The following is a 72,089-nucleotide window of genomic DNA, read 5'->3' on the forward strand; positions in this document are numbered from 1 at the left end:
TTAATCTAACAGCACAACTCATTACGTTTTATTTCTTAATTAATATGGACCAGTGATAGGACCTGCTTGCAATATTTGTCTTTTTCGTCTAAATGTCTGTTCTCATTACACACATTGCAGACTTTTCACACACTTTGCGTAATTTGCACACTCATTTGCTCACTGCTTTTTAATGTGTTTTTTTTTTTTTAGTTTATCAATATTCTTGTTATATTATCTTTTTTTTCTTCCCTCAATAAATTTTTTTTTTCCATCCAATTCTATATCCATATTTGTTTTTGTCGCATTCATTGTGGACAGCAAAGGAAGTATCTTATTGTGCAGGGGAAACATGTTCCCTTACTGTGCATATGTCAAAACAACTTGAAACGTCATTACCTGAGTATTATCTATTACAAAGTGAATTTGATTAACTTTACTCCTGTGTGCAAATATCCATAGTGTGAGTGTGTGAAAGAAGAGCAGAAATGGACCACCAGTGTGTGACAGTGGAGATGATGAATCCTGCTTAGTGCATCTGCCATCTTTCCCTGACCCTATGATGGCTGTTTGAATATGCTCGAAGACACCTGATGGAAAGGTGGGTGGATCCCACATGATCAATCCTCGTGTGTGCCAAAGCAGATGCATATATGTGTGCGTTTGTGTAGTTGTGTGTGTGTGTGTGTGTGTAAGGATGGTAATATTTACAGCCCTTGAAGTGTGTAGAGGAGGGGAAGCACGTTCCTCATCAGCTGAGCTGAATGTAATGCTCCCTGAGATGGATAGCCTTATCTTCATTCTCCACCCAAAAGGAAAGGTCACCATGGAGCAGTAAGCCTCATTTATGAGCCAATATATAAAAAGAAATTCACTGCTGACTTTACAGGCTTACTGAAAGTGGTACACAAACTAGCTTGCCATCTACATACAGCATATTGTGATTAATGAACAGACAGAATTAAGTCAAGTGTACAGTGTACAGACTCAATAGGGTCTAGGAGTAAGTATAGATCGAAACCCTGTCCACGAGTACGTCTGCTCGCAGCCTGAAGAAATATACCAAATGGAGCACTGGTTCATTCTTAGAGAAACAGCAGTTTGCTTAAGGTGTTAACAAAAGCTCTGATTGACATCGAGACAAGGTGGCCTGCGCCGTTTACCTGGTAATGGGATCTCGTGGCCCAGCAGGCCAGCTGAATAGAGTAACTCCTTGCTCATTATGTTACTGATAAACTGTGTACATGGATACGGATCATTAGTCCAGGAGGGCTGCCTTGCTTGCCGAGGCAGGGGAGAGAAACTGTCAGGATCTCCACACTGCCTCACATCAAATGCAACCATAGACAATCTTAATTGTCTCAGAGCATAGAGAAAATGTCCTGATCTGCGTGCGATTAGTGTTTTTTTTGTTTGGATCCTGTAGAGTACAGTAATGAATAATGCTAAGTAAATGTTTATCTTAAGAAAAGTTGCTTGATGTTGATGAATATAGACCCATGTTGTGCTATACATCTGTGTTAAACACTGACTCTTAATGAGAAAAATAATCCAACAGATGGCACATGCACAAGCTCAGAAGTGTGGCTTATTATTAAGAGATGTTCGGATGGTTAGCGATTCTCCAGAGACACACAAACCAAAAACTGACTGTATTTAGGGTGCAGGATAGAAATCTTTTATAGAGTCTGGTACGATGCAAGTCTGACGATCATGTTGGGCCTTGAATAGCTCTTTATGACTTCATAGACCCTGTGGCCATGCTCATATTTTACTGCAACATCATACCAACCCCTGTCAACTGTTCTTCTTTTTGCATTTCTTTGCTCCTTAAGGAGATTTTAGACCTCTGTTCAATGAGGCGATCAATAGTCTTGCTGTAACACACACAAACAAGTGGCTCCAGCTTTAACGGACTGCCGTTGGTCTTTTGAAACATGAATACGCGGCTTTATTCCCTTTACTGCAGGCAGTCCGACTGTTAAAAACTAATCCGAACTAGTCCAGACATCATGCTCCTGGCAGTAATATACAAATGTTTCACAAGACCTAAATTTCCTGGATCAGATGCGATAGATTGGGGTATGAATTTAACCCCTAGAACACTAGAACAGGGCTATTATCAAGCAGAATGCACATTCATAATAATTAGTTTTCTATTTATTATGAAACGTGCAATTCCAAGAAACAGTTATGCTGTTTTATTAGTCTATTATAATTTATGTACGGATGAACAGTTTTTAAAGTAGCCCTTCTTTAAAAATGTAAAACAATGAACAATGTTTTACTGTGACATAGACACCATGGTAGTCCAATGGTACCTGTACCCTGGTATACAGTACCTTGTGAGTTTTGACAGTATCATGGTACTTATTCGTTGAAATAGTACATGTACCACAATACATGATACATGGTTCTACTATGGTACATACTGTGGTACAACAATACATGTACTATATGTATTGGTTGCATGGTTCTCCCAGTATGGTACCAGGATTCTGTCATAAATACACTGTCAAAAACAGTAACACACAAATTTTCTGTTGGTCTTTTGCTTTGATTATGGCTGTGGCATTGTTTCGATAAGCTCATGCAATGTCACAACATTTGTTTCAGGCCAGAGTCGCATTTATTTCTCTCCAAGATCTTGTATTGATGATGGGAGAGTCGGACTGATGCCTCCACCAGCAAATCCAAAGATTTTCAATGAGGTTAAGACCAGGACTCTGGTGGTGGTCAATCCATGTGTGAAAATGATGTTTCATGCTTCCTGAACCACTCTTTGAGCCCGATGAATCCTAGCATTGTCATCTTGGAATATGCCTGTGACATCAGGCAAGAAAGATAAGTTGATGGGAAAACCTGGGAATTCAGTAGATTCAGGTCATCAACCTCATTTTTATGAGCACATAATATTGCTCAACCTAGACATGACCAATTGAAGCAACCCCAGATCATAAAACTGTCCCCACAGGCTTGTACAATAGGCACTAGGCACAATGGGTGCATCACTTCATCCAACTCTCTTCTTACTCTGATGCTCCCACCACACTGGAACAGGGTCAATCTGGACTCATCAGACCAAATTACCTTTTTCCAATGCTCCACAGTCCATTCTTTATGCTTCCTAGCAAACTGAAGCCTTTCTGAGAAGCCTTACACATAAGTGGCTTTCTTATGGCTACACAGCAGTTGAGTCTCAATCTGTTGTAATTCCCAGTAATTATCCAACGGCTCTTACCTATTTACTTAGTTAAATCCAGGTGGTGACTTTGCAGGCTGTGCAGTGTATGTTTATGTGCCGTAATGGTAATATGGTGCATTGCCATTTTACATGTTATGGTAACCTTCATAAAATTACTGCACAATACTTTAGTAAAGACCATGGTACTGATCAGCTGGCATAATCTGCACCTGTTTCTCACTGTTTCATGCAATAAATTAGATTTTGTTTTTTATTTTTTATGATTTATCAATCATTGTATTGCTTAACACACAAAAACAGTCATCTGAAACTGATCAGATGACTTGACTGTGGACAAAAAAGTCCTTAAGGAAGCCTGAAGGGGTCAGTGGTACAGTAGCTTAGTGGTTAAACCCCACAATCACTAAGTTGCCACTGTTGGGCCCTTGAGCATGGCCCTTAACCATCAACTGCTCAGATGTATAATGAGATATAATTGTAAGAATGCCTGAATGTAAATGTAAGACTATGTTAAAAATACAAGAAAGTCTGCCTTTTTGACAGCAATATATGAAGAAATAAAAGACTTTTGTATAATCCTGTACCATAATACTACCATGGTATCCACTAAAGTTCCTGAGGAACTAAAGAACCGAGATATATACTCGTATGGCATATTATGGTATGTAGTATAATTTAGCGTAGTAAATATCCCCTTTCAAATTCGTCTTGTATTTTTTTTCCCATATGCTTAAGGCTAATATCTCTTAAAGTGATTTAATGATCCAGGATGACTCAAGCTGAAATTATAAATGTTATAGGAAACAATAACATAAACCTAAAATAAAAAACCTTTCATAATCCAAAAAAAAAAAAAAAAAAAAAAGGCCTTCATGCTGAGCTACAGGAATGGTATGCTGTTACATAACTACAATAAAGCCAGGTTTGTTTTGTTTTGTTTAGTTTTTTCTTTTAGAGCAAAGGTAAGAAAAGTTGTGGAGAATGAATTTTCCTCTGGTTCTCCAAGCAACAAATAACATTGCAAGTATGAAAGGAATAAGCAACAGCATCGAACACCGGAGCAGTGACTCAATAATTTTATTCCTGTAAAGAACAAACATAAAGTGAAAAATGAATCATTTTCAATCCCTGCACTTGAGGATTTCCTATAAGAGGTTTGTAGAATCTGAAATACACTGAGTGAATTATAGTTGTCATCTGTTGGGTGTGATATTGCACTTTCAGCAGCTGAAGCTGAACTGAGAACATCTGCTTGACAGGTCACATGTCAGCAATGACTAAGCGTTTGACAAAATAATCAGATACAAATGACTCTGTTTGGCTTCACTACCTAGGCTGAAGATGTTTTTTTATTTCTTTCTCAATACATTTCCAGGGGGAGTACAGAGGCATCTGTGATCAGGGCCAAACAAAGAAGAACACAGCAGTACAGATTATTATGTGAATTTTAATGATTTCATATAATAATAATAATAAGAAGAAGAAGAAGAAGAACTATGATCATGATCATGCACAAGGAGCCTACGGTTGTGATCATGCATAAGGTGTACATTCTAAAGGAAATGTATAAGAACTAAAAGAACTATAAGAACTGAAACCGAGTACTCACTGTTTCTTTGAATAAATCTAAATACTATCAGTTATAAAGCTGTTGTGTGTCTTGTTCCTGAGCATCATAAAATAAAGAAGAACAATTGTCTTTAATCAGATTAAAGTTTATTACAGCAACCAAATGTTCCTGCTATAATTAAAAGTTTGACTAAAGAAGAAAAAGAAGAAGAAAGAGAAGAACGCTTGTATTGTTGTCAGGTAATCCTTACAGTACGGTGATATTTTTTTTTTTGCTTTTCATAACACAGGTTGTTTTTTTTAAAGCTGGGGTCAGTGCACAGGGTTACAGAGGAAAGAGACTTCCCCACGCGGGGTCTTCAACCTCCGATCTTGTGAAGCTCATGACAGATGTTTAAGGTGGGAGCTCAGATGTGAGAATGTAAAGCTTTGTGACCTAAAACACAGCTTTTTTAGCTCAGACTTTTTTTTTTGTGGAAGTGACAGGTAGGTCTGCAGGTCTGAAGCTCTGAGCTGAAGTTTCCCCTTCTGCTAAAGAGATGAACCTAAATGCCCTCCCAGCACACAAACACACCTCTCTACAGAGAACTTCTGCTTTTCAGCCTGTCTTTTCATAAGCTCGTGCCAGCCATGATGAAGCGCTCCTAAAAAAGGTCTAATTGCTGCAAATTACCAATGCCACAAAGTGCTCTTCATTTAAACCTACAGCAGAGAGAGGGAAGGCCAGAGTGACTACATCAGACACACAGGCTCCAGAAGCGGCTATAAAGCTCGACGCCACTGCTAGCACAAGCAGAGAAGGGGATTAAAGCTGAACAATCGTTGCTAGTCGGCTATTTGCATACCTTCTTTTATATCTTTCTCTTTCACCCATGTTCTTTCTTTCATTTCTTCTCCAAAGACTGCACACGTTCTTGGACAACAATGTCGTTGTCTTCAGGAGCAAGAGGTAAAATTGCATTAGAAAGGAGGCTAAATGCGACGATTACCCCCATAAATAATTCACACTGGATTATCAAAATGCATTTCAATTCACCACCGACTTGGAGAATAAATAAAGGTCAGGTAATCACATATTAGAGTGCAATCGCACAGATCCAGCGTGATGTCTGGAGAGCGGCGGAGAGCAGCTGCAGGAACCCCCCCACCCCCACCCCATCTCTCTCTCTCTCTCACACACACACACACACACAAAACCCGTTCCTCACGCTCCCAGTCACTCATTATAATCCTGTCACCTCATCATCTCTCATCAGGCGCCGAACTACTGCAAACACTGTGTGTGGAAATCAGGCAGGCCACTTTATTATCTGCACAATATTAGTGCCACAGCTCATGCATGCACGCACACACACGTACATAGTGTCTATCGCACGCATGAGCATGCACACAGAAATGTCATCAATCATCTCTCCGTCACACGTCAATCATGTGAGATATTCCCTGATGTTCATTTGAATGGATTTTGAACAAATTAACTAACTAGAAAGCAGATCAGGAATCTTGATGGTATCTGAGGTGCCGAGCTTCCAAAAGCAGACGTGGTGGCGGAGGTGTGTGTGTGTGTGTGTGTGTAGTAAAGGGGGGGTGAATAACTAAATGAACAAACGTTATGCTAACAGGGAGCTGACTGCTGATCGACAAGACGTGTACTGAGTGATCAGGGCGCATGGCAGCCCGTCCCAGAGAGACAGCTGTGATTTTTTTTTTCTTTCTGGATTTTACCTCCTTATCTTCATCTCTCTCGTTCGCACTCGTTCTTTTTCCCGGGAATCTGTTTATCCAGGCATGGTGGCTTTGAACCCCTGAGTCTTTGTAGTTCTGAGGCTTGCGGTGTACGGTGGCACCTGCTAATGTCAATGCTAATGACACAAGCCCCGTTCCCCTCCCTGTTGACACACTTAAAAGAAGAACACAAAAAGCACAAGATTTTTTTATTATTATTATTATTATTATTATTATTATTATTGAGTAAGATTCCAGAATTTATTTATAACTGCATTCAGTACACCAAGAGGAAAAACAAAGAGTAAAGTAGCGGAAGAGCTGCAAAAGTCTATGGCTGGTGTGAAGAGTTATTTCTCATAACGCCACAAAATTAGCATAGGCACAGTGAGATGTTAGCACCTCAGGAGACAAACGGAAAGAGCCCATTCCTGAGCAAGGCAACAAAGAGCGACACAGCAAATTGTAGAAATAAGCCTGGATTTTGATTCTTTGATTCGGCTCAGGTGACCCGGTGCAATGCAGCCCTGCTGGGCTTGTGGCTCAGTGGCCCACGGCGATGCTAAGCACTTTTGTAGCGCAGCAAGAAATGGAGGCACATCGATGTCAAGCGAAAAAAGGCGAAGCAGGTCAGGCAATATCCCGCTGCATGAAAAAAAAAGGATCCTCCCCTGCAAATTTTCCATTTGAAGTTCTCAAGATCTTTTTTTTTTTTTTTTTTTTTGCATTAGAAAAAAGTGTGACTGAGATTTAGGTCCTTACAGGTCTTCCTGCCTCTCGATCACACCTCAGGTTCTTCTCGGAAAAAACTAAAAAACACGATACTTGACGCCTCTCCTGCCTGCCTGTTTGCTATCTGCTGCTCCGATTTAGCAGCTGACGCTAACTGGCTCTTATTTAGCAATTAGTGCCGGCTTTCACAATGAGACTAACCGCAGGTCTCTCGCCCTAAAAATATAAACACATCAAAAGCGATTCAATTAACTTGCCCACAAAACACAAATGGGAGATCATCACATTACGCAAATTAGAACGCTATGAAGGAGCATAACAACATGCTGGAACATGTTAATTAGAAACTTTCAGGCATTACAGATCTGCAGGGAGATGGGATTGACCCGAAATAAACAGTCGACGGAGCATTACACACTGTGATTAGATAGCAGCTCTTATGTGAACAGCAATAACTCCACTCTGAGATTACAACACATTTTCCCATTTATGAGTGAGAGCCAGATTATTAATGGCAGTTAGCGACGGGTAATGGCTTTTGGCTGAGATAGCTCGATTTCAAACAGGTTTGCCCAATAAAAATGAATACTCTGTAAGCATGTCAAGCACTTCTGAAAAAGTTCCATATTAATAATATAATGGAAAAAAAAGTCGAACCACTTAACCACTTGTTTGTTTTCTCACCTTTGACTTGTCTAGTGGTAATAAAATCAAATGTGCTTCTCTAAAAAAAAATCTCTCTATCAAGCAAGTAAATGAGTGCTTAGAAATATTAATTTTACATCCTCATAAATAATGCAGCAGCAGTGTTCCTGAAAGATGGCACAAATGTGTAAGTGTCGATGCAGATGAAATGAAATGGAACACTGATGAGCAAAGCCAGTGCTTTGTCTGCTTCATTTGTGCCGGTACAGATGAGTTGAACCGTGCCGAAGGGTCTCGGCTGGACGACACTGTTTATCGATGGGAACAGTGTGTGGTCGATGCTGTGAGCAGTGATCCAGCTGTGCTCGAAGTGCATCTCCACCAACTCGTATAACATGCAGATAGTAGGTGGCAGGTGGGTCAAGGAGGGGATCAAATTGGGGAACACTCTCAGAGTCTCAGAACTAGCTGCAGATGCTCATGAACTGACCTTTTCTTTATAGTGAATAAGAGCAGAAGTTAGTGCTGCTATTAGAGATAAAAGACTAATAGCAGGCGGGAAGCCATGCTACTGCCTGAGAGACAGACAGATGGATGGAAGGACGGACAGACAGACAAAGACATAGACAGATTGACAGACAAATAAATAGATGTGACTGACACACAGACCTGTGGATGGACAGATGGATGAGTGATAGATAGATAGATAGATAGATAGATAGATAGATAGATAGATAGATAGATAGATAGATAGATAGATAGATAGATAGATAGATAGATAGATAGATAGATAGAAAGAAAGAATCTGGAGAATCTCTTTAAAATTCCCCTACAGACATATTTAACTGTAATTTGTTCTCAACCTAAAGATAAAAATCGCTCCAAAATAATATCTGAAATACCACAGGTCCCTTATGAGGTTCTCATTTACTGTCTTTCTTGAAGCTTTAAAATATCTCCCAACCCCACAGTGTGTTTGTATGTAGTGTATACATATAGACAGGAAGAGGATGCCCAAATTAGACTTGACTCGACCATGAGTTGACAGCGGTTTTGTCTGTGATCAGTGAGTGAGTTCAGATGCACTAGAGAGAACTTACCTTTGGGCTGACAGGGGGATGTTATTGAGGGACTGCTCCTTTGATCCGAGCTGCTATCAAAAGCCTCTCCACCATTTCCTGGGGTCGATACCTGACAGCTCATAACACTACGTGCAGTTGCCATGGCTTCCCTGCTGACTGTCCAATGCCTGAGCTCCTGACCCCGGCCCCTTCAGAGCAGGTCCCAAAGGTGGACACTGGAGTAAAGCTGCCTGTCAAAGAAAGCCAAGTGCTTGCATACACACCACTTCGGGAACACAAAAAAAAAGAACCTGTATTATATATTCTGTGAAGGCTTTTTGCAGAACTTGTAAGGAAGTTGGTTATGAAAGTGTGTTCTGCAGGCACCGATTCTTTGAAGAACCGAACCTTTGATGTATTGCTGATGTGCTTTAATGGTTAATGGTGATTGACTGGCTTGCAAGTGGGGGTTCTTAGCAGGTACTAAAAATAATCATCACCTCAGAATATAGGACACATTAACAGTTTAACCTTTATGGCAATGGCCCAGGAGAAACGGTCAGATTCTCAACTATACAATCTTGCTTTCTCTAGTTTCCCATCTGTTTTTATTATCCCTTCTTCCCCATTCTTACTTAATTCGATTTAAATGGATACCTTCCTTGCCCCATGTGTGTGCTTCTCTTTTTTCTTTGTTGTTTATTCTTTCACTTGGCACAGAAAGCACCAGCACAGCACTAATGCTGACCCCGCTGAGAATGCACTTTCAGGCCATCTCTCTCTCTCTCTCCCTCTCTCTCCAACACAACTCCATCTATCCCAAATCCACACTGCCTTTTGCTATCTGGGCTGAGGGCTGCAGGCTGTGACCTCTTTGATCAGCCCTGGGGGAAAAAAAGAAAAAAATGCCTGGACCCCCAAATCCCTCTGGCTGAGAATCAGTCAGTGTATCTGTAATGCTCAGATGAACTCCTTCTATGTATGATTTGTGGCCCTGTTTCCATCAGTAAATATAGGCCTTATCGACCCGAGCACGAACCAAGTGCTGGGCTATTTGCTCAAAGGCCGATCGTGCCCTCGACATCCACCCACCCAACAAGTTTGTGTTTTCTGATAAAAGACAAGGGAGCTGAACATATGGCAATATGTGACCTCCCATCCTGCCATCCCAGCTTTTTTTCCACTGCCATTGGACCCTGAGAACAAAATGGACCAAAACATAGCTCTTAAACTGTGAGCAGGAATTAAAGAGCAGACTGATTAGACATGGGGTTCCTGGGTTTAAGAGCTGTAACAGGAATGATAAATAGTGTTGAAGATGAAGCTTAGCCTAGCACCATGCCCCATGTCCTGCAGTGAGGCTTAAAATGAACCCAGGATCATTCCTAAAACCTCTTAGAGGAAGCCCTAGAGAAGCTCAATACACAGCATATATGTTCCTGCTCCTACAAGCATACATCAGCACCAAGCGAAAACTCCAGCTGCTTGGCCAAACTCCATGACCCTTTCTAATGAACGATAAACCTGTCGGAGAAACCATGCCATGCCTTCCCTGAGTGGTGGAGACTACTCAATAAAAGATTGATTTTGTTTTATTATGTTTAGATAGTATTTCTTCCCTTATAATTATTAATATTATTTTTTTTATTATTATTATTACTTGTGTGTCTTGTATGACTTATATGCTTTTATATATGTTCTTGTATATATCCACTGCCAATTATTTATTCATTATATGTGTATATACATCCTATCTGTATTTAAACATATATGTAATATTTCTTCATTAACCTGAAGGTGAAGTTGCTATTATTATTATTATTTTTTATTATTTGTAAGGTCTTAAGTTATTATAATAAGTTTCAGTTATCTTTACGTTTTTTTGTTGTTTTTTTTTAGGTGAACCCTGGTCTTTTTTCTTGTTCCCACATGCATCACCCCTTTTACAATTTCCTGTCATTGAGGGAACATTTAACAAGGAATTATACACACACACACACACACACACACACACACAAGCAGCAGTGGCAAACAAGTTCTCAAAAAACTAATTTAATCATTGGCGCAAAGCTCCTTTCCCAGCGTGGGCACTGCGTCCAATTATGAATTCATTTATTTCCGATTTATTTTATGTCAAACATGCGCAGCACCTCAGAATCTAATGCTGTACATTTGTGTCAGACGGTCAGGCTCGTGCTGGGTGATTGAGCGGACGCAAGGTGTGTCAGGATAGCGCTAGTCTCTGGGTCTCTGGGCTATGATAAGAGTTTTGAGTAGCAGGGTAAACTAGCACTGTGAGCTAATCCTGGACAAATCATCAAGTAAACGGCCTAGAACTGGGAGAGAGAGAGAGAGATAGAGTAAGAAAAAAATGGCTTTGCTGCAATGTGATTTCAAGGCTGAAAATGGGGCGTATAACCAAGTCTAATAAGCGCTTGGTTAATGTTTTGTATAATCTTCCCAAATTAATATGTTAGACACAATTGCCTCGTAATTAATTCCTGTGAGTATACCCAATGAGGAGATTTATTCGGAACTGTCAATCACACCATAAAATCCATCCCACCAAAGGGATTACACACCAGACCGGCATAATTCCAATTATATGGTAATGTGGAATTACACGGTTCTATTGACCATATATACTATGTATGCATAAACAGCCATTACCTGAGCTGTAAAAGGCGCTGCTGACAAGAGCTGATCATCAAAAGGAAGGTCATTCTAATGGATGAACAGTCTGGCCATAGCCTTTCCTTTTTATGGCTTCATAAAGAATGTGTCTCAGTGGGGCTATCAGAGCTGGGTCTGTCCTTCTCTATTACATCACACTATCTCTTAGCCACCCTGCTCTTCTTTTTCAGCTATATGCCTGGTGTATGTGTGAATATATGCGTTTACATCCAAAGAGGAAGGATGGGGTTGCACGCCTGTGTCCTGGGAGTCAGGAGTCAAGGTTAGCAGAGGAGAGAGGCAGCCGGCTCAGAGGGAGTCAGCCTTTGATCACAGGGGAGATTTAAGCTGAAGTGACAGTTCAGCTTTGCTCTGGACCCGATTCAAACCAGCGTGCCACCTCCAGGATCCAATGTTGGTCGTGTGTGTGTGTGTGTGTGTGTGTGTGTGTGTGTGTGTGTGTGTGTGTGTGTGTGTGTGTAAAGTGCAAGAGAGAGCAGCTGACATAAAATATAAAATTGTAACTGTGAGTATTGTAATAGGTCAAAGAATGGAATGGAATCATAAGGGAAAGAAATGTAGAGAAACTTTATACTTGCAATATTTCATTTCTTATTTCAGTGAGTCTATACCCACAATAGTCTTATATTTGAAATCTGATGTGGTCTCCCTCTGTTGTAATACCTAAACATTTGGCATGTCATGCATTCTCAGATGCTTTACTCCTCGTTGTGATTGAAAAGCATGGCGATTTACCTTTCCATAGCATTCATGTCAACTCACACTATTCTAGACATTCTCAGCTGACCTCTTTTATCAATAAGGTGTTTTTCACCTGCGGAAGTGCCACACTCTAAGGAGAGCAGCAATTTCAGAATTACTTAAACCAATCTGTCTAGCAGCAACAACCTTGCCAAGTCCTGAGATTTATTATGTATTAATTGAAGCTTTTGACTCTTATCTATATGATTTTATACACTGCTAAATGATTGGCTAATGGGATAATCGCATAAATAAGCAGCACACCTATTAACCCTTAATTGGTAACTTTGGTGGGATTTGTATATTTTTGTATTCTTTTTGGACATTTTTATGTTTAAATAAATGTATGTACATAAAACTTAATCTATGGCTATAATAGACTAGTAGACCCTATTACTGTGCAAGGAGCCACATATGGTATCTTCACTGACCTTGAGTGACCTTTAAAGGGATATAGAGACATAGTTCTTTGCCCATCCAGGGTAATCATTTTTCCAAAATGTGTACATATAAAAAAATATATATAAACGCAGATAAATGCACAATCAAAAAATTATCCTAGACAAAAACCTGCATGTTATATAAGAGACAGCCATTTGGAAAAAAAAAAATCTAAATGAAAGCTGTTGGGTTTTGTATGCAAACAAGAAGCAGGTGCAACAGTCAAAGTCTGTGGTCCTGCAGGATGCTAAGTAAAACTTATTAGTTACTTTCTTTATAAAATTGCACAAATTGGACCTGAGACTGAAGAGTCATCAACGTGTTGTCACACCAGATACTGATTTGTTTCATTAATTAATGTTTACTGGGTTTTATATGTTTTTTGTTTGTTTGTTTGTTTGTTTGTTTGTTTGTTTTCCTAAGGCATCCTTGCTCTATGGCGGTTTTTTTTTTTTTTTTTTTTTACTTTTGCACAGTGCTGTAAATGCTTAGAACATATTGTGGACATGGATGAATGTCATGCCGGTAAAACACAAGCCCACAAGCGTGTGTGTCATCTAATGAACATCCATGTGTTTTTCAAACCAAATTGCTGAGGTTTATGATTCACACCAGCACTGAAGGAGAAACAATGCAGGATTAATTAATGACAAATTAATGCTCGCTGCTTCCTGGGCCACTAGCCATCCATTTTAATTCTATGTAAATATCAGCATTAACTGCTGTTATTATTACTCTACTGCCAAAGGGGATGTGCTTCTCGCTGTTTATATGATAGTGTTACTTCGGGCTTGTGTGCTTACCTTATATTAAAATCTGTTCGCACAATTAGTGGGAGAATATCCTTAACCTCATATACCTCCCATAGCAGGGGGATATATTGCTTCGCCTTTATTATTAATAATATCTCTGGTGGAAGGGGGCTGGGGTGTAATATCAGTGTTATGTGAGAAAGGCTGTAGGCTTTGGGGGATGTGCATTATGTTGCTCTGAAGCATGTGTATGGAAAGCGGGTATCAAGCTTCATATCTGGAAGTGCAGCGCTAACCTCATTGGTAATGCCAGCCCCCCATGAAGAGGTAGGAAAAAGAGTGTTTTGAAATCCAATGCTGTTACAACCACTTTGAAGTGCCAAATAACCCCATACACACACACACACACACACATATACACGTGCCAAAATAGGGAATTTCCCCCACATCGCCTTTGAATGGTAGGGGCACTAGTGAGACGTGGGTGGATTTGGGGGGTCTTATGAGATGTCCGCAGCCCTCTTTTTAAATATTTACTGTCCGCTCAGTCATGTGGCAATAAAATGAGGAGAGTACTGCCGAGGCAATTTCTGTCACCTACTCTGAGGTAGAAGCCCACATGTGTAGTATTCATTTTGCTGCATTTTACTGTCTTGGATAGGAAGACGATAGGAATACCAGACATCGTTGACCATGTGTGGACGTTTGGACGGTCCCCACAAGGGAAAAAAAACCTCTTAGAAGGGCTGCAGCCTTTATAACTGAAAACTAAAGGAACCAAAAGCTTTCCTTTTGGGTCCTGATGTTAAGGCTGGCGTTTTAGAGATTGGGAGCGACAGCAGCGAAAGGGAAATGTTGGAAACACTTCCAACAGCATAACTTGAAAATCCACTACAATGTGAACTAAATTCATTCAGAAGGCTTACAGAGTGGAGCAGAGTGGGGAAAAAAAGCAGCAATAATAATAAAAATGAAAGCAATACACTGGTGTGATCCCAGACTTACAGAGAAAGACAACAATATGGAAGGAAAAGAGGAAAAAGGAGTGAAAGTATGAGCGCGGGGCAGATTAAAGAGAAAAGAAAGGAGTGCAATAACGACAGAGTACATTTCGCGACGAGCTCTAGATGTGTCAAAGGGATGGATGTGATGCTGCGGCAGTGCGGCCCGTTCACCTCTCCCCCATAATGCCTTGAGCACAGAGTAAACCGAGACAGCGTTAGCGCCTGGGCTGTAGACCAGCCTCTCTGAGAATACTAATAAGATTACCGCCTTGCTGAAAAACCTATTCCATACTCCAAACAGGCTTACGCCGCTTCTCCCGCCCGCTTCCAACACGCTCACACGACTCCTAGCATGTACTGTCTGAACGAGAAATGTCTGCAACCTGGGAACAGCGGTGACATCCAGTTCATTTGTTCATAAGCCATGGGGGGAGAGAGAAGCAACAGTTCCGGAATTACTCAAAAAAAAACACTCCGCTCACACACTCTCCGACCCCGTAGATGAGATGGCAAGTGTGATAAAGAACGAAGACTGGCTGCAATAAGTCTGCAACATGCCCTGAGCAGTTCGACATCAAGCTACGGTGTGGCCTTGGCATGCCACATTTAATTGCCATCAAATTTTGTGATATGCCACACTATCTCCGTCGTAGCTGCTCTAACTCACAGACAGAGGCACAGATGAAAGAGCGCAGAGAAATGTATTCTCTTTATCATACAGAATATCAGTCCTTGTGCTAAATTAATCATTCAGGTCTTTTATGAGCTCCAGATCCAAAAAAAAAAAAAAAAACTCTTCACACAGGAGTCTTTTCACGCTTCAGTGGTGGCCAAAGAAAAAGGATGGCGATGATAAAGCTTTAAGATGCGACTGCGGGGCTTTTCTGTTTCTACTTCTCACTGGCCCACTACCCCCCCACCCACATACACAGTCATAGAGGAATAGGAAGAGGAGAAAGTTGCTCTGTGTGTCTGTGAGAGAGGCGCTCTAATTCAAGTGGACGTTTTCATCTCCATAGTGGCACCGCAGTCCAACCTAATTGGGACAATTCCCACTTGTGATATAATTTCATTCCTACCTCTGTGTGACTGCTATGATCTCATACTCCGATCCCCCTCTTCATTCTTCCTCTGAATCTTTCCCCCACCCCCTCATTCTGCCACATAGCTCAATCCAGTGCCAATGATCTCTGGACCAAAATAAAAGTCCTTAGTCCTGACACTTGTACTTAAAACATTTAATGGATGCGTTATAATGTTAACTGTACACGTACGGCACTGACAGGGCTGTATTTGTAAATCAAGGGAAACGGAACTGTTCCTCATCACCTCTAAAAATAATTTCCATTCTATCACCCTTTTTGCACTCTCTCTCAACACTCAACATATGTGTGATAGATTTGCCATGTGCGACTTCACGCTCTTCCCCTTGTGCTGTTTGAGAGCTCTTGAAATCGCATTGGATGTCCTGAGTGTGAGCTAAGGCCAGGGAAGGGAGGGCCATGAGCAGGTCATGATGCAACCCTTTGAGGAAGATGTTGAATGGATGTTCGGGAAGTGAGCCCTTTTGAGCGATTAGGGAATACAACATGGAGGAAGGTGATTGGAAGAAGCGGCCCTAGGACGCCTGGCTTTCCCCCTGTGTGTGGCAGTGGAAGGGAGAAGCTGCACAAACCGGGTGCTGTAAGAGTGTGTGTTCAGTGCGCCCCCCTCCTCCAAAAACACACACACACACACACACACACGCACACACACCATGTCCCAGCAGAGACGGGGGAGGAGACAGAGAGCTGTGTGTTTACACAAACAGATCAGTTACCATGGCTAACCATGCGCAGCCAGATTCACATGATGTCACCTGGGCCACATGAGGGGGAATAAACAATACGAGCTCATGCAGCTAATTAAACAGCACAATGCAGGCTTATCTGCCACACACCCACTGAGTTGATACTTCAGTGATGCTTCACTTCCACCCTTTGTGTGATTTCTGTTCTTCATGTTTGAACTAATCTTATTGACATGTGTCACATACTCACTGGGACAAGATATATATTTTTTTATTCCCTATAGGTGAATTCAATGCTTCCAAAGAGCCTGTGTGCATAGTTATAGTGTATAGGTGTATAAGGAAAGGATAAATCAATAAAAAGTGTATCATTGCACTTGGATTTTATGATAAAATTTAAAAAAATCCACTAAGTTTTGGCTAGATTGTCAATATTGACAGAATGCACAGATTTAAATAATTGTATTTTAAGCACTGGGGCACAGATGTGTATGCAGCTGAAGTAAGAATCTAACACCCCAAGGCATACGACAGCATGGTTGCTCTCTCTCTCTCTCTCTCTCTCTCTCTTTCTGTGTGCTATAACCACAGCCCAGTATGTGAGTTGTAGGTTCCTGCCAGGTCAGAGAGCGTACAGTGGGCACCAGCTGTTTCATACACAGGGAGATGGAGGGTTAGCAGTGTGTGAGCAACTCAAAATAAGACATAAGGGCTTCTAGAGTCCAGCTGTGACACAATTGCACCTGCCCTGCACACACTTACACACCTGCCCTCTTTTCGACCGCTCACTCACTTCCACCATGCCTCTAACACCTGACCCCCCCTCTGGGTGCATAAATCTGCCATGCTGGAAATCGCCTGCCCGTCGGCTAGAGGTGTCCATCTGCGAACAGCTCATATCTTCTAATACAGACAGAGGCTAATACATGCTATAGGAACAATACACCCCCCCCCTACTTCCCATTCCGTCCACCTCCAGCCCCCTCTCCGGCTAATTCGCACTGGCAGGAAGACCTGTAAAAATCAATAGGGAAAATGTCCTGAAACAGCCAATCTAGCAACCATCTGCCCCCGGACTCAACTGAGACAAAGACCCGTGTCCCTTGGGAAAATGCAGGGAGAGAGAGGAAGCACAACACACGTACAAACTCAATTACTCTCCACTGCTAAAACACTCTATCCTACAGCAAAGGCAGGCTGTATGTTTCCTCCAGAAGCCACTTCGTCATAATGAGAGCCTTATTAAAAGACAGTTAAGTTCACATATTGTCAAGTGTCTTTTCATGAACTCTGATTAATATATATTGCAGCCTAAACAAAAAGGTAAATGCAAACGCGGGTGATAATTTATCATTCTAAGAGCAGTGTGCAGCTTGGGTTAATACAACCACAGCAAGAACCGAGCGTAACTGAAAGCTCGAATAGTTCTGCGTATGAATCCTGTGATGTGATTTTGCTATACGTTATTGTGGATGAGCAATTAGAAAACTATAATTACAGTTATTGAATATAACATTCCCTTTGCCGATTGAAGCTGTAGGCTAATTAAAATGACTTAAGTTTAATTTTTTTTCCCTCACACATAGACAATATTAATAACTTTGCCCTATGATGTTAATTGATATTAAGCAGGAGTGTTTCGGGGTACTAAAGCACTGATCAGTGTCATCAAACACCGACTGCAGGCATGAGTCAAGACAAGGGTTTCACTCTCCACCAAAATAGAAAAAAAAAAAAGATTTTCTTGTCCCCGGGGTGGAATGATCTACCCTTGTACTTGTTTCATGTATCTTTTACATGGTAAGAATAGATTGTTCTTTTTAATTGATTTGAGGTACAAAATTAGACCTTAAGGACCACCACTGTATTTACCTTTTCTAGACTGTACCTGTAATTAACTTTACTAATTAACATTTCATATAGTAAAATATTACTCTTACCTTTCTGACATATTTACCTTCCCTTTAAAACATGCACTGGAGAATATCCCTACAGTATCTGGATTTTTAAACTTTAGAGTGGTCAGGTGTCTTAAAAAAAAAAAAAAAAGTGTGCTTGGCCGAGTGTTTCTCTGTTCATTGGAGGCGAGAAATGTGACAAACCTTACAACACTTCACTGGCTTGTACACATGTTTAACACTAAGCTCCTTACACATCTTACTTTTATAGAGACTTACAGGGTTTTGGTTTTAGTTTAGAAAGTCCATTGGCTTATATGTGCTCTTGAGTGTTAAATGTACTGTATGTGTAGTATTCAACAGATGATTAGAAAGTATGTGTAATATGCACCATGTGATAAAATGTAAAATGTAAGTATGTGTATTATGCACCATATGATTAAAAAGTTATGTGTACCTTACACAATATATATATATATATATATATATATATATATATATATATATATATATATATATATATATATATTTTTTTTTTTAAGTCTAAAACCTTGTCTTTTTTGAACGAATGTGACAGTTGTGCTGTCTAACAGCCATTTGTAAAGTTTTGGTTTAGAAAGGACATTAGGTCTATGCCTTATGCAAATAATAATAATAATAATAATAATAATACAAAAGACAAAATCTTGATTGTGTTTTTTTTTAAGGTTTATACAAAATCAATAAACTTCGGTATCGATTGTCAGCTTTACTGCGGCCTACGGGTGTCATCGGTTTTAGAAATGTCCATTACAAACCAACAACCAGATCAATGTTTTAAATCAATATGACCAATGACGTAACATGAGCTAATGATGCTGTAGAAGAATGAGACTATTAAATAAAAGGGTTGAAATAAAACAGGCTTTATGTCTGTTTCTTTATGTGCTTTTACAACCTGTAGCATATTTCTGTAGTATATGTAAGACAGTATTACACTACGCTCTCCGAAAAAGGGTACTAAACTTTACCATTCCATGACACTGGGGTAAAGTGTGATTTTTTTTTAAGTATTATTTAAAAAAACAAACTGAATAAAGTACAATTGTAAGTTATGCTTCTATTCCTTTAAAGCATCATATGATTAAGCATGCACAATATGAACAAAATGTGTGCATAGCATGCACCACATGATTAAAAAAGTATGTGTAGTATGCACCATATGATTAAAACGAATGTGCAGTATGTTTAAAAAGTATGTGTAGTAGGCAACTTATGAGTAAAACGTATGTGTAGTACGCACCATATGCTTAAAAAAATAATGTGTAGTATGCAACATATAATTAAAAAAGTATGCATGGCATGCCCCATATGATTTAAAAGAATGTGTAGTATGCACTATATAACAAAAATAATAATAATATATATATATATATATATGTGTTGTATGCACCATATGATTAAAAAAGTATGTGTTGTATGCCCCATATGATTAAGTATGTAGATTAGATTAGATAAAATTCAACTCCATTGTCATTGTGCAAAGTACATGTACAAAGCCAATGAAATGCAATTAGCATCTAACCAAAAGTGCATAAGTGGCCTTATTTACAACAAATAACAATGTAGTAAATAAGGGTATGGGTCCATATCTACCTGGGTGAGAATGACTTATGTACAGAAGGTGCAGTAGGTAATAAGGATATGTTATATATGGTAATAAACAGCATAGCTGTGCAAACATTGTGGAAAAGAACATGCTCAGCAAAATATACATATGTACATATATGAAAATGTGCATGATACAGTATGTGCACAATAAATATGGGTGAATATACAGTAATGCAATGAAAAATTATGGCAGAGTGCATGAAGTGTGCATAGTGTATGAAGCAATGCAATATAGACTGAAAGTTGCAGTGCAGTAGTGTGTTGGTTACCATTCTATGATCAGCTATTTTTTTGTCTGTTTGTGTGGGCTCTGAGGCACCTGTAGCACCTGCCTGATGGGAGAAAAGTGAATAGTCCATGATTGAGGTGAGCGGTATCTTTGATAATGCCTCTCGCCCTTTGCAGCCAGCGTTTCTTGTAAACGTCCTCCATAGTGGGTAGCTGAATACAAATGATTCTTTGGGCGGTTTTCACAACCCTCTGAAGTGCTTTACGGTCCGAAGCAGTGCAGTCGCCGTACCACACTGAGATGCAGTTTGTGAGGATGCTCTCAATGGTACAGCAGTAAATGTCTCCTGGAGCACAGGTCAGACATTGTAAATCTCCTCAGAAAATACAGGTGCTGTTCTGCTTTCCTAATCAGGAGAGAAGAGTTCAGAGAACAGGTGAGGTCCTCAGGGATGTGGACTCCAAGTATATGTGCAGTATGCACAATGTGATATAAAAAAAACTGTGTGTAGTATGCAAAATATGATAGTATGTTGAGTACTCATTATATGATTCAAAGGTTTGTGTAGTATCCACACTTTGATAAAATAAATGTATAAAACATATGATTAAAAAGTAGGTTTAGTATCCACCACATGATTAAAAAGTATATATAGTATGCACCATATGATTAGGAAAGTATGTTTAGTATGCATTATATGATTTGAATATTTGTGTAGTATACACAATGTAATAAAAAACAATGTGTAGTATGCAGCATATAATTAAAATGTATTTGTAGTATGCACCATGTGATTAAAAAGTATATGCAGCATGCACCATATGTTTAAGAAAGTTTGTTTAGTATTCATTATATAATTTGAAAGTGTGTGTATTGTGCACAGTGTGATGAAAACTTATGTGCAGTATGCAAGATATAATTAAATAGTATGTGTAGCATGCACCAGATGATTAAAAAGTATATATAGTATGCCCCATATGCTTAAGAAAATATGTTTAGTATATATTATATGATTTAAAAGTTTGTGTAGTATGCACAATGTAATAAAAAAATTTAGTATGCAACATATGATTAAAATGTATTTGTAGTATGCACCATGTGATTAAAAAGTATATGTAGTATGCACCATATGGTTAGAAAGTGTGTGTATTGTGCACAATGTGATGAAAAAGTTTGTGTAGTATGCAACATATAAATAAATAGTATGTGTAGTATGCACCAGATGATTAAAAAGTATATATAGTATGCCTCATATGCTTATGTATGTGTAGTATTCAACATATGACCAAAATGTATTTGTAGTATGCAAGAAAATATTTAGGAAAATGTGTTTAGTATGCACCAGATGATTGAAAAAGTATGTTAAGTATGCACCAGATGATTAAGAAAGTATGTTTAGTATGCACCAAGTGATAAAAGTATATGTATTGTGCGCCATATAATTAAATCCGTGTGTGCATCATATGATAAGCATAAGCATATGTGTATTATTTACTATATGATTAAAATGCATACATACTATACATACTATGATTGAACAAAAAGTGTTAAGTATGAGCCACATGATAAACTACATGTATTATGGACCATATCATAAAAAGTATGTGTAGTATGATCCATATCATAATATATATATATATGTACCATATGGCAAATATATATATATATATATATATATATATATATATATATGTGTGTGTGTGTGTGTGTTTAGTATGCAGCATATGATAAATATAGTAACTCGTGTAGTAGGGTAATGTGTGTGGTTTGGGATGCAGCCTATGCATTTTTTTAGTATTATTTCCGGTTAGGAAGTGGTCCTAAGCCTCTCTTTAAGCTGCCTTTGCAATGTTCCAGATGCTACCGCTTTTTTTTTTTTTTTTTTCAATTCTGTTGTCAAATTCGGGGGAGTGTAACAAAAATGAAAAAGGGGAATATTGCGAAGAAATGTAACATCATCCACAGTTATCAGATGTTTTCAATTACCGTATCGGAGGGAAGTAACTCTCCAGTCTCACTCTCAGCTCAGTGGCCGTTGTGTCCAAGACGAGCGCGCCGAGGCCGTTATATACCCCTCTAAAAATAGCTCACCTTTCACTGCCATGTACGGCCCGATTGACAGGCGCGTCCAACCAATCATGGTCTGGTATTCAAATCTGGTTCCGCCTGTTTGTTCGTTTAAGCGCCGCCTCTATTGGGCGCCGTCGAGATCGTCAGCCCCATTTACTTTATATGGTCACGCACGGATTTGATTGACAGCAGACGCCACGCCCCTCTCGCGAGTTGCTCGGCTTCCTAATACTCGCCAGAGACGCGGCTAAAGCCCGATCAACTTGGCTGCTGCTGCTGCTGAAGCGCGGGCGAGTCAGCGGAAAGGCTACCTGGATTGTACAGAGCACAGGCGGCGATGCGGGATTAGGTGGCCCGGGCAAGCAGCGGAGAATTCGAGAATTTTGCGGGATTGCAATTTAACTGACACGACATTTTTTTAAGAAAAAAAAAAATTTCCCCTTCTTCATACTGTTCTGCTTTGCATTATTTATCATCATCATCATCAGATCTGCGCGCTTTCCTCAGGAGCGCGCGCGCATACGCGCCGGTCACGGATCTGAAGAGTTGTTGTTGACGTTGTTGTTTTCAACTGATTTTTTTTTTTTTTTTTTTTTTTGAAAAGCGGCTGCTATTTTCGGTTATCACGGGATCAACTTGTTTTTTTGTTTTTTTTAAACATGGACGTGCTGGCGAATTACAGTATATTTCAGGAACTCCAGCTCGTCCACGACACGGGCTACTTCTCCGCGATGCCGTCGCTGGAGGAGAACTGGCAGCAGGTGAGAGAGAGCGCGCGCGTGTGCGTTACTATGGCGCCGTGGTTACGGGGCTACGTACGTCTCGAGTGCGCGAGGCTGTACACACACCGAACGGTAAATACGCTCAGCTTCTGATGGCGTACTTTTCCCGACACGTTACTCAGCACTTCAGCCCAGAGGTTGGAATAATAACACACTCGTAAGTAGGGAAGAGAGAGAAAGTGAGAGAGAGAGAAGGAGAGAGAGAGAGAGATTCTAAATGAGTAACGTGACCTGAACTCAACTCGGCTAATCAGGTGGTGGAGCGCGAGCACCACGCGCGCGGGTTTCGATGTTTCCAAAACACAGCGCGCGCCTCTCCGTCTTTGTTAATAACCACTTTTTACGCTTTTCTTAAGTAAAAAAAAAGCGTTGCTGTGTGATTTAGAGATTTGCCCTGATCGTTTGAGGAGTAACTAACAAGAGACGAGTACTTAAATAAATGAATAAATAAATAAATAATGCATGCACATCTGTCAGACTGCTGTGTTTTTCCAGCTTGGCACAAATGCATACTCAAATGCACGCCGATCAGCATGCAAAAACACCTCAGTGAATCATGCATAATGTAGAAAAGTATCCAAAGTAGAATGGTGTGTTGCGTTTTTACCGGTGAGTCACCTCCTCATCATGCACTTTCTCTCTCTCGAGTGCATATACCACAGAGCGCACATGGTGAAAGTCTTAAACCAGCCTTCTTTTTGTGGTTATGTTTTTATGTGCTGTGCGTTTTAAATACCACCCCCTGCACGTGCATCCTCATTTGAAAATGCAGGAGTGATCAGGATCCTCTCTTAAAGTCATGCTTAACCCAAGATTCATAATTTGTGATCATTCATAATCATATAATGAGGGATAGAATTCATAACCTACTGTAGCACAGTTTGCTTTAAACTTAAAATAACATCTAGGATTTCCATTTAAATCTGCATGTACAAACACACATGTACTCAGACACCAGCACCAGCGTTCCAGTAAGGGTGAACCTTTACGACAATGATTAGTACACATCCTGGTCCCCTTCATCTGTCCATCCAAGGCCTGCATCACCTCACATCTTTGATATATCAAACAATAAATGGAGTAATCAGTAACTGTGATTTCCATGTAAGTTTGTGTTATGAGGTAAATTAATGGCATATGGGGTCAAAGTTTTTTTGCCTGCTGCCTTACATTAGTTTGTACATCAGAGCATCACTGGCTTTAGTGTGTGTCATGAAAAAATAAAACATTTTAGTTTCTGGTTTAAATTAAAAAAAAAAAAAAAGCAGGTGTGATATTTTATCAGAGATATGTTTATAAATGGCCCAGTACACCTGATGATTTACACTACCCGAGTTGAGGAAAAGGAAAAGAAGAGAAACAAGACATGCAGACATGTTTACACAGCAGTCAATCATATAAAGCATAAAAAGCGTTTAATAGCCTAGTGACGTCTCCAAAGGAAACGTTCAGCTATAACCCGTCTCTCCTGACATGTTCTTTTTTGACACTCCGGGCACATGCTGTTGGGTGAACATGTGATCTGGCTTAGTAGGAAAAGGGAAGCAGTATTTTGGCAGCGGGACAATAAAGCGTCACGTAATAGTGAGATAGTGAGGGGGAAGAAAAGGCCTTGCTTGGTTGACAGGTGCGTAAAAGAGGTGGCTGAATGGCAGCACTGTAAAAACTATCTGATGCTTTTACTGGCAGTGATGGGTTGATAGTGTGGCTTCAGATCTTCGAATGAGGGAAAATGTCCTTTAGCTTAGAAAAAACTCTTGTTCCAGGGCAAGTACAGCATGAATCAGACCCTAACAGGCACGATATGGGTGAATTAAATCTCGGTTGTATGGATGCGAAAAAGGCCAGGCAGCATGAAAGGGAGGGCAAGTGGGGACGAAGCACTGAACTCCTATGATAAAGTCCTCACTGGGCCTGACGTGCATCACATCCATTCCCCTAACGGGACCGGTGGCTGCTGGCACTAACCCCCCCCTCAAACTCCTTGAACAAAGACGCCATCTTTCACTGTCAGGAGAAGACAGGAAAGCAAAAGCAAGAGGCATTGAAAGACAGAACTAAGCAGCTCGGTGTAATTACAGCATGCTGGCTTCTTCTTTTTTTGCAATGAAGGTTGGGATTATTGCAGCAGTGACCCACAACGAAGGTTAATTCAAAGAGCGGCTGTTTGCTCAACAAGGGGGCCCCTGTTGTCTCTTGCTCCCCTCCCTTAGTAGCACCACCCAGAGGGGTCCTTTGAGCTCCACACTAGAGGCAGTCGGAGCAGGTGGAGAAGTCTGGGGAATCACTCTGTGGAGGTAAACAACACCATTAGAAGCAAGCATGGCAGTCTGGCCAATTAGCAAGGATCACCTGAGAGACTGATTGTGGGTGTGTGCATGTGTGCGTGAAAAGGAGGGGGGTGTTTGTTAGTTTGTGTCCATCTGTCTCATATGAGCCAGGAAGTCAGTATTGGTTTGTCTTCTTTAGATGACCATTGCATGTTTTTCCCATTGGCTGTCTTAAAAATGGGTCAGTCTGCATTATGCTGTCTTCCATGCCTGAGAGCTGCCTCATTTTTCTCTCAACTGGTTTGTTTCGAAATTTAAAGTTTTTTTTGTTGTTGTTTTAAAGTCATAGGTCTTTCAAAAAAACATTGCAGCATGTGGGTATGCATATCTCCATAAGTCCTGTTTGTCCTGAAAAATCCCAAGCAATAAGATGGTGATAGACATGAAACCTGGTGGCTCCACTGGTTTGACCGCCTGTTCCATTAACACCTTTCATAGGTGTGCCACAAAGGGGCTTGATTTGGCTAACAGGGTTACAAAGGTTCCAGATATAAACCTTGACTAGAGGCACATTCTTAAGATTTTTTTTATTGATGCAGGAAGGAACCACATTACTGCACATTTGTTAGAACTGGAGCATCTTGTAGCAGGGTCTTGTAACCCCAAGAAACAGGCCACAGACCGCCATCACAGGGCAAACACAGCACATGCCTTCATCTAGGGAGTTCTGTCGGTCCCATAGAAGCCAAGTTTGACAAGATAATGAATCACCCTGCATGCATATTCCGCTCTGCAGTTTTTCACATTTCACAGCCCAGTAACTCTCAGAACGGCGGCAGTGGAGTGGGGGGGAGCAAGCATAAGAGCATTCGATACCATTAAAAATACATTCAAATGGAGTTTGTCTGTGCTTTTGTGTTTCTGATGCTGTCATAAACCCCTCCACTCATCCTTTTTCTACTCTAGGGATCTCCCTTTATGTTATCCCTTGTAGGCTTGTGCCCAGACAGTGGCCTGCTTTATATTCTACTGTGCATTGAGTAGGATGTCTTCGTGGTCATGTTAAGATTGATCCAGCTGGAGGTGGCACTCATATTTTTGTCTGTAACAAGACGAAAACATTTTGCATAACTTTTCATGGGTTCACCTGGTTTGTCAGAGTGTCCATTGAGGCTACAGAGAATGTCCAAGTCCAAGCTTAGCTCCTTCTGACTCCTTCTAACTCTAGGATTAAAGCCAAAAGAGCTGCATTCTAGTGAGCTAGAGCTTGTCCAATACCCCCCCCCCCCATAATACAATATTATTATAATACCCAGGTGCCAATGCGGTTTGTATTGCAATTCTTTTAGTATCACGATTGTATTCAGATTTTTTTGGATTTGTTGCGCTGCCTGCCAACGGGTAAACATTTTACCACCTCAAATGCAAACATGTTTTGCAATTATTATGAAATAATTATAATTATACGATTTAAAATATACTATATAATTTTCAGCAAGTGTGACAACAGAGAAAAGAATTGCGATACGTAACTGAATAAATCCCCCCTCCCCATCTCTAATGGTTTCCTATGACTTCTGCATGAATTTCAGTATTCTTCAAGTTTTAGACTAAGACAAGTCTACACCCTGCTCATCTATTTCTGTATTCTTGTCAGCCTTGTATTTTACGGAGCCACCACGCCATCAGACTTTAAACCAGTTTTACCAGTCGCTGCTTTGAAGTGATAACATTCTTCATGCATTGACACTCAGGCATGTGGGGAAACGTGAGACTGGGATCACGTTTCAGCTGTCAGAAAACCATTTCGCCCAGTTAGTGCAGGTAGACAGGCCTGACTGCACTCTCACATCCATTCAGCTTTGACCTCAATGCCTCAAAAACACATGGGTCATAGAATATGGGTCATGGGTCGTGGAGAGGGCAGTGATGTCTTGTCTTTTTTTTTTAATGTAAGTTATTTTAGTCATAGCCAAAAATAAAGAATGTAAAGACTCTTTTTGGTTCAGCCCTTTGGTTTGAATGGACTATCATGAATCAGCATGAGCCAGACAGTGTTGAGTCACCCACTGGGATTTAACAGTATGATGTTATAAGCTATGCCATTGTACCAAGCAATTCAAGAATTCAGCTCTCTGCCACATAGCGGTAAGAACAAAAATCAACACAGCCTGGTTGGTGCTGTGGTTCCAATGGAAATCCATGCTCTTTTTTTTTTTTCTTTGCTTCATCCCATGTGTCTGAGAACTCAGCTGCTCACTAAAGTAGAGTATACAGTGTGATTCCAGCTGAAGCAAATCTCTCTCTCTCTCTCTTTCTCTCTCTCTAAGCCAACCTGGCTCGATCAGTCCAACTCTATATACAGCTGACTGTAATTAGACTCTGGCATGAGGCAACACTCTTTCATGAACACCAGGTCTTCTTTGAAGTAGAGTAACTCCACTTGCATGCTGGTGTTGTTTTCGAACAAGCATGTTGCTTGCATACTCTACTTTTTGCACAAGCTTGCAATTTTGCGACAACATGAAAACCTGCAAAAAAAGCTTAGTAATCAACAAGCAGCACCGAAAAGCATGAACGATGTTAGATAGAATTAACCCCGAAAATCCATTTAGTCAAAGAGAAGAAGAGTAGATTGTGCTTGAGTTGTACTTGATCATAACTCCTGAAGTTTGCACTGTCGTTCAAGGAGTGTGAAATTAGCTCTACGATCTGCTTTTAAAGGGACTACGAGACCTCACCCACACACAGTGATTGAAAGCTGTTTACCAAACATCAGTTACCATGAAATTTGCCAATTATGGTATAATTTATTCTCTCTGCTAGATGTAGATCAAAGTAGGTGTCAAATTGGCAATCTGTAGGTTGTCTTGCAATGAGGATTTCTAAATGAGAAACTGAGACAGTAATTAGAATTTCTAATGTAGAATGGACAAAAACAACCATTAAGATAGGTGTGTGTGTGTGTGTGTGTGTGTGTGTGTGTGTGTCTGTGACAGAGAGAGAGAGCTGAGTTAATTTTTAAGTAAAATATATTGAATCGTGTTATGGATTCAGTCACCGTAAATATCTAATATAAATGATAATAGAGGATTCGTGAAGTTTTGTAATCTCTTAATAGCTGACAAAAGCAGTGTTCACTGGTTTGTCTGAAAGTAAAATACTTCCATATTAAGGTCATAAGTGCTACAAAAACTATGGGCTGTCTCACAAGCCAGGTTAAATCTGTCTGCAATGCAATCAGCCATAACATTAGGTCCTACTGGTGCTTCCAGAACAGCTCTGACCAGTCAAGGCATGGACTCCACAAGTTCTCTGGAGGTGTGCTGTGATATCTGGCACCTTGACGTTAGCAACAGATCCGTTAACTACTCTTAGTTGTGAGGTGAGGCCTCCATGGATCAGATTTGTTTTGGCATTAGGGAATATTTTCCTTGATGGGCTGTACAGTTCTGGTGCCTGCTGTAAGTGCTTTTCGCCGTGGACACCGGACAGCATGAGCATTCCATCTGGTCTGGAGCTACTCTGCCCCATACACAGCAAGCTGTGATGCACTGTCTGTTCTAAAACTGTTTTGTTTTTTTTTGTTTTTCACAGCCAGCATCATTTTTATTTTTTTCGTAGCATTTGTCCTACTGTAGCACCACTGTGGGAAAAGACAAAATTAGTTAGCCTTTAGTTCCCATGTGCATTAATGAGCCATGGGCACTGTCACTGGTTCACCAGTTGTCTTTCCTTGGACCACTTTTGGTAGGTACTTTAGATAAATTCCGACCTACTCATGTAGCCAGCGCATTTTGGTGCCTGTCCAAGTCATTCAGCTCCTTACACTTGCTCATTTTTCCTTCCTGTAGCACATCACCTTGAATCACCCGTGCTATGGCTGATCAGTGTATATTAACGGACCACTACTAAAGTGGTAGCGCCAAGACAAACAGCTTTGAGACAGTATGTACATTTGCTCTTGGCTGGGGTATTTGGCCTACATTTAAAGGCAAAGGTAGGCATCTTTATTTATTTGTTTGACAGCTGCGATAATCCATAGGCTCACAGGAGAAGTTAGGGGTCTTTACCTTTTACGGTTTGCTCTAGCATTTCCAGTTCCAATAGCTCTAGCTTTTAAATACGCTTTTTTTAAAGCGTAGATATCCTCCATGGAAGCAGTTTACCCGGCCGCTCGAGCCCTTGTTGTCCGAGACGCTTCTTTTTTGCTTTTCTTATGAATACAAAGACGAGGGTCCTTCAGTGAGCGCTAATGACATCTGCCTTCATCCTTCTGACTCCAACCTCCTTCTGCCATGAAGCAGTACTGACCACCTAATTATCCCCTTGCCCATCAGAGGACTGATGGATTCGGCCTTGTTGTCAAAAGATCAAGAGATTTTCAGGGTCCGCATCTGAAAAAGGAGCGTTGGTTGAGAGGTAAGGTGGGGGTGGGTGTCTACTTCTTCCACTGCTTTTCAAGTGTCTGTTAACCCACAGAGAGGAGGAGAAATGAGGGAACGAAGGCGAGAAAGGAGAAAAAGACAGAGTACGGAAGGCATCTTTATGCATGAGGCCCGGCGTCCCCTCTGCCTGATGGAGAGGCAGCTTAGCCACTCAAGTGTTTGATTAACAGCTAGTGAGGAACCAGCCATTGTTCTCTAAGTACACATAGTGTTTAAAACATTCTAAAAAACAAGCGCGCTCACTGACTGACAGTTCCACGGCCTCAGTTTAGAAGACGACAAACCGATTCCAACTTTTTCGTCGAACTCATCCAGCCTACCATGTTTAGCATAGACCGGGAGTGAGTCGGTGATGAATAATAGATAACGATATTTTTGGTATTCCTAACCAGCTATAAGTAGCACGGCAGAATGTCAAAACAGTTGAAGAAAGAGGGAGTGAAGAAAGAGAGGGAGGGGAGTCATGCGAAGAAGTGAAGGGCATCTCAGCATGGAGGAGAGAGCTTATGTTTATTCAACTGCTGCTATGCTCGGGAGGGGTAGAAGAGCCTCCCACACTCTTTTCGTTTCAGACTCCGCTCGACCTGCTGGAAATTCCCTCCTTACATCCCGCTCGTTTAAAGCCATCCTCCAGGCATGAATGTGCCGAGAGAGAGAGAGAGAGAAAGAGAGAAAGAGCTTGGGATTGCTTTCACTTTGCCCTCTTGCTCATTTTGCACAGACGCGTATGACCTGGGAATGGAGGCGTGACTTATCAACCAGGTGGAAAATCACAATAGGAAACAAAGAACTTATTTTTTAAAAGTTTTTTTCTTTTTTTTTTTCTGCGCATGAAAAAAACAGAACTCACATTTAAACAAAAGCTCCTTCTCCTTGCTAAATCAAGATATTCCTCAGAGAGAGGAGAAACACAAAACATGGTTAACTGAATGTGACCTTGAAAAGAGATGGCCTGGAGGCCCGTGTGTGTGTGTTTGTACACGCATGTGCGCAACATGGCATGGCAGCAGATGTGTTTGTTTTGGTAGCAGAGAGGTATAGCGAGAAGGCATTAGACACCACACTGACTTCACGTTCAAACACAAACACTCGGGGACAACAGGTACTTTCCATCAAGGAGAAAATTACCTACAGGGATCCATCTGTATACTAAAATAGATGCTGAAAATGAAAGAAAAACCAAGTACCGGCCACGTGAATATGAAACTTGGATGCGTGACACGGAATTTAACATGCCGAAGGGTATTAGTTGGTTCGAAACCAAGAGGAAACATTTTTGACGTGGAACGTTTAATGGTTCACAACTTGAAAGAGCTGCAGCAAGATGATTTGCTTGTCCGAGCGTGTGTGTGTGTGTGTGTGTGTGTATGTGCGCGCGCATGCTGGATATTTGCATATGTTTGGTGTCTCTGTGTCCAGTGACTACATGACCTGGCTGCCGTCCAGAGTCCCATTGTGTTGCGCCTGGCCTGCTCAATTCCACCGATTTCTCTCTCTCGCTTATTCCAAGCTGCTGCTGCTGCAGGCAAGGTTGGCATGCATTACCCCATGCAGAGCTTCCTGCCTAACTATAACATGTCTGCCCACTAAAGAGATGGAGAGAAAATAAAAAGGGCAGATGCCCCCTTGGCACCCAGTCCTGCCACTCTCTAGTGGAGCTGAGTGATGCAGGCACAATACTCTGTGCTCTCATGAGCAATAACGCTCCATAGTGATTACAAAAGCAGCGTGCCACAGAGAGATGACTTTGAGCACAGTTTCGGCACGGGACTTCCCCTTTCTGTGTACACAAAGCAGACCTGACGGCGATGCTTACATCAAATTTCACATGTGGTTTCGCTGTTCAGGTTTGAGGCTCTAAAAGAGCTATATCACTTATAATGCTGTCTAGTACTCATGAAACCAAACCTATGCAGGGGTTCTTCTGTTCTAACCCCCTAAAGCTCTGATATTTTTCCCATTACCATGGCTACAGCTCCAGGTGATGACCACACAAGGCTCTGGCCAGGTAGCACAACCCAATAAAGCCTTGGCTGTGGATTTACTGTTCTCCCTCAGACTGCCTGCATGCTGCTCTGCTGTGAGACCCACCTGTTCCCCTCTGCTGGCACGATCCAGAAGACAAACGAGGGGCTCGGTATCCTCCACCGTGACCTCACATTCAAATTAAAGAGCAGCAACATGCCAGCAGATTTGACATTAACATCCCCCAGACAGGCTATAAAAATATGCAGCGTGAAAAGAAAAGAAGGGCACTTAAGCAGAACCATAAAATTTGATGAAAAGCCTTTTCTCTCCCGTCGAACAATTCAACGTTCTTTTTGTGCCTAAAAAGATCACCAAAGATATTTAGACATTTGAAATATTTAAAAGGAGACAAATGTTTGTGTGGCGGAGCTGCGGGGCGCACGAGAAACTCCCCAACCATTTATAAATCTTCTACGATGACGGCATTGATTCTTCTAAAGACTGAAACCAGTAAGGGCTTTTTGAGTCAGGGGGGCATGCATGCTCTACTCAGCCATTAGGGCTTGTGCATGGCACAGTTAAGTGGGTCACATGCAGAGTGTTGTCGACCTTGGGAATTCGTCCTTCTTGCCGAGGCGTTCATCCCCTCTTGTTTTTCACAGCAACGCCAAGACCTATTTTTCAAGAGGGCGGGGGGCGGGGGACAAAGCACCCCATTCAAATCGTCGTTACATTTACATGCATGCCGGTTGATAGAAGCTGGTTTGGGATTCATTTGCAAGATCGTTCACGGCGCGTCAGTGAGATTCTTTTAGCACACTCTGCTTCAGTCACCTGGCTAGGAGATGTATGATAATGTTCACACCATCTGGTGGAATCGCTTTAGAAACAGGACGGAGAGGTAATTATGATCTGGAAGCTACAGCCGGCGCATTGGTGGCAGGGCATGGAGTGCAAAGTCTGTCTCCTCTAAAAGGGAGCCTGCGCCAGTGCGTAGCTATGTGGGTCGCCAGCTATTTTAATCCGCGATGTTGCCGGGAATACCTGAGGGATCGACCAGGCTCTGTCAGAATGGGGGCTGATGGGGTGTGTGTATGTGTGTGAGTGGAGAAATTGCTTGTGCAGTCGAGAAAGGATGTGTGTGTGTGTGTGTGTGTAAGTGTAAGAGAGAGACTACTGAACGTTGATGGACCAGTATCGAGCACTTTTCCGTCTGTCAGGTTCAAGTAGCAGGGATTATGTGCTTTTAGGCAAATAGTGCTTCTCTGAGCTAGCCCTATAGTATCTAACTGGCCCTGTCCCATTCCCTTACAGAAGACTGACTAACTCACTCATACACACACATATCCTATACAAATGCTCGCTCTCTCTCTCTCTCTCTCTCTGGGTTTTTACAGACAGGTCAACAACTTAATTCTTTGCAGAGAGTGCGAGTGACTCATCTTCACTTAAATTCAGTATTCAGAATGAGATCACAGAATAACTCTATTGCTAAGCGTTGCCCTGGACTTCCACAGGACTCCATCCGCACTGTAGATTCCTGTAAATAAAGACAATGATGATGATAAAGTAATCTTTCTGACTGGTTCGAGCTTTGACTATTCTTCCTAGCAACCATGCGTCATCACATGCGACCTTTGCGACCTTGTAGCAGATCGATGAAAGCGTTCTAGGAGCGAATAAAGAGTTTAATGAGGGAGTGCGGCGAACGCTCCCCTCAACCCACCCGCCGAGCAGACAGGTGTGCTGGCAGCAGGGGCACCTGCCGAACCAGCCTGCCCTGACGTGGAGCACGATGACTTCAAAAAGCTCAGCTCCCAGTCTGGTGTTATTTATACACTAAACAGGTTGGGGCACCTCGGGTAAGCACGCTGACGCCAGAGGGGCAAAAAAACCTGAGCTCCACATGGTCAGCCACAGAGACACCGCTGACTCCCCCGGCCTACCTTCACAGTTCACTCTTGGCAAAGAGCTCTCTTTTTTGTGGCTTTCATTGTAGTCAGGAATTAATGGACTGCAAAGGCATTCATCAAGTCCCAGTTAGGTTTCCTTTTTATGTCTCTGTAGCAGTTGTGTCAGATGCTGGTAATTGGGTTCAAAGTGGCATCACTGTAAAAGGCTGCGTGGGAGTGAGTCAGAAGGGGCGGGGCCCTGGCCGTCTCAGGTGACCTCACTCTCGGCCTAACTACTCTGGGGTGGGTGTGAGCCGGGAAGGATGAGGTCATTCTTTGAGTCTGGAGGAGGGATTTGTATAGGCAGCTTTGTGTACACGAGTGTGAGCGCTTGCATGAGTAATAGAAACTAAGGGGGGAATACTTCTTTTAAGATTTCTTTCTTTTTTAGTATGGTACAAGTTGGGAATTTGCTTAGAAAGCCATGCGCTTTTGTGTGTGTGTATACAGTATGTGTGGATGTAGCAGAGACAGAGAGACACAATGGGTTTATTCACACTTTTCGCAGTGTATAAAAAAGGTGGCTTCACATCTACGCATTTGTGTAATCCCTGCTTGCAGGTTGTGGTTTTATAGAGGAGATTTTGTGTGTTGTTTCATGATAGCCATTCTCCCCCACCCACCCGCACTCGCTCCGTTTCAGTGCCTACTAGCTGAGTGGCAGGCATTTTGTCTGGTGTTTAAGAGATGAGATATGAGAAGAGGAAAGGAAAGGACACTGCATCGAGATTGAGACATCACAACAAAGCTGTGGCTCTCAGTTCGGTATTGCAAGCACGTAACAGCAGTAGGATCAGATCAGAGGAGGTATTTCTAAAGCAGTTATCTCCTTTGAGATGGCCCTGATACATGTGTTTTGTTTCTTCGAATCGGTTGGAAGATGGAGTTACAGCTGCTAGTCCACGTTTACTCTCTCGTACTGGCGTCTGACATTCGATCTACCTTATGAATGCGATTTGGGGTAACATACCAGTTGAAATAGCCGTTAGAATTTAGGTTTATACCACAATTTTCAGTATTTATGATAAACAACGGCCTCGTTGCTCCTGATAATATTTCATCAAAACACCTTGATTGTTTTTTTTTTCCAACGCCTTCAATTATCTCAAAGTGCCCATGTTTACCCATTCTTTGACCTAACCACTGGGGGAAAATAAGAGCACAGGAAAGAGCAAAGGAGTTTGTTGTCCCATAAAATATGAGCTGAGCGCACTTGGTGTAATTACCATTCTGCAAGATAATTATAAAGAGGACAGAGTCAGGGATGAAAAAGTCATTTACGTGCTCCTTAGCGAGCGACGGCAATTAACTGGGTTGCTTAACCTGGTGCTGAAAAATTGGGTTGGGCCAGGATCTCGTGCAGTTATCACACAAAACAGAACCCGCCAGGCCTCTCCTATCTCTCAGAGGTGAGCTCCTAAAAAGGGGGTCCGTGCAAGTTGTTTAATTTTTTCTTTAAGCGGCTTTGCAAAATCAACATTCCTCGTTTTGTTTTGGAGCCTTTCTTGCGTGAAAAATCCCTATAGCACGAAAGCTTTTCAGCGCTGCTGCTATAAGACTTGCTGAGGCCCTGAATATGGGAACGACAAGAGGTGGGGGTGAGGTGGGGGGCTCAGATACTTGTTATCTTAACTGCCTTTGTCCATCACTTCTGGCTAATCTGGACTCATAAATTGGATTGGTTATAGTCATCTACGCCCTTCTTCAAACCCTTCTCTCATCTTAAAGGTCCCATATTTTATTCTTGTTTTAAAAAAGTGTCAGAGCTCCCTAAAATTTGTGTGTGTGCGTGTGGTAATGCTCCAGAAGAAATACCCTTTAGATGATTCACATTGTTAACTGTTATTTTACTTCCCAGCTAAATGCACCATTTCAGAGTCTATGTGAATGAGCTACAGCTAAGCCAGAGGACAGCAGAGCTGAGCCAGGGAGGATATCTTCTTATCTGATGTCATAATAGGCATTTGGTCAAATTGGCTTGTGTAAATTCTGGCTGTTACAAAAAAATGGAACAAGGGAAAAAGCAGGGAATGGATGTGAATGTCTAAAAATCTCAAAAATTTTATTTTTGCGTAATAGCTCCCTCATGCTTTCAATGGTTCACAGCGGTGCACCTCTGGAATGTGCCAGACAAGTTTTGGTGTGTGTTCGTTCTTATCTGTATAAAAGTAATCAGGGCATGAGGCGAAAGCTATAGCATAGCCTGTATTCATAGCTCCAAGTCAAGTTACAGACACGCTCTTTGGAGCTAGTACAGGCCCCTGCGTCATACCTGTACAACATCCAAAATTCTCAGCCTACACAAAGTCACAGAGTCTTTGAGTTAGATAAAACAGGAAACAAACTCAGATAGATGGAATGTGTTTCCTCTCTGTTAGGGCCTCCTTGTCACTGCGGTCACACACACTCTCTCAGTTGGTCACATCCTGTAGTTGGATACAAAGGACCATCCAGAATTTATACACCGTGACTCAGATGAGCAGCAGGATAGGATCACTTGTAAGGCTTCATGCTTCAATAAAATAGTCTTAAGGAAATGCATTTACAAAAAAAAGACCCCATTGGTGTTAATTAAAGTATCCATAAATTCAGTTCATTTGGCACAGAATGAGATGTCTCCCCATAGTCGTTGTTCCCCCCCCGCCGCCACTTTATTGTCAGAGGCTTTGCCCCCAAGGATGCGTGACACGCAGGCTATTGTGTTTGCCTTTAGCAAGGAAAAGGAAGCAGGAATTCCTGACTGACTGGCCCCACAGTGGTTGGGGTAACAGGGATTTCTTCCATAGCTTAATAGGACTAAAGGCAATACGATAAAAAGGGCTGGCAGGGCGAAATGACGTGTCAGGTATCTGAACCTGCGTTGCTGTGACATAACTGAGCAAGGAAGCGCTGCCCACCGATCCTTATGCTTGGGTAATTTTAGCCTCTCTCCATGTGGCTTCCCGCTCATAATGCAGAAGGTCGAAAGTGCAGAGGTATCTGTTGGACAGCTGCCCAGAAAAGGTACAGTAAAAATTGTTCTCAAACGGATATAACAGATTTACTTCAGTAATGCTTAAATTTCCAAAAAGACGTGTTTCAACGACTTGTTCGAAGCGTCAAAACTAATTCAGCTAACTGCGGCAGATGCTATAATACAGTTTCTGTATCTGAAACCGCCTCCCTTCAAAGAACTTAGCCTGATAGTCAGATGACGTGCCTGTGCCCGTGTCAATGTAACATGAGCTCGCCGCACAATCCCCAAAGGACTATGCATCTTATGAGACAAAAAGCCCTAGTCAGCCCCCGCCTTCAGTTCTTTGTTGCCCATCTCCTTTTGTCTCGCCACACTCTCTCCTCTTGTTCTCTTTTGTCTTCTAGCGTTGTATCCCCCCCACGCCTGATCTCTTTGCAGTGAGTAATGAAGATTAGCCTACACAATGGGAACCCCCCCACCATGCTTGCACACTTACTCATACACAACACAAAGCTACAAACACACCACTATCCCTTACTTAGTCTCCCGAATCTTATAACAAGCTGTTAACCCCACTTAAAAGTGTCCCCTCTCAATCGGCTTGTGACGGCGAATAATCCTGCTCGAGCGATGTAATGTAAATCGCTGTATCCTGATTAGATTACCCCAGTGCCACGAGCCAGCGGCCATTAGTCGACCCATACACAGATAAACAGCAGCTCGTCCCCTAAATCCAGTTAAAGGAAGACAGGGACCCATTCTTCGTGGCTAAGTCTGCTCTGCCTGCTTAGCTTGAGTGCTGTCTTGCTGGCATTGTTGGTATGATTATCCTGCGTTTAGTGTCCAAATCTTCACGTTGTTGTACCCTCTTGCTGTGTCATCAGCTGCATTTCTTTTGGTTTGTTTGTCAGATAGAGCTAATATTAGACCAGACACGGTACAGGGAATCAAATGTCTTGATAATCATTTGCTCCGAATCCAGCAGCGCCTTTCTTACTCACTCCTTTCATTCACAAGCCATTATACTAATTCGTCCCTGTGACTCAGTTTGCCCCGAAGAATGTAATCTGGTCGAAAGCAATAACCAGTTCATGTTTGAATGGTTTCTAAGAAACGACTGAATGTTCAACCTAGTCTTTATTTCTTTTTTTTTTTTGTCCAAATGAGATGTATTTATCAGTTAAACTGTTTCGTTGTTAATCCACTTTGGTGCCACAACTGGTAAACAGTTTTACCAAAAAAAGTTCTTCTGTTCCTCTTCCCCCTCCCTCATGTTGAGTTTGTTTAACTGAACGTTAAAGGGACCTGTGTTGGTCCGGGACCTGATCAAGGGGACGTTGTTTCTTTTATAAACATTTGCGATAAAACAAACAAGTGCAGGGTTTTCGTGCCTTGCGCGCCTTTCGCGAGACCTCCCGACGTGCTCACTGTCTAAATCAGTGTTTGTAAAATTTAGTAAAATGGGATTTTATGGCGAGACAAGCGTATTTATTCATTGGCTGCAGCTGTGGAACGTCAAGCTTACAGTCTCCTTGTGTGCCTGGAGAGAGAAGTTGGCAGAAGCGCTTCTCCAGTGGCAGTGCCATTGCCCGTTTATTCCTTAGAAACCCCATCACTCCTCACTTCAATTAAGGGGTAATAAGTTATAATAATCATTAGCGGTGCCAACCCTGTCTAGACAGGGATTATGTTGGTGGTCCATTAAGGCTGGTTGAAAATATGAAATAATGAAAATCGAATTTGCACATCTACTGACTTTTCAGTGAGTTAGCCCTTTTGACCTCAGTCTCGTATCAATCTATTAACGTACCCTGTGATATTAATAGGCTTATCGCAGGGCACAAATGAGTTGAGAAACATATCGTCCATGCCTAAGTGTGCACCGAACATGATTTGTACAACATATAGAGCAGTTAGATACTAATCAAGCATTTTTTTCTTTCCAGGTCATCTCTGAGTTCCTTTATTGAGAGCTCACAGTGTGTAGGTACATATAAGGGATCATTCTTACCACAAAGGGTGTTTGGTCTACATAACGTCTGCTAATTACTACGTATGGCCACAGTGACAACTATGCCTTCTTTGGGAATATAGAAAGATGAGTCACATCAACGTGAGTAAACGAGTCTAAGGTGTAACAAAGTCCTTCCAGGACTGTTCATGAAGAGGAGACGATTTCTTCGGCCAGGGCATCGGCACTTTAGCACCGGGATGAGACAAGGCGTTTTCTTCTTCTTAGGTGGCAATCTCCAGACTGCCTCGGGAAAGCTCACGTCATAATAAACCTGTCTAGGTTATGTCATGAACCTGAACAGAGACTCTAATGCTCTGCCAAGGGCTGTCAGCTCACATCAGCTCATACACACGCCTCTGTCTAATGAATATTTTCTTGTCTGATTTCAGGGTAGAATTATCTGACAAAGGGAGCTTTTTTTTAACAGAAAGTTTCTTTTATTGCGTCAGGAAGCTTGAAGAAATTATAATTGGGAACTGAATAAAATGTGCAGGGTATTTTAGGTGTGAAATAAGTGAATAGTCAGTTCCACCTGATCAGCTCTGATCCTCAGGAGATCATGGAAGCAGGAAGGGAATAGGCAAAGCCTGAACAGACAACAAGCAAACGCAGTCAAATTTTATGAATAATTTGTTGGGATATCCTAACATACACCCAGAAGACCCAAAATAAATTCTAACCATTTCCATCACACTTCTATGATCCTTTTGAAAGAAAAAAAAAACCTCAACAATGTGTCTGCAGAGGAAATAGCTTCAGGGCTTGTTGTGCTCATCTAAGGCTGAGCCTCTGTCTGGATTTCCGCTCGTCTCCCAGTAGAGCTGGCCGTTGTTCACTAGCCACAGACCCAGAAGAGGAAGAGGAAGCGAGAGATGGAGTTCAGCCACTGCAGTGCCAAAGACGACCAGTCTAGCAGCACAGCTTTAGGCACAGGAAGGAGAATAGAGGTTACACAAAGGATGAGGACACGATTAAACAATGAATTTGTCATGAACTGGTAAATTCGTATTACACCACGAGCATGCAATTAGCTTTTTTAGAAGAGGGTAAATATTGATACAGATTAATGAGTGTGTTGAATTTTGCATAATCGTGAACCTAAAGCCAGTTTTCACCCTTTAAAGAAAAGCAGTTTAGGAAGATCACGTTTATTCTGTGCCACTACCTTCTTTCTAAGTAACTTTCATTGCATTTTCAATGCTACCTTGAGGATGTGCCGCTCCATTTCCCAAGGAATTCAGAGTCCTTGGTGAACATCTGGCACCAGCACTGCGATCAGGTGCAAAACCCAAGGAACATCAGGAATATGACACTAATCATTAGCCTAATTGGCATTACGTTATTAAACTCGATTATGTCACGCAGACTGATATCACACACACACAATCATGGTATACTTTATATAGAATTAAGTCATTCTTTACTTCCCATGCATGAGATATTATATTAAATTATATGCTTGTGTACTGTTTTTATCTTCTTTGAAATATATCCTGTTTTATTACTGTGTACTGTTTTATTTTTCTTTGTAATATATTGTATTTAGTCAGCTGGTCAGATTGCAGTTAAAGTAAACTTTGCAGCAAATGTTAAGTAAAAATAAAAGTCTGTTAAACTTTAAGTATTATTGATTGCTTTATATTTTCATACATCTCGCTATACCGCTTATCCTTTGTTAAGGATTTGCAGGGGCCTGGACCCTATCCTAAGACATTTAAGGCATGAGGCGAGGTACACCCTGGACAGGGCGCCAATCTATTGAAGGGCACATACACACACACTACAGGCAATTTGGGAACGGCAATTAACCTAATCTGCATGTCTTTGTATTGAGGGAGGAAACCGGAGTACCCGGAGGAACCCCACCAAGCATGGGGAGACCATGCAAACTTAACACACACAGACCCAGGTGGGAATCAAGCCCTCGAACCTGAAGGTGCGAGGCTACAGGGGTGCTTCATTTTCACTCAATTAGATTTTACTATTAATTTCTGTCAGATCTTAAAAATGACTTAATGATCCAGAGCTTCTCATTACGCATGATAGTAATTACATAGCCATGAACGTCTATGTTTTGGAAGCCAGACAGTGTCCCATATGGGGAAAAAGGAAAAAAAAAACGAAAGTGTGTCAAGAACAGGAGACCTGCCACATATAAGCAGCTTGGGTGTGGAGACTAATGGGCAGCATGTATTGATTTTCTGTTTTCTACTAAGCCTACACATAGAAGGTCAGAGTTACTTTGTCTCTTGGCTCAGTAAAGTGGAAAGAAAACCAAACCAGTCTTAGCACAAGAAGAGGTCCAGTAGTTAATTCCCTATGGTTTGTACGGTGCAGTACAGTGCAAAAGTCTTGAGCCAGCTCTTATTTCTCATTTCAAATCAAACTAAATTATGTCAGTTAAAAAAAAGTTTTACTGTGACAGGCTGCAAAGTAACTAAAGATACCATTTAAAAAGTGGTTGTTTACGTTATTTAATTCAATTAAATTTTATTTGTATAGCGCTTTTAACAATTGACATTGTTGCAAAGCAGCTTTACACAATCAAAATAATTATTCAAGTTTGTATGAGATGTGAACGTGTATGAATCAAGATGATAAGACCCTGATGAGCAAGCCGGCTAAAGTGGCAAGAAAAAACTCCCTGAGATGCTAATAGGAAGAAACCTTGAGAGGAACCAGACTCAACAGGGAATCTATTCTCATTTGGGTGACTGGATAGCAGGGATTGATCTGCAACATACTGGGTAGACTGGAAGTTCAGCATAACAGGAGATTTGTTTAAATTGAGTCCAGTTCGTTATTGGAGGTTCAGGCAGACTGTAGGAAACTCCAGTCCTGAACTATTGAATGACTGAAGTCACAGGTCCTCAGAGAACAGTGGTCTGCATCAGCCGAGGACAGGACCATCGTCGTGGAAAAGTGGAACTGTCCCCAGTCACCACTCGCATGCCAGGCAGACCAAACAGGGCATCCATGCAACCAGAAGCAGGACACCAGGATGAGTCAGACAGCTCCAGGGGGCAGAGGGGGTCTGGATCACTGGCAGCTCAGGAGCAACATGTATAGCTTGACAGAGAGACAGGTAGAGGGAAAGAGAGAGAGAGGAGTAAAGTGAGAAGAGGAGAGCAAAAGAGAAGGAGAGATGACTGTATGGTCACAATCAAACAATGTATAATGTGAATGTATATTTAGTGCAGAGTGCAAACAGGGAGTCCGGCCGTATGGCAATATATTTCTTATCGTGGCAATATTTCTGAGGTGAAAGAATGCTATCCTGGTAACAGTATCTACATGTGCTTCAAATGAAAGGCTGGGATCTATAATCACACTTCTGAGACTGAGGTCTTTCACTCTTGCACTTGATAGAACAGAAAGGCCATTTAATGTTACAGTTTGATCAGAAAGCTTACTTCAAGCTGCTTGTGGTCCTATGACTAGAACTTCTGTCTTATCAGGATTAGGCAGAAGGAAGTTAATTAATATCTCTTATGTCCTGCACACATTGCTCAACTTTAGTAAGCTGTTTTTTCTCATCTGGTTTTGCTGACACGTATAACTGTGTGTCATCAGCATAACAAGGAAAGCTAATACGAATTATGTTGCCCAGGGGAAGCATGTAAAGAGAAAAACGCAGTGGGCCTAAAACTGAACCCTGTGGAACACCAAACTCCGCTTTAGAACATGCAGAATGATCACCATTTAAATCTACAAACTGATAACGATCAGTCAAATAGGATCTGAACCACGAGAGGGCCGTTCCCTTAATTCCTACTACATTTTCTAACCTATAAAGAAGAATACTATGATCAATAGTGTCAAAAGCTGCACTGAGTAACACAAGTATAGTGACGCAACCCTGACTGATACAGTTCCTTTCTGCCATTCCTATGTAGATATGAACATAGTTGCTGTGCTGCTATCTTTTCCAGAATCTTAGAGATAAAAAAGAGGTTTGATATCGGCCTGTAATTGGACAGCTGACAAGGGTCAAGGTCAGGTTTCTTAATTAGCGGTTTAATAACTGCTAATTTAAAGGATTTGGGAACATACCCACTGCTGAGTGAAAAGTTAATAATTTTCAACAAGGGTTATTGCTGGTACTATCTGCTTGAAAATAATGTGTTGGTATAGGATCTAATACACAGGTTTACCTTAACCTCATCAGCAACCTCATTTCCCCTCTCGGCTGTTCCAACCACTCAACATTCAGCATCACCAGTATAATCACCGGCCTGATCATCTGTCATCATCCACACCTCTTTTTCACTGGGTAATGCCTTAAATTAGAGGCTTTTTTATGCTTGAATGATTCATAGATCACTGTGTGGCTTAACAAACAAAACACATTCTTTGTAAATTGCTTAGGTACAGAGACTGGACGAAATCAGATTCGAAAAGGTCTTTCAGGAAGCCTGGAAAACTATTTCTCCTGTCTGTTACAACGTCAAGGTCACATTCATTGGCATTGTAAGCCCTTGGATTTTCAGTTTTCCAGTTTGTGTTAGCTGCCTGCCTCAAGAGCTGTAGGAGTAGCTTTTGCAGTTAGACACAAGGGATTTAACTATCGCCTGGTATCCTGGCAACCACAACAATAATGATACGCATATGTAAATGCAGGACTTGTGTGGCACACAGTTGGCCTCTTTTCTTTTTTTTCTTTCCCCTCCGAGAAATCAAGTGCACAGTTTCCACCAGAGGAGAGATTCCCAAAGAAACCTGGCGCCGGGAAAATGGCACCAACAGGGCAGAGAGAGCCCCAAGGACTGTCTGCAGTCGGGCATCGCTCACTGTGTGTTCGGCCTGCTAAGTGTAATCTGTCTGTTGTGAGAAACAGGCTTTTATTTCTCTTTTTTTCTACTCTCATAGGATAAGGTTTGGTACTGATCACCTAGCTGTCCAGGTCAGATTTATCCTCTGTCCTGCATGAATATATTCGCACATGCTAGAAGATCATGCAGGATATTTATTTATTTTTTATTTTTTTATTTTTTTACAACAGAGCCTCTTCTCGTTGCTCTCCGGAATATCGATTCAGAACATCCGAGCAAAATGCTTAATTTTTTCCGACAACACAGCTTGCATTTTAGACAGCAAGGTAGAAAAACAAGGCATTCGCACCAGGCAGTTATTATCACGTCATCCAGGAAAGTGCAGTGGAACAAGATATGGTTCTTATCAACAGACTTTAAAAGGATTTTATAAAATAATCGAAGCATGTCCTGTGCCTTAAAATCATTTGTCTTGTTTGCATTTTATTGGCTCTGCACTGATGACATTGTGTGTGTGGTGATTTTTGGTGGACAAAATGTCAGAGGGCACAACCCAGTATGAATGAGCCAGCATATGTGTGTGCGCGTGTGTTTGCGCAGCCTCTGCCTCGGTGGCCATAAGCCAAATGAAACGGGATTAAATTATCCGTCCAAATTAAAAGAGCATATCTGGGCTGTCCCAACTAACAGCTGTTAGCATTTTTCTTCCACATGGATCGCCTACATTCATTTATTTTATGGCCCATGTTTATTAGGCCGAGCATGGTGAGGACGGAGCGGAGTGGAGCGGAGTGGAGTGGAGTGGAGAGAGGACGGTTAGTGCCCAGGTGCTAATTGACTCGCTGCGCTATTGTGTCCGCATGTGTGTGTTCTATGTTGAGGAGGAGGAGGGGGGGACAGTATGGCTACTGTACCGAGCGGGAGGGAGGGGGTGACGTTGGGGGTGACCCAGGTGCAGAACCAGGCAGAAAGGAGGGCCATTACACAGCAGGAGAGTCTGAGTGGACTCACTCCATCATACGCTGCTCATTAAAATTTCATAAGGGGCGAGAACGAGGAAAAGCGTCCGGACAGCAGTGTACCCAGAGCTGAAGTAAGTTTAAACACTGAGCACTGTCAAGGCATCAGTCACAGTTGTTCGTCCTTAGGTGCGAACTGCATGCCTTGTGTTATGGAGTTGTCAGCTCCACAAGCCGTTTGTTGTTTAAAATGTTGTAGTTTAGTGTTGGCGACGGCTGCCAGAAAGGATCAGGTGATTGGTTTTGCATGTGAGCATGTAAAAAAAAAGTAATAAAAAAATAAAATGCAATAAAGGTGCTGAAAACCCCTTTGTAAGACAGCGGTTGCGAACAAGTGAGTCTTTCATTTAGAAGCCTTTCTTTGATGCAGGGTATTGCAAGCAAGATCAAAAAGAATCGCTCGGGCCACTCAGCAGCGTACCAGGTCGACGCATGTTGACTTTTCACATAAGTGCCTTTCAATTTATTTGTTCATTAACCATTTTATTGGAACACTTTTTCATGCTTTTGTTGGGTCTTTTGTTAGAAAACCGGCTGTTAGATACGCCAGTTCATTGGTTTTATGGCCACTTTTCAATAGGGCAACCAAAAGAACTCACACACACACCCCCGTACCTAAATAAATAGGCTCACACAGTTAGTCAAACACACACATGGACAGTAAATCATGAAATGCCCTCTGCTTCATGGTGTAACTGTATCTTCTAAATGTCAGGATTCCTGGGGCTTCCAACCAGGGGGATGGGCAGATGATGGTGAATGGAGCAAGGCACACTCAGGTCTCAGGCTGTGTGTGTGTTTGTGTTGTCTTACTCACACTCCACATTGCTACTGTCTGAACAACAGTCTAAAAGTGCCAGCCTTGGCCTTTGGGGTCCTACCACCCAGCCAAAGAGCCAAGCAAATCCATAAAATCCTATCCATGACAGCATGTGCCTAAGATTACTGTGATGTTCATCCCGTGGCGGTGATGATGGTTTAAATGTCACTGGGACAGATAGGATCTACCTCTGACAGAATGTGTGTGGCTGACTAGCTTCCTCTCTCTCTCTCTCTCTCTCTCTCTCTTTCTCTCTCTCACTGTCTTTCTGCGACCCAAGGGGTAGTCTGTCATGGTTGTGCAGCAGAGATTCAAAACGCATGCTGCAATTGATGATAAGCATCTGTCAGTTTGCGCAATGACTTTCCCAGTGTTCCTCAGTAATTGTCATGTCGTTACAGAGGTAATGGTGCAGCAGCCGCCACAGGCTCCTCAGTCCCAATATATATTATCACGATACCCAGGTGCCGATTCGATTAATATCACAATTTTATAAATATCCTAATTCAGTATTGAATTTTTTTCCCCAATCTTGTTACAATTTTAAAGCAATTAAACCTTTTAAAGTCGATGTAAGTGTGTGTAATGAGTGTGTTTGAGATGTATGAGAGTTTGAAGAAAAAGGTTGATCGGAGCTCTTTTAACTTGTGCAAATTTTGCTGATGTAGAGCCATAAAAATGCATTTCTGTTGCACCAAAGCGAATGCACTCAGCACAGAAACAGTTAAGCTTGTGGCTGAATGGTCATGGCAAACAGCCAAATTTCGTGACTGGCTAATCGACTAGTGCATCTGTATTATAAATGTTATAAATCATTTAAAAATTAATTTCGGAGCCTATGCGGCAATACATGAATCGGCACACAAAAGAATTGTAATTTTAAAGAATGATTGATTTTTTCCACCTATCTCTTATATATACTGTTATATATATGATGTTTGCACATTTGTTGATGGTCTAAGTATTTCCGAAACTGCTGATCTGCTGGGATTTTCACATACAACCATCTCTAGGGTTTACGAAGAGTGGTCTGGAAAAGAGAAAATATCCAGTGAGGGACAGTTCTCTTTGCGAAATTGCCTTGTTGATGCCAGAGGTCAGAGGAGAATGGCCAGACTGGTTTGAGCTGACAAAAAGGCAACAGCAATTCAAACATCTTGTTATAATCGAGGTATGCCGAAGAGCATCTCTGAACACACAGCACGCAGCTGAGAACAGGGAACTGAGGCTACAATTACCATAGGCTCACCAAAATTGGACAACATAAGTTTTTAAAAAACGTTGCCTGTCGAGTCTCGATTTCTGCTGCAATATTTAGACATTAGGGTCGGAATTCGTCATAAACATCATGAAAGCATGAATCCGGCCTGCCTTCTGTCAGTTCAGTCTGGTGGTGGTGGTGGTGGCATAAAGGTGTGGGGGGAGATTTTCTTGGGACACTTTGAGCAGTTTAGTACCACATCAGGTATAAAAGCCACAGCCTACTTGAGCATTGTTGCTGACCATGTCCAACTGATTTCTTGAGCATGACGATGAGTTCACTGTACTCACATGGCCTCCAAAGTCACCAGTTCTCAATCCAGTAGAGCGCCTTTCAATCATGATTCTGCGGCTGACAAATCTGCATGAACTGCGTGATGCTATCATGTCCATGGAGCAAAATCTCCAAGGCATGTTTCCAGCACCTTGTTGATTTTATGCCACAATACATTAAGGCAGTTCCGAAGGCAAAAGGAGGTCCTTTTTCCCTAAACGAAATAAATGGTAGACAGAAAACAGAGCAAAAGCCTTCCTTAAACATATCAAGGACAGACTCGCAATTTTACAGAAGAGCGGTTATGATCAGTGAAATGTAAGGGTGGTAATAGCTGTAGTGGATAGACTGAAGCCACGGGTTATCGTTCTGGGCGCTGCAGGGGACAGCAAAGACGGCATATCGTAGACAGATTTCGTCAACGCGGCTCATTGAAAACGACACCATTTCCATGTAGAATCACAGCGCGAGCTGGATAGCAAATCGCCTCGCCCCCCCACTTCAGCCTCCATGGAGTAAGCGTTTAAAAAAAAATAAACCTCCCAAGCGATAGACGTTTTTTTTTTTTCTTTCTTTCTTTTTTTTATTCTAATGGCAATAAAAATCAAGGGTTAGTTTTTAGTTACTGCTCCATTTTACTCACACAAACATGTACATGATGCAAGAGTACACACACTTGGGCTTCCCATCAGCAAATTAGCTGAATAAAGAGCCTCTCTTCGCCGGGTCGTTTGAGTGGCTAATTAGTCATCAACGCATGCTGTGGAGGCTGAGAGAGAGATAGAGAGAAAGAGAGAGAGATCAGCGTTTCATCACGAGGTAGAGCTTCAAACAGCATCTGATGAAAGCCAAATCGCTTTAATTAAAACCTATTTGTATTTAGGGGGAAAAATATAGTTTCAATCCAAGGATACAGGGAGTAAAGGCGGGGGGGGGACCGTTTTGGTAGATGCAGGCGGAGATGTAAAAGTATTCGTTTTAGATAATGTGCTGACTTTATTACACGCAGGGAACGGAGACAGTGAGAGGAACCGGCTCCGAGATTGGCCGTAATTTTCTCTTTGTGTCTAGTTTGGACCCGAGCCGTGTTAGCTAATAGCAGTTTGGCGTTCCCCCCTCCTTGCTTTCTTTCTCTCTCTCTCTCTCTCTCTCTCTCTTTCTCTCTCTGTCTTTCTCTCTCTCTCTCTCTCTCTCTCTCTCTCTCGCTGGCTCTTTGTGTGATAACGCCTCTTAGCACCACATCTATTATTGATGGAGCTCAGTGTTGCAGGTGCAGCAAAGAAAAGTATAACGCTCGTCTGTTCACTTTAGCAGATATCAGACTCAATTAATACAAACCTACGACTTTGTCTTTGATAGGAACACTGACGAGCGAGATCTAAGCAGGAGATCCAATTTGATCTTTCCTTCATTATTCACCCTCCAAATTCCCATGATGCATTAATACCGTAGTGTGCTTGATGTAAATGATTAGGTGCACTTACCTCACTAGTGTACACTTTTTTTTAAAGACGTATTTTAAAGAAATTGTATAATTTCACAAGGACATTATTATTGGCTTTACCGTCTGATTGTTCCTATTCATAAAGCAGGTCTATTGTAGTGTTGCTCAGATAAATATGTGCTATTACAGGGTTTTTCAACCCTCGCTTGATTTGTTTCTGGAAGCTATAACCGTACTGAGCGTTCTCTCCTTCTCTGTGTGTTGCCTGAAAATAATCTATGCCTGCAAAATATGCTCTATGAAAACTAAAATGATTCGAGATGCAAAAAAAAAAAAAACTCGAGTCTTCTGCAGAAATTCTCACTCTTTAACATTAGAATAAAAGGCTGCTTATTCTCAGTTGACATGGATATTTACACACCTGCCGCCTAAACCGAAGCACGTACGCAACCGTCCCAAAAAAAGAAAGAAAAAAAAGCTTCACTTTACATCGCTGTGAGATTTCACGCTTTTCAGGAAGATTCGGTCGTTAAAATAGAACGTGTGCTTAAAGGGTTTATGATGCAGGTCAGGATAATAAACAATAGCGTTATTGTCTAATTTATTTTAAGCAGCTATATTTCGTACAGGTTTTGAACTATTACTCATCTACCAAAAGTGTGTAATAAACAATAAAATTCTGTGTAGGTTGTGGTGTTAATCGTTTAAATGCCATTTCTTGTACAAATTGATCATCTTTTTTTCTCCTGCTGATCTTCTCCTCCCTTCTCCAGTCCAGTAGGGGGCATTATTAATACAAAAAGTTTAAATATATGCAGAAAATACAAACTGTTTTATTTTTTTCAAAAGCTGTGGTATATTTTTAAGGTATTCGTTTAAAAAAGAATCAATAATCACTCAAGAGATGAGCGGCATAAGATCGATTAAACTGCATAATCGAAATCACACAGCAAAACTAAAAACACAATCCTATACGTTTACTTTACTAAACATTGATCGCAGCTTATTTATGCATCATGACCAAGTACATATCAGGAATGGGAATCACCAGGGATCACCTGATATGATATAATTGCAATACCCAGGTGCCGGTTTGATTTGTCTTGCCTTTATTGCGATTTTATTATTATTATTCCAATTTGATATTTGATTTTTTTTTTCTGATTTCGTTACAATCCTAAAAAGAATCTGCAACATTTTACCACCTTAAATGCAAATATATCCTATTTAATTTATTTTTAAAAATGTGTGTGTGACGGTAAACAAAGTGGCACAAGGAAAAATCTGTTATGCAACTTTTTTTTTTTTTTACCCAAATCTCTACTACATACAGTATACTTAGTGTAGTATAAAAGTATAAGAGGATGTGTAAGTCTAAGCTTTAGATGCATTTCTTTATGTTTCTAACGTTAAGATAATGGAGCTACTGCAGTTATAATCTGTACTGATGACATGAAGGAATGGGCCAGAGGGCCTCTCTTTTTTTTTTTTTTTTTTTTTTTTCCTCTCCTTCGACCCTGCTGCCAAAGTGCTTTTACTGCAACACACAGAACGGAACGCTCTAATATCCAAACTAGTCAATGTGACTGGAGAATAATATTGTTAGACCCTTAGAAAAGAAACTGCTGAATAGGCAGTCAGTGAGCCATAGACTCTCTCTCTCTCTCTCTCTCTCTCTCCTCTGTTCATTCTCTTTCACTCTTGCTCAGCTCAAGTATTTCTCACTTTAATGAATCCTCCCTTCACGAAATAAGACTAAAGGTTTATTATCTTAAGCAGGGTGCTTGTTTCTAGTGAAATACCATGAAGAAAGCTGAGGGGAACCATAACCCGCATGGTTAAATACCTTTCCCTTGTGGTTAACAAGTAATGAAAATTCCTGGGATGTTTTATTTCTCTCCCAGAGAGACTTAAAGGCCGCAGAGAAGCCAAGCACCTGTGATCGATCACGTCGAAAAACTTGTTTCTCCCCCTTGTGTGTATGTGTGTTGACCGCCCCACAGGGTAACGCAACCCACCAGCAGACACTGGTTTCGGCAAAATGATGCCAGTAAGCTTGTGTGCCGTGATATGAAATTTCTTCAAACTATTGAGGATGAAACTATCAGGGGGCTTAGCACTTAGCCTACAGGTTTTGTTACCTCTTCTTTAAGAGTAAAAAACATCCAGTCTTTAATGTATTTTACTGATTTAACCTGAGCTGTTTTTGTCCCCGTGTTTAATGTTGTATTGCTCGACTTTGTGCAACATTAGGATCGCTTGACTTCCCCTTTTAAAGAGTTGATTAAACATGTAATTTATCAGGAAGTACAAGGTAATTACCGTCAAGCTGAAAGGTAACTAGAGTTATCTATGTTTGACCTTATGTCTCTCTTTTCTGCAGACATGTCTGGAGCTGGAGCGGTATCTACAGACCGAGCCCAAGCGCCTCTCCGATCTCTTTGATGAGGATTTGGACTGCCTGTTGACGCCAGGTTTCATGAAAGGTGACAGCGACGAGGACCTAATGGATCCGTTGCTTCCCAGCCTGTCAGACCAACCTAGTCCGCCGCCACTGCTCGTGTCTTTGCCCAAAACCCTCCACACTCCAGCCAGCGGGAAAAACGTCGAGGCAGGAGCGAAAGAAGGCAACGGGGGCGTCCACCCAGCACAGCTGAGCGCCGTGACCTCGCTAACGCCACCCTCATCACCAGAACTGGGACGGCACCTGGTCAAACCGACACAGACCCTCACCGCAACACCTGACGGCACACTCACGCTCAAGTTGGTTGCAAAGAAAGTAGGGCTGGCTACTGCCAAATTGGTGGCGACGCAGTCCTTGCCTTCACCTCCGGCCCGGGGAGCACAGAGCGACGGAGAAGGAGGCTTGGGATCGGCAGGACTCGGTGACATCCCAGAGAACAAGAAGAGGGTCCATCGCTGCCAGTTCAATGGCTGCAGGAAGGTTTACACTAAGAGTTCTCACTTGAAGGCACACCAGAGGACACACACAGGTGAGATTCCATCACACAATCAAGGCTATTTAATGGCGTCTATTTCTCTTCAAAAGCAAGCAGAATGATGAAATGCACACCGAGTCAGAAATCCTGCATTCTGCTCCACTGTAGCAATAAGTGAGCTCTCTCTCTCTGCAAGCATGGTCAGACCCACAACTCACTTTCAAGCTAAAATAAATAAAGTTCAGCCCCACTATTCAAAAGCCATCAGCACAGTCAGTAATTGCAGGATGACTGAGAGGCTGCCTGGGCTAAAATTCGTATCTTGGCCAATTCAGCCACATCCACCTCTGCTTTGCTGCTGGTGCCCTCTCGCTGAACCCTGAGAGCGAGTTGCGCTCCACCGTGCCCTTAAGTCCTGCTGCGTTGATGGCCTCGCCGTGGCTAATCTCGCTCTTGAGGCCGGCTGTTGACTCAGCGGGTTTCTGCCAGCGATAGCAATGTTAATCACTATACTAGCTCACCGGCAGTGTTCCTGACAGGGAACAAAAACCAAATAACAATGGGAGAAAGGGAAAAAATAAATAAGCCCAAAGACAGAACGCCAACATCCCGGTCATGTTCATTACACGCCGGATTCAATGATGTAATTAGTTTAATCCTCTTTCTTCGGTTATTATTTCAATAGATTACTGGCACAGGGAAATTACAGTTAGTGCAGGATCCAAGGGAGGCCTACTTGGTAACGGAAAGGATGGCTATGGCTTTAAAACAGTATGTGCAAGGTTAATGGTGTGTTTTCTGATACACAATTTTGAGGAAATAGGTTACAGCCTGAACACCGGCTCTGAAATGCAGCGGAAGATGGATGATGGAGGAATGATCTATAACTCCAGCTCTAGGAGACAGAAGTAAAAATGCCCGCACTCTGAAATCGCTGAAAGTTGATCCTATGAGATCATTGTAGCTGTTGACTGAAGAAATGTAATTTATTGTGGCATTAGTACCCAGGCCACTGACAAGGATGGGGGGAGGCAGCAGGGGGTAGTTGATTAAAAGACATCATGTTGCTAGGAAACCCTATCACATGCAGAAGAAAGGCAAGAACAGCCTGGCTCTTGGCTACGGGCACCAGTTTAAGCCTTTAGTATGCCAGTCCAGCCAGAGCTCAGAGCTTCTCCAGCCCAGGGTCCAGCTTTAACAACCCAGTGCCAACCCCACTCTGTCTCCGTACAATTTGGGTTGCCAGGCAACTACATCCCACTCACCGAAAGCGAACAGTAATTGGCTGGTTCTGCCGAGTGTCCCTCCGTTGCATGCTGCAACTGCACAGCTCTCTCCCTCGCTCTAACTTTACACACTCGCTCGCACTTTCTCTCTCTGACCGGTTGCTAAGCGACTCCATCATGCATCTGTGCCTCCTAAGTTATAATTGGCTGGTGTTGCGGTTGCCGTGGTTGCAGGTCCAAGCCTGCCTTGATGCTGTCTGACAGAGAGAGGAGAAGAGGGGGAGAAGAGGTGGGGGGCTGTGACAGAAGGAGGGAGATGGTGCATGTTTGTGCGCGCGCGCGTGCGTGTGTAGATGGATGCAGGGGGGTAGGGGTCTCTGGCCAATTACCCAAAGTGCAGTGTGAAACGTTTGGTGTCTCGCACCTGCGGCCCCACTACTTTGCAAATCTCAGCGTAAGGGAGGGTGCTCTCTCCTTTCTGGTTCCGTCCATCTGTGTAGATACACGAGGACGCACTGGGAATATTACTCACCGCTGATTTTATAAACCAGGAGAGCTCAAGGACAGGCAAATCCAATAAAGCAAAAAGGCACAAGCACATGGACCGCTATGCGTCTCAGTCAACCTGACCAGAGAGATACAGAGAGAGAGAGAGAAAGCAACACCGCAGTCTCTTCATGGTTGTATGAGGTGCCGAGGAGGTTTAGTGGAAATCATTTAAAATATGTTTTTGCATTTGTTGCCTGTAATACTTAAAGAGGGTAGGGAAGAGGGAGGAAGTTACATTACTCAGATTACATTACTCAGCTTGCATTTGTCGTTCCCTTTGCTGCGTAATTTTTTACATTATATTGCTTTATTACACATGGCAAGGGATATTCCCAGATTATACAAACACTCAGCATTTTATGTCAGAAAACAAAGCCGTGTCCCTGGATATCCTCTCTACGTTGCGATGCCGTCAAGCAAGGAACACGTTTTCAAATTTGCATTTTAGCGAGTAGAGGAAAACTAAGTCGTCTCGTCACTAATTCCTTCCTGACAGATCCTTGGTCGTGCATTAGACACCACCAGTCGGTATCCTTAGGCATGAGCGCTACAACACATGAGCGCAGCCGTTCTTTGACTACACTTTGCAATCGAGCGAAGCTAAATTTCACTTCAAACGACTCTTGAGTCTAGTTAGGAAGATTGGCGGACACGAGGAAGAGCAGTAGCGCCGGCAGCTGGCTCACTGCGACTACGATATTACTCCCCATTAAGCGTCATTAGGACCCCAATTACCCTTACCACCCCTGGATCCGAATCAGCACCGCCGACACCCCTCTATTTCCTTCTGCAAAACCAGGCGGCCTAGGGCCAGAGCCCCGTCTGTTCACGCGCAAAAACGCTAGCTCGAGGCTGGGGTAGAACCGTGACCACAGCAGACACCCCACCCATCACTTTAAGCCTGATATATAAAAAAAAAAAAAAAACTACGGCATGTTGAACAATAGAGATCGCCTCCCCCATCTGCTTAACTTCATCTGAAATTCAGATCTCTCGTCAGGGGGTGGAGAACAGTTAATGGAAGCGGTTTCATGTTTTGGAAACGTGACTCTGGATTATAAATTAATGTTGTCACAGTGAATGAGTTAATTTGCACAGTCCTATCTCTTTTTTTTTTTTTTCCTCCGTGGATTTTTTTTCCTTTTTTTTTTTTACAGAGGAAAATCGCTTTTGCTTTGGCTCATTGAGTGTTCCAGGCATTTGGGCTGCAGTAAGAGATGTGAATAGCGGCACACGGAGAATGAAAAGAAGAAATGGAAGATAGAAATTACTGCTTAATATCACATATAATTTTGATCTCCTGTTTAATGCGGTGGATCTGTCCTGCATAGGCGTGTGTATGTGTGTGTGCGTGCGCTTGTTTTTGTGTAAAGGTATGTGAGAGCAAAAGATTTTGCTAATCTGGAGCATTTCACGTGTCTGCAGGTGAGAAGCCTTACAAATGCTCCTGGGAAGGCTGCGAGTGGCGCTTTGCCCGCAGCGACGAGCTGACTAGGCACTACCGCAAGCACACCGGCGCCAAGCCCTTCAAGTGCAACCACTGCGACAGGTAAGACACACGCTATCATACGCACGCACTCGGCTTCCTGCTTGTGATTAGAAAGCTCTCTCGCAGATCCTTTTCGCGGCGTCTGAGCAGCAGGCACAGCACCTGTCTCTCTCTGTCTATCAAACTCGCTTTCCTCGCAATCCCCTCGTGCACACAAATAAAATTCCTTTCAGCTGGGAATCAGCAACACTAAACTGTCTCGCTGAGAAGTGTTGCCCTCCCTCACGCTATCCACAAACACCCCATCCCTCTTTCTCTCTCTCTGTCTCTCTCTCGCTCCCTGTCTATGTGAAACTCTCCATCAAGCACAGCAGCATTTTTCCGCGTGCTAGGATAGATCTTTTGGCAGTTAGTTTAAGACTCCCATTCCCTCATGAGCAGTTCATTCACAGTCCGGTCCTGTGATACTCATTACCAAATTACTGCTGCGCTCCCTCACCGTCTCTCTCTCTCTCTCTCTCTCTCTCCCTCTCTTTCCATCTGCCCCCTTCTGCCTCCCCACTGGTGCAGCATGTTTCAACTCGAGAGAACAGAGGGGAAAAATAAGGGGGCGTGTTTGAAATACGCGAGTTATATAACGGCAATAAAAGGAACTTGGCGTGGCGCAGGAGGACTCGCACAAAGAACATTCCGATGGTTTAAAAAGATGGACCAGGCCGTGCTTGACATCACAGAAACAAAAAGAGAGAAGTTTTTAAAAACTTTAAATTCTACCTTATCAGTCCAAACTCTTTCCAATTTTTTTTTTTGAGCTATATTTATGTTCTAGCTGGTGAAACAGCAGCTGAATCAGTTCAGGATTTGTGTTTTTCTCCCCAGTTTTTCAGCCTTTCAGAGAATAATCGCGCGAGAGACGAGCACCTACACACAAATAGTTCATTCAGACGCACACACGCGAACACAGTACATCAAACATTGTCATTACATCCCACAGTCCTGTCAGAAATGAAAGCTCTCTTTGTCTCCGTGTGATGTGACAGTGATGGGTTTGGGGAGGACTGATTGAGCATGTGCGAGTCTGTGAGTGTGTGTGTGTGTGTAAGTGACAAAGGGAGTGTGTGTTTCCAAAAGGGAAGAGAAGCGCAAGCGAGATTTCCATACGCACAGGGGTAGCTTTGACTGATAGCCTGTCAGTTGACAATAGTAGGATGCTGTCATTCGGCCCGGCCGCCCGGCACAAATTACATGGCGCGCCCGCGTGCGCACACTGAGCCTGCTCCAGGTGGAAGTACAATTATACACGGCTCCCCAGCCTGCTGCCAGCATGCTACCAGGGCCTCATCCTATGCTTTCGCGAACCCACCCATCCAGATGTACTCACCTGCTCGATTAAGAAAACCTCTTCCGGTTTCTTGATCATCTCCGACGTTGTCCATCCCAGGACATTTAATGCCTAGGGTTTAAAGACAACACAGCAAGGTGTTTGATTCAGGACTCGTCAATAAAGTCAGAACAGTGAGAGGAAAAAAAAGCAAAACCAGAGCTGTTGGCACATGGACGTAGAACGCGGCGCTGTAATTGGCTCTGTCCGATGCCAAGCTTCTGACAACAGCTGCTTTGGATCTGGGAATGGAAGTTAGGACAGAGTCCGCCTCCTTTGCCTCTGTCGACCCCTGGGGAGCTTTTTAAATTGGGCCCTCTGCTTCGTGTTGGACTTATTATTAACCCGTGCAGAACCTCACTAGAGAGTCGGCTAATCTGAGGTCCGCGGCGACGAGATGGTGCACTCCGACTGCCGTGGCTCACGGAGAGATGGCGAAGGACTCGTACCAAAGAGAGAAATTTATCCATGCTCTACGTGTATCGGGTACTGTTCCAAAACCACACGAGGCTATGTGACGTGTGCCTAGTTTATGTTGTCACGCTAATGACGGATGACATGAAATTAATGAGATTAATGAATCAAAGCGAAGCAGACTGGCTAACTGGGCTGTCTGAGAACATCAAGAGCAGCAGCTAGAACGCCTTCCTACTCTGTTGCAAGCAGCACACAACAGCAATCGACGGTGCAGAGTGAATAAACATCTAGAAGAAGAAATAATATAACCGTTCCGGTATGGAATGTTTCCCAGGACGTTCTCAGCGATCAGGAACTCTGATTGGCAATTAGGGATGAAATGAATCGTACTAATAGCACAATCCATGCTGGCTGGCGCACTTGTAAAGAACAAGAACAGCACATTTATCGTATCGTTTAAACCACAGAAACATAACCAGATAAATAAAACGATGCGTGACATTCCCCGGATCGATTATCGCTAAGTAGGTTTAGCCGTTTCAGTTTTGTTATGGAAATAGACAGATATTGATGCACAGCTAATATCAGCTCATCCAGTCGCACCCCAGCGAGTTAAGTTAGAAGTTAATTTATCCTAAATAGAACAGCCTCTCGCGTGCGCTAATGTGTGAAAAGTGATGTGTAGGCAAACAGCTGCTTCTCTCCGTCCTCTCCCTGAGCCATTCTGTTCTGCCTCCTTGAGGGACTTCATCCCAGTGTGTGTGTGTGTGTGTGTGTGGGTGTGTGTCAAGATGATCCCACATTACCATCACAATGGACAGTGGAGAGCAGCCATGGAAAGTTTAACAGCTAATACAGTCAGCTAACACACATACTGTTACTGTGGCTCACACACACACACACACACACACACACACACATGGCTCATCATTAATCCTGCCTAATCAAGTCCAGCCCTCCTGTTGGGTGTGGAGTGGGGCTGAGTGAGGGTGAGGAGAGGGGGGTTATGGGTGTGCCAGCTGGTATGGCGGCCAGTGTCACAGGGCCATCTGTCCAGTAGCCTTTACACACACACACACACACACACGCACACATGCATGCACACATCTCTGTTCAGTCAACCTTTTGATTTCTCACAGCTTAGGCATTAACACACAATATGAAAAGAAAGCTTCGTTATTATTCAGACGTGCTCCTGTTACAGAAACCTGCGCATCACAGACGTCTAGATCACTTCAACCAACCAAAAAAAAAAAAAAAAAAAACGCTTAGTCTATCCAAAATCACACAACGACCTGACAGCATCATATCATTTGCACATTGCCTCAGTTTCTTTAAGCAACACTGGCGCAAGCAAGCGAAATCTATAAATCCATCGTAACCATCCACCTGTACGCCTTTTCCTCAGCGCTCTTCCTCTGCCTGTTCTCCAGAAGCGCTAATTAATAATGCATTCAGCCGAAGGCAAATTCAAATTTTAATTCTTCATTTCAATCCCACACACGTTTTGCTGCTTTTTTTTTTTTCTTTTCTTTATTACTAGCTGTGATTCATCACTGTGTATATGATTGTTCAGTCTATGGTGATCCTGTATGGATGGAAAATAGCTATAACATCTTCACTGCAGAGTTTCTTTCTCCGGAGCAGTAATCAGCTGTGAGATTAATCAAGTACGACCAGAAAAAAAAAAAAAAAAGCATATGGCTCGGGTCAAAACCGACCGCCGTGATTCGAGCATTGTGTATGTAATGAGATTTATAGAGCTGTCTCACTACCAGTGGTTGAAAAAAAAATACTCCAAAAAAAAAAAAAAAACACTTCAGCCCGTCTTCAGTCTTCTCCTACATTCCAAAAAAAAAGTGAAAAAAAAAAGTTATTCAATTTCTTTAACAAAGAACAGCAGAGTCGCAGCGTGTATCAGTAAGCTGGCACTCTTTCGACTCAAGACGATCTGTCATTAACTTAGGGAGAAGAATCTACCGCTTAAATATTCATTTTTTTTCCCCCCTGAAAGCCAAATGTTGTTTTCTTTCTGCTCCGAAAGACTCCATCTGCAAAGCCTGGGCTGACTGTCATATGGTCCCCCATCACTGTGAGACCCCGGCTCGATTCATCAAACGCTAGGCTAGGATCTCATGATTAGCTAACATGCGCGTTCACTCTCTCACTCTCTCTCTCTCTCTTTCTGTCTCTGCAGGTGTTTCTCCAGGTCTGACCATTTGGCTCTGCACATGAAGAGGCACATCTGAGGAACGAAGGAGACATGAGACGAGAGTGAAGGAGAGAAGGAGACAGAGAGAGACAGAGAGAGAGGGGAGAGGGGGAAAAACGTCTAAGGAGGAGAAGAGTTGTGCCCCGTCCAGAGATGAAGACTCCTGTGGAGACCTCAAAAAGAACCCGAAGGAAACGGAGGCAGACGCAAAGCAAAAAAAACGCCAGGCAACGAGATCACAAGAGCAGAGCTTGCTGGATTCTTCACTTCTTGACAGTTTTCAAAATGTATACTCATGCCATTTTCTCATTTAAAAAAAAAAAAAAAAAGGTTTCGTAGCTCAAGCCACTAGCTTGGGAATCAGACACTGCCAAACGATAGGCGTTTTGGTTTAGTTTTTCTCCGCACTATTGCTCTTCTTTGTACAGTACATCATAAGTATGGGACGGAAGACCTGTGAACACTGCATTGCTCAGAAAACACATCACATTTAATCAGAAAACAACACTTCAGCTCTGAAAATGTACCTGTGCTCGCAGTTTGACCGACTAAACAAGAGAAAAAAACAAACAAACACACACACACACAAAAAAAAAAACACTTCTTTCTTCTTCCGTCTGCACCAAGGACTCATAATAGAAACCGAGCCGCAGTTCACGCCATGTACAGCAAGCTGCCACTTTGGAGGACGACGTTGCCAAACATTCTGGACAGTGACCAATGGAGCTAGTGGCCAAAAGCAAGTCCCTGGAAGGAGCCCCTGCGCTGACCTCCTCTGCTCTTCGCTTCAGAGCGTGCTCCTCTCTTCACGCCTGTCACCTCGCAGGCAACCGAAACAATGCGCAGCGACACTTTCTTGCCTTTTCTTTTTTTCTTTTTTTTTTTAAAGACAGTGTTACAAAAAACAAAAGATTGTTTTTTTTGTGAACTGATGTCTTAAAACTTCAACAAAAAAAAAAAACTTTTTTGCGTACATGAGCGTGAATGTGCACATACGGGCACCGGGTTGTTTGGGTGGGAGGGGAGGGGGGGAGGGTTGAAGGGGTGATGTTGACATGCAGCAAGTTCGTGCAAAAGGTTCAGTTCACATCTTGGCACTGACAGCGAGGAGTTTGAAGAACGCAAGGAATAAACACATAAAACCCCAAAAGAATCCGGGATTCGGACTCATAACACGAGGGTTGGGGGGGGTATGGGGGGGTTGTTGGGTTTGGGGGGACCCTACTGTTTTAATTTCACTCCGTTCCAATTCGATGCAGACTGTTGCGCAAACCTGGCGTCGGCACGGACACCGCACGTGCGATGCGCATTAACACTGGAAAGTTGGCCGACTTGATGCTGAGACTGGATCCCATTTAGCAGAGCTCAAAACCTGCGCGTTGGGGGCTTGTCTCCGGCTGCAGCTCCCGGATAAGGATTTAGGAAGCAGGCAGGTCACGTGACTCTCGGACTAGAGACACGGCTGGCATCAGGATCCAAAACAAATTTTAAAAAAGGAACCCAGTGGCATCGCGCCAGACGAACTTTGCCTGCCTGTTTCGTATCCGTTGTCTGCACTGACTTTTTTCAACGTTCTCTGTGCTTTTTTTTTCATACAGACAAAAATGGAAAAAAAAAAAAACAATAAAAAAACATGAAAAAAACACAAAACTATTACGAGGAAAAAAAACAGAAAAATTAATCTCTCTCTCACATAGACACGCGCACGCAACAAAAACACACAGAATGGGTTTTTTTTAGCTCGTGGCTCTTTTTCAGAGATAAAGCTGAAAAAAATAATCAAGGGAAAAATAATTATCATGTTAATGAATGAATTAGAAACAAAACACTGCATGGCAGCCTCTCTCAAACATACACACTTACGCACACGGATTGCTTCCCGGAATTTTTTTTTTTTCTTCTCGTTTTTTATTTGATTTATTTATTTATTTTTTATTAGTATTGTTCTATTCCAATATCTTCAAAGTAGGATTTTTAATCCATTGTTGTTTTGGAGTAGGATTTCTTTCCGCCTGAAGTCAAGCTTTGAAGTCAGATGTTGAGAGCTCATTCACATGTTCGAGCTATTATGCCGAACCAGGCCTAGGATGAGCTCTAGCATAACAATCAGATTCGGAATAATTGTGAATGAGGTTATAATCGTCGTTCCCGAGGTCGCAAAGTCGAGCAGGATGTTGGAGAATCGAAGGAGGAGGAGAATCAAAATCGTCGTTTTGTTTCAAATTGAGCTGTAACGTTAAGGTCATTGGGCTTGACCCGATAAAAAAAAATAAATCTTCTGAGCGCTGTTCTCAAAACAAGGCCTGCTCCTCCTTCTTTATTTTCTTCTTCACTAATACACACACTTTCACTACTATTCGAACACAATCTACTCAATCGTATGTTCTGTTTCCACTCGATTTCTTTTTCTTTTTGTCTTTCATGCTTGCTTTATTCCGCAGGTTTTTGGTTTTCACTTGAGTTGAGATGCAGAGGATGCCAAAATCATCGGCACGATAGACGCTCGACCTCTCTAACAACTTTCTGTACAATCAGTCCGGGGCTTTCGTGTCACTTTAGTCTAGACCACGGCATCTATACAGCGATGCAAGCGAAGCAGGACACATTCCACAACGAGCGCTGGTATAAAGTATAAACAGCATCGTATCACTTAGTCGTAGGGCGTCAAGGTTTCCACTCTGCCCGAAAAAGACAACGGGAACAAATTCAGATCATTCTGATGCAGGTCAAAAGAGATACGACCGGCTCCCGGCGCGTAGTCCTAGAAACCAGCACGATTTCCTCCAGCGTTAAGACTCGAACGGAAGTTTCCCATGTTAAGATATGAGGATCAGAAAACATCTCGCTGTTCTTTCTTTCTTTCCTTTTGTCCGATAACGAGCCTGAAAAAAAAGAAACATTTTAATCACTTCCATATTCCAACCTGTAAATTGCCATTGTAAAGACTACAAGACTTCAACCGAAGACAATTATTTTTTTGCGTAGAAATATTATAACGTTCCAGAACCTACCAAATGATTATGAAAATAAAGGCCCGTTCCATTAAAATAGCAATCAGCATGCTCCAGACATCGCCTGTGCTCTCTTTGAGTTTTGATCACACAGTTTCACACCACCCCCCCTTTCTTTTTCCTCTCTCCAAACGCAACGACAGCAGTGATCAATGCACAATCAAGTACAGCAGGAACATCAAATGCACACTTTGCCCAAAGATTTATGCGTCTGCAAGCAAACTGCTGAGTGTTTAAAAAAAAAAGACAGTGAGATAGAGTGTGTGAGAGAGAGAGAAAGAGAGAGAACGAGGATTTTTATCGTTTTTCCCCCTCATTATTATCACTTATCAGACGCTGTCCCCTAACCTCCACCCGATATCAGCTGAAACGCATCAAACCTTGTTCTTTTTTTTTCTTTTCTTCTTTTTCCTCCTAAGCATCAGTGTGTGGCCATTGCCATGGTCTTGGGTATGTGTGCTTGTAATATAGTCATTTAGTAATTTTTCTCAATTTTTTTTCGTCCTCTTCAAGTAGCAGTGCAGTAACAGCGAGGTAGTCGCATCGGTTTTAGTACATTACTTATTATACAGTGGAGTTTACTGTTTCTTAAGGAGGTCAAAGGAGTCCGCAGGAACATGAGAAACGCCTGTTGAGATACAATCCCGAACTCACGCAATGGAACAAATATCTGGAAGGGGTGGATTGCTTAAATTGTCATTATTATTATTATTTTATTTATTAATTTTTTTAATTATTATTATTACTATTGCCTGTTATTTGGAAAATGACTGGTGGTTTCTTTTTGTTTACAAAGTTGTACCATTTGGGGGGGAAAAATTTTAGCCAAATTGAGTATTTAAAAAAATATATCTTTATTACTTCCAATTTAAGAACTATTCTAATATTTGGCTCGTACCTACTATTTATTGGAGATTTTTATTCCCTGAATCAATATCCAAGATATTTTTTTATTTTATTAGTTTTTTATTTGGATCTCATCACCAGTCAATTAACTATAATTAACCATTGGCTATCCATATCGGAAGCCACTTTGAGAACCCCTGATCTCAGGTACAATCCTTCCAGCGAAATTACGGAGGGGGGGGGAAACGACCTTCCGTTATATTTTGGCTTAAACAGGGTGATTGCGTAACAAAGATTACGGCGAAGCAGAGGGATTTTATGAACAGGCGAACGGTTCCGCTCGACTCTAGCGCCTCTTACAGATTGTAGGTGTTTGCAGTTCTTAGTTTAAAACATAAGCATTTCGATACGAAAACACGCGCACTTCACGTGTACTCCTAGCGTAGTCTGCTATTCCGCACCACTGTCGTCGATCGTCCACATAACTCATAATGTTGTAAGATTTCAAGATGCACCCGTCGCACAGAGCACTGGGTAGTAAAAACACACTCGGTGTGACATTTGAGTCTTTTATTCCGTCAAAGTAGGATCAGTCCCGGCAAGAACAGGAAGCGCTGGAACAGTCTGTGTCAGCAGACACGGTCCAGTTTGATCCTCGTGGACGATTCGGTTCTGCTCATGTCTTGTGACGATCTGTGCATCTTGGATTCAGTCTCTGTCTGCTGTGCTTGTCTAAACTCTGTGTCAGTATATACCGGATTCACCAGTACTTTCCTTTCCTCTTGCTATATATATATATATATATATATATATACATAAGTATATTTATATATATCTAAATCATACCCTCACTCATTGTGTCCCCTCTGGTTTGGACAAGCCGCAAGCTGCTCCCACATCACATAACCCCCGGTCCGTTATCTGCCGTGTATTTAAACCACTAGATCTCTACCTTTCGCGTGTGCAGAATCAAACCGTCGCAGGCAGTCAATAACCAAGGAGCGAGCCACCCAACGACAGACCTCAGCTAAAACAGTTCCTAGAACAGGTGCTTTTCTTTGCTCGGCCGCTTCCTCTGCCATGGCCGGCCACGACAGCTTAGCGCAGGTTGTGTCAGAACTAAAGGGAATACAGTATATGCCGTCACTTATACACATCCGCAGTGGCACAACATACACATACATACAACAAAAAACATCACACCACTTGTACAGCACGTTTCTCACTATAACAGGACCCTCACCACCACCGTCCCCACTCCCACACCGCCATGTTCATCATTGTAACCGTTCTCCACGCCACACCCACTCTACCCATCAACCCTTCACTTCCCGCTTCCTTCGTGCTCACTTCCTCTCCGTTTTTTGTTTTTATTTTTTTTCGAATCGGTTCCTTCTGATTTTTTGTTTTGTTTTGTTTCCGTTCATTTTGGGTTTTTTTTTTTCTCCTTTTTATTTGCTGTACAAAGTGTTTAAATATTATTTGTATGATATAATGTTAGTATGGTAATGTTCTTTATTAAGGAAGAAGATGAAATTTATTTTTGTTACTGGTCTGTTTCATAATTCTTTTTTAAATTGGTATTGTAAGATATCTATGCAAGAACTGTTCAGTGGAGCGTTTTTATTTAAGAATGTAATATGTGTAATAAATGGTAGAATCTGACTGCTTCTCTGTTGTTGGCTTCTTCTTTTTTTCTTCTTCTTCTTTTTTTGTGACAAATAAAGCGAATCCCTGGGACGGAGGGAGATAAAAAGGGAGAAAATTAACAAGGGAAGTCTTTTCATGTAGCTACCAAACTTTTGGCAGGGCTTTTTTCAAAGAGTCGAGACTCATTACAAAATTATCTGACTTTTTTTTTTTTTTTTTTTTGCCTCTCTTAGGAAAGAGGAACGCTCTGCAACAATGGCTCTCTTTACAGCTTCTATTAATGACTTCTTTTGTGCCCAGCAGTGCATTTTACCAAAGAAGGGAAAGACTGCACACTACTGTTCACCATAAGAGCACGTGTACAAATACTAGTGCTCCTTCCCGACGCGTTTTTAACACTTTATTACAAATTAGACCCCCTCGTGAGGATCTACGACCTCCTCCCACCAACCACTTGTCTCTTAGGGACACTTTGTGCACCTCGTCCTTTAATTAGAGCTGTTACCGCTGCACCGGCCGCCATTTGTAAAACCCATGGCCATGACTTACAGATTAGAAGGCGTAATCAAGTAACTGATGGCTAATTAGAGACTAATTATAAGGAAGAAAAAGGTGATTTTACAGCACTCTGGTCATGTTAATGTCGTTCAGAGAGCGAAATCTACACATGGACCCCCCTTCTTATGGTTGTAATTGAAATTTGCACCATCATTGTTGAGCTCCAACAGGACTCTGAGGCCCAGTTCAATTTAAAATATTAAATCCCTCCTTCATTTGTGTCTCTTTTAAAGCATTTAGATTATACGTCATTCTATCTAATTCTGTGTCTACAATTAAGGTTTAGTCACAATCCGGGTCTGGCGGGAAAAAACGACGCACCAAATGAAGACTGATGCATGCAAGGACGAGGTTTGTTCGACATTAAGGGGGAAATGAATAAAAGCTAATGGGATAAGAAGCAGTTTTGAGTTTCGTGATTTTTTTTCTTTTTTTACTTTCCTAACCACAACATGCATTTTGCATGCCTTGATTAAAATCCGAACCGTGAGCAATAATTAATCTTAAGCAAAATTCTGTAATTGAGGGGTAGCATGTGGCAGCGAGTGCTTAATGAACTGACGCATCAACTCTTACACACATGCGAAAGGAAAGGACGCTCAATTCTGCCTGTTGTCATTTTTCGGCGGTCTCTTGAGGGCCGTGTCAGCTACTTAATGTGCATAGCGCAGCCCACCCATTCAGCAGAGCAGTCACCCCTCTCCCCTTGGCGCAGGGATGAATGGCTACGTCCAAAACCACACACGCCTATTGCTGTAATAAATAGTACCACTGCTGGCGTAGCATAATGGCCTACATTATAAAGCTCTCTTCCTTTGTTTTCTGAGAGGCCACTAGACTACGAATTTGGGTTACTGCTTCGCAAAAGAAGAAAAACATTTTGAGGTCGCTACTAGAGTAATAAGTTCAACCCTCTGAAATGAGCTATAAATATTTTTAAGAATATGCTACAATGTTTTTGAGGCACAAGAAAAAAGACATTTCATGGTGATGTATTGGTTGGTCATAGAGAAGTCTAAAGGATGACGCTAGCACTTACAATTAGTTAAGGTTAGATATCGATAGATATAGGTTGCGTATCACTCTCAGAAGAAAGCGCTATCCACCCTCTTCTGCATACATGAGCTCACTGATGCTCACGACTGTCGCTTACAACACAAACAGTATAATATCCATTACACTCAAAGGATAAGGACAATTTTGCTCTCTTGGCAAGAGATCAGGATTTGTCATGTTTTAAAAAATTTTTTCATTCTCGTGTTATGAAGATACTGATTATGCTATTTAGTATATAGTAATAGTATATACAATATCTCCTGTAATATATAGTTTTTAGCATTAAAATGCACAGAATGTAGTGTTGCGATTCTCTGAATCGAGTGTTCTTTAAATCTCCAAAGCCAATTAAAGGAAACCATAACTCAGCAGGAACCCTAACACTGAATGACAGATAACATTCACTCTTAAGACAAAGTTGTTTTTGAAAATTAAAATGACTTTGATACAATGACGCTGAGAGAATATAAAATGAATGACCCTAACACACTGTTACAACATTTATTCTGAGCATGAAGGTCATTCGCACCACGTCCAACCACATCCATGGGTCCTTGAGTTTCTAACAGGGTTTAGGAGATTGGGAGAGACACAACAGGTTCCCACGCACAGCGCATGTATCTCATGTCATGCATTTCTTACTGATGTAATGTCACCTCTCTTTTTCATTTTTTTTCATTTTTTTTACACTATTTTCATGAGGTGCATCTTGGCTTCCAAATGACTGTAATATGTAGAATGACACCCACTGTTACAGTATGTACAAGCATTACTGAGCTTTAACAGCATGTTCCATGTTTGCTCCAGAATATCCAACATATACAAATTGCACTTAATACCTACAGTGCATTCTGTGCTAATGTAGTTATGTGCTTATTTAATTTAAATAAACATATATTTTTCTTCTGAAATAATACATTAATTATCTGTGAAATTGCAATATTGTCACACGTCCCCCGGTTTGTATTCCATCCCGTCACGCCAGAGCATTCTCCCTTTTTAAAAATAACAAGTCAGTCTCTGTGAGCTCATCATTGAAGAAGTGACATTTCACAGTTGTTTTAAAGAACTTGCTGCTGTTCATTCCGCTGTCAGAGTGTCAGCCATCCAACACTGATGTATGAATAAATTATGGCAAACTGTTGTTTAGGAAAAATTAAAGAATAGTGTTGCAAAATTTTACGATTTTATGCCATCTGAACCTCCATGTGGTTCCTAGTGTCTTGGAGTTATGGAGTTATGGCTATGGAGTAATAGCTACTGTACTACAGGGTGGGTGAAACGTAACTAGGTATAAAAATAAGTTAATAAACTCCATATTTCTAATACAAATTGATTGCGTTTATTACATAGGAAAATGTTATTGTAGTGGTGCCAACCAGTTTCCTTAAACGTTTGTGATATTGCTGAGAACCTCCTGACTCCGTGCCTCCAAGTCCTCCAGTGTGTCCTCCTGCGTTTTCCAGGACAGTCGCTTGGATGACGCAAACTTCATGAATGGCCTTCAAGAAGTCCAGATCTCACACCACGTGATTTTTTTCCCTGTGGGGGGCACAAGGCAGTACATATACATGTACAATTTGTTTCAATAAATTTGTATTAGAATTATATACTTTATTAACCAATTTTTAATGCCTAGTTTAATTTCACCTATCCTGTTTTCATCCAAAACAACAATCAACCTTGTCACATCCAGCATGGTTAGTTCTCTCGGTTAAAATGTTGGGTTGAATGTTGAACACTTCTTAGTAAATGACCCAAAAGGCACTGGTCCCAGCGGCAACAATCACATTACCAGACTGACGTTAGTCTGTCTTTCTACCCTACTGTGACACAAATAAGATTTCTTTTTTTTTTAGGGCATATAATTGCAGAAATCTAATGTTTTTCAGATCAGATCTAAGTCACTGTTATATGCTTTCTTAGATCGGATGTGTATCTGATACACAGTCATGTGACTTGAATGGGAACGGTCATGCATGGAACTTTTTGCCTCTTCACATGGGCAGGGCTTTCTTCCTTCTTCTAGACCTCAGCAAATACATCCAACTAACTGCCTGCCGTCCTTCAGAGCAAAATCCCAAGCATATCTTTTGCTAAAATTGCATTTCTTGTTTGGAATGAATGAGTGGTTGCACAAATATGACATGTTTTAACCTGGAGAACATGAGCTAGAACAGATGCGTCAACATTAGAGTCAGTAAAAAGTCACTTATAGTTATAAATGTGAACTGTCATGATATGCAAATCTGACCTGACCAAAAATGTAATAATGTGGCCTGTAATGTGAACGTAGCCAGCGAGTTAACTAGCGTCCATGCTGATCGCATGAAGACATCAAGGACAATAAATCTAATTTATGCTCCATCTAAACACTGGGTTTGTTCCACTTTATCAGTCACGTTTATAATATTACTGAAAAGAAATTTAAAAAAAGAACAAAAGGACTTACTTTCCTATGATTTAAAGAAAATTTGATGATGCATGTGGCTGGATTCAGGTACCAGAGTTGAGTGAATGTTGTGGTACATTATTCATAATCTATAATAGATGACTCATGGAAAAAGAAGTGTCAAGTCTGAGATGTTGAATGCCTCGAGACGATACGGCAAAAATATGATTTGTGAAGCATTTTAATGGTTGTACAGTATTTCACAGCAAAGTGGAGTTATAGTGAACTGGCACAGGGAAGATGTCTTTGTTAAAGAGCTGTAGAGTTTTTTGTTTTAGGATTTCTTTATCTAAAACACCCTTTTGCTATTGAACGACACTCCATCTATATTTAAATGCTCCTTATTTTATATACAGTACATACTGTGAAATAGGTGTACTTTATGAAAGTGTAATATTAGTAGGAAGCAAACGATAGACTGAACAAGAAATGATGCATTAAATGCACAGAAATGTTTGATTAAACACACACAGCTAACAGCTAATATACTGTTCAGAATGCAAGTGTGTACATTTCAAGGTAGGAAAAGGGTTCAGGTGGCGACGTGTGCGTGTGTCATGTATTAATGTAACACGTCCTCGTGCCCTTGTATGAGTGCCAGAGACAACCGCGCCAAATTTAGTGTGTTGATTAAATGGATATTACGCCGCTGATGTGATTATTGCTTTAATTGGGCTAAAGCCCTGTAAATGATGCTAACTAACAAAAGGTCATTTAATTAAGCAGGTGATAGCTGAAGATAATGTGTAATTTGCAAGACTCACTGGCTGGCTGAGAAGAATGGAACGATGTCTTCCGTTGCACGGATCTCGCCTCACAGTGCCGTTCGCTTGATTGTGTTGGGGTAAACATGCTTCGACGTTCCCAAAGGAGAGCATTCTGGGATTTGTGCAAACATGACAACAAATGAGAGGCGAATAAGGAAAGCTCTCAAGAGCCTGACTCTATTAAAGATTGCATCTAAAATAAAACGAAAAACAAGGGATGAGAGAGAGAGAGAGAGAGAGAGCACACCTAGGGTAGACGACAGCCTCCTATTTCTGGAGTCTCAAAAAAGAAAGTGATACTTTTAATTAACGACTAAAGATTTGGATTTTCACCCAGGTTCATTAATTCAGATTATTCTACCATGACAATGGTACGTGATTAGATGAACAACGAAGTACAAAGCTGGTATAAAAAAGATATTTCTATGACATTTCGATGTCGGGATGAAATTTCGAATACAGACGCTGATTCATTTCCTTACACTGTTTTATTTATACTGGTCCTAGCAAAATGTTTTAATGCCTCGTTAAAAAGCACATCCGTTCTTAATGCTGTTAGAATGGGACGGCAGTGAGGCCTAAAGATAGGAAGAGTCAGGGGAATAATATTTACTTCACCGGAGATGATGGCTTCTGCAGGGGCCTGTTTCTAGAGCAAGTTTCCCATGGCTGATGCAAGACAGGAAATGCTCTTCAACATGATACGATGGAAACAGGAAATGAGAGGAAATATGGTAGTTTAATTAATGCATGCTCCACACAATACTAACATCCTAGGACATGCAGGACCAGAGAAGGAGACTACTTCATTAAAAGAATCACATGAGACTTTTATTAGACATTTATTAATATGAAATTTATTACATAAGATTTTGTTAAGAGTTGAACAGCGGCACAGTGGCTTGCACCTCCAGGTTCTGGTTTCGATTCCTGTCTGTGTGCATGGAGTTTGCATGTACTCCGCATGCTTGGTGGGTTTCCTCCACGTGCTCCAGTTTCCTCCCACAGTCCAAAGACATGAAGATTACGTTAGCTGGCATTCTCAAATAACCCAAAGTGTGAGAATGACATGCGATGTAATGGTTCCTCATCCAGGGTATACCCCACTTCATGCTCCAAGTCTCCTGGGATAGGCTCCAGCCCCTCTGCGATCCCGTATACAGGATAAAATGGTATAGACGATAACTGTATTTGGTATTTTAAGGGCTAAAAAAGGGCATGCATTAATGCATGTTTCAATCAGCTTTTTTCCACGCCAAGACTTTTCTTTTTTTTTTTTTTTTTTTTTTTACTGAAGCTGAAGTTTATTCAGTCTTAAAAGTCACCTTTTATCTTGTTGGCAAACTATAAAAACGCCTGAAAAAATATTAATGTAGCGCACAGACTAAAGTGTGAAAACAGTGTCAATATATGCTGCAGCCTTCTCTTGAGGAAAGAACGTCCCTTGAGGCCTTTTGTCAAGAAAAGCAGGAAGGAAACCCGAGTACAGGAGTATAGGAGAAGGTCTGCTACTAGAGAGTGTAACTCATTTGCATATATCTAAGTGCAAAAACAAGTGTACGTACATTCACTCAACCAGCTACCAGACAGCCTTTTCATGTTAGTATGCCATAATCCAGGTCGTCTTCAGTCTATTTATCCTAGCAAGCCCGGACTGGACTTGAGACCTGGAGAAACGTCTTGCTTATTTCTAATATCATGGAAAAAAAGTGAGAATTGTAGATGAAATTGCAAGTTTGTGCCAAAAAAAAAACCATTTAAACAAACATTTACTCACATTTGAATCAAGTCATAGTGTGTAACTAATGTCCCTTTCCTGATTAAATATCATTACAGTTTGTTTTTTATCTAAACCATTCAGATCCGCAGAAATCCTTGGGGTTGCAATTACAGCATCCAATTTCCTGATGCACCACTTGTAAATTGAGTCCATTATGATCTCAGGATCCAGCAAGAGGGTCTAACAAACGAAGAGGTTAAGCATGGTATCTTGATAATGCAGGCGCACGGGGGTTCGATCTGAAGAAGCAGCTTTTTACTGAATTGCCAAAGGTCGAGGCATGGCAGGGTTAGAGGTTGCAAAGGGGTCAACTGCTCAAGGCACTTCAGGCAAATCTTCTTAGCACGTCTGGACAAGCTTAACTCGATAAGCAAGGCAATTACACTGTGGAGTTAAGAGCACTACACAATAAATACATCAAAAAACTTATCTCGCAGCAACTATAGCTCAAGTGCTCATTAAGGTTGTTCAAGTGCTCATTACTGTTTCGAGATAGTTTTCCTCTTTTAAACACACAAACTTTCCTACCCAACTTTTCTACTCTGTACTACACACTATTCGTTTTTGCTCCTTCAGGGAACACATCATATTCCGCCAGCTAAGTGCATGTCAGAGAAGGAAGGGAGTAATTTTCCCCCTCATCTGCTAATTGTATAAGCTTGTCACTTTCAATGTGTTTCGTTATCCGAAAAAAAGAAAGTGCTTTTTTGGGGGATCTCCGAGTCTGCGGTAGGCATGTAACAAACCTATTCAACAAATCCCACTGACCCCTCATCATGTCGCTCGACACCTCTAATCGAGTTTTGATTGTATCAGAACATTAGGACTAAATCCTCTAAGGCCATTCCATTCCCAGTGATGCTGACTGGTCACTCGGGTTATTTGCGGGCAGTCGATACCCGTCTTTTATATTCCTATCTGCCGACTGCTTGAACACTCTCCTATCGTTCCGTGTCTTTATCAGACAGCAGCTGGAGTGTTCTTAAATTTTTCCGAGTAAACACATGCACATGTGAAGAGGTTCTAGGAAGCTTATCTCAAATCCCAGCCTCTTGTTTCTTTCCCGTCACTATCTCTGCATAAGTCACCCCCGCCATCAGTGCAGGGCTCAGGAGTATCTCAGGCTGTCAGTCTATATCCTCAGATCACTGCAGCTTTATTGTTGGAGCTGTCTTTTATGCTGACTGACTCTATCATCTCCTCAATTGGGCTGAATTTGTCTGCAAATGTTCCTTAACAAAAATGTAGTGTAGTGTAGTACTCCATGATCATATATGACATTTAAACTGTGGTGCTGTGAAGGCTCCTTAGATATTATTCATTGTTTGTATCTTTCCCTTTTTTTTTTCACCAAAGATCAGTAGAAACTGGAGTCAAACCAGGTTTTATAATGATGATGAAAAAAAAACTCCTCTGTCTAAACATCATGAAGTCTAATACACTGCCTGGACTAAAAGAAATTCATTTGATCGCTTTTAGCTTTGATTATGGCAGCAATACAGTGGCCAATTCATTATGGAAATGATTCCTCATGCTCTTAGAAATGTTCTTCCACAGCTTGAGCCACGGAATATGGCTGTGCCATCAGGAAAG

General features: G+C 41.8%; 1 protein-coding gene across 1 annotated transcript; it reads left to right on the forward strand.

Moving 5' to 3' along the window:
- Positions 1 to 22,427: 22,427 nt before the first annotated feature.
- Positions 22,428 to 59,376, forward strand: klf7b (Kruppel-like factor 7b). Its single transcript, XM_053497410.1, has 4 exons — positions 22,428 to 22,945; positions 50,547 to 51,156; positions 54,303 to 54,426; positions 58,362 to 59,376. Exons 1-4 carry the CDS (start codon positions 22,844 to 22,846, stop codon positions 58,411 to 58,413), a joined length of 888 nt encoding a protein of 295 aa, XP_053353385.1. The 5' UTR covers positions 22,428 to 22,843; the 3' UTR covers positions 58,414 to 59,376.
- Positions 59,377 to 72,089: the final 12,713 nt, after the last annotated feature.

This window comes from Clarias gariepinus, chromosome 5 (genome assembly GCF_024256425.1).
Source record: "Clarias gariepinus isolate MV-2021 ecotype Netherlands chromosome 5, CGAR_prim_01v2, whole genome shotgun sequence".
Taxonomy (NCBI): Eukaryota; Metazoa; Chordata; class Actinopteri; order Siluriformes; family Clariidae; genus Clarias; species Clarias gariepinus.

Excerpts from the sequence above, each read along its gene's own strand:
- klf7b (XM_053497410.1), top strand. The coding sequence starts at position 22,844 with ATGGACGTGCTGGCGAATTACAGTATATTTCAGGAACTCCAGCTCGTC. Across the intron at positions 22,946-50,546 it reads TGGAGGAGAACTGGCAGCAG|ACATGTCTGGAGCTGGAGCG; the intron begins GTGAGAGAGAGC and ends TCTTTTCTGCAG. Across the intron at positions 54,427-58,361 it reads AAGTGCAACCACTGCGACAG|GTGTTTCTCCAGGTCTGACC; the intron begins GTAAGACACACG and ends CTGTCTCTGCAG.